Raw genomic sequence first — 72,089 nt, forward strand, 5'->3', positions numbered from 1 at the left:
CACACTACTTAATCCAAGTGCCATGGCACAAATGTGATTTACACAGGAGTATAGGTGAACTTATAAGAGATGACATCAGCAAGCCATGTGGGAGACAAGAAGTTGGAAAGCCTACATGAAATGTATATATATCAAAATACTGATAATCCATGCCATTGAAGTAGTAATTGTTTGATACTCACCTCTGCTCTTCTGTCTAGGCACACACACACACACACACACACACACACACACACACACACACACACACACACACACACACACACACACACACACACACACACACACCTGCATTTAGAACAGAACCCCTACCTATCAAAGTATAGACTACAGAACATAGTACTTAACTCAAGCACCATGGCACAAGTCTGAGTTATACAACAGTGTAGGTGAACTTCTAGTGGATGACATCAGCAGGCCATGTGGTGGACAACAGGTTGTGAGGCCTACATATGCACATAGCTTCATAGGCTCATATGAGGTTACTAGCCTAATAGCACTAGGGTGTGTAGAAGCCTAACAGTGTAAAAACACAAGTACCCTTATTGAGCATAGTTGAATGGTTGCTCATAGCAGAGCATATTTACGAGCAGCACCAGCTGGCCCTGTCCACAAGGGACATAGGTGTCTGCTCAGAGGTGACTGTACAATCACCCAACCAATAGTCAAGGTTGCTATTGAGCATGGTCATTGAGGAGCACTGCTTCATACTCACTGGGAGCTGATTTCAGCCTCTGGGGTGGCACCTATGTCCCTCATAGAGAGGCCCAGTTGTTGCTACTCACAGTTGTTATGCTAACAATGACCCTCTAAATATGCTTAATAATAGTACTTTTGATTTTACATAGTTAGGTTTCTACTGCCTCATGTATAGTGAAAACCGTGTACTCATAAAACTTATCAATACAATATGTGAGAGATACAAGTATACAATGACTCTAGAATAAATGCTCTTTCTCTTTCTCTCAGGTAACAACAAACCAGATATCAAACAGGTTGTCAGCTCACACACTTCACCTCATCAACAAACCAAGTGCACAACACATACATCCACATGCACAGAGGTACTCATTAGATGGCTACTGAAAGACCAGAGACCTTGTAAATGCAAACATTCTGCACATATGACATTCTCAATGGAACCTACTACACATAAAAACAAACATATCAGTGTCTTGCCTATTAAACCCATAAGGCAAAACACCTCAAAACCAATGTCTTGGTCATAGGCGATTCAATAGTGAGACACACAGATGCCCCACTCAGCAAGTTTTACAAGGAGAAAGTCACAGTCAGATATCTGTCAGGTGCCAGGATCCGAAAAAACATGCATACACTCAAGTCTCTCAATAACAACCAGTTATACCTCTGTCATACTCCATGTTGGAGTAAATTACTTTAAACATACTTCACTGGATTATATGAAAAGAGATATGACTGACCTCTAAGATTTTGTGTCCCAGACAGGTATGTCTGTAGCCCTATGCAGAATTCTACATTCACCCAGGATGATGCATCAGTACAAGCAAAAGAATTATCAACTTCAAGAATTGGTTTACCTATTCATGCCAACTCCAGGGGGATCCAGTAGTTTTCAAGCTGAGATGATATGGTCAACAGACCACACTGCTTTGCCAGGGATGGTCTTCAGCTGTCATCTCTTGCCTTTTGGTTACTGGCTAAGGTATTTTCCTCACCCATAGTGACTTTTTTAGGTAATGTCATAAGAGCAAACTTCCTGAAGTAAATATATCCTCAAAGGACAAACTCAGGGTTATGCTGTTTAATGCTAGGAGTCTAAATCAGAAATTACACTCATAGAGGCACTTCTTACTTGGGAAGATGTTGATGTTTATGAGTCACAGAGACATGGCTTATGGCAGCAGAGACTACTCCAGCCATGAAAGGCTATAATGCCTTCCACACGTTCAGGCCATAAAATGAATGTGAGAGCAACAAAGGTGGAAGTGTATCCATCTTCATAAAAGACACGTACACTTCAAGACTTTTCAGCAGTACAACTCCCTAGAGTTACTACAAGTCCAAATAACTGTAGGAGAAACCCCCCCTCCATGTCATTGTTAGCTATAGGTCCACCAACATGAACCATGAAAACCACATAGTGCCTTCCTGGACCTACCTGAGTCACTTATAATACAACTGATAAAACAAATCTGATTCTGATGAAGGCTGCTCTGTGCATAGCCGAAAGCGCTTAATAAACTTGTAACTACAGAAAATTAAGTCTCTTTTTGGATTTTAGCTTGGATTTATTTCTTTTATCAGTTGTTTTATTTTTTCTGGGTGTTTTTACTCTTTGGTTTCACTTATAATACAGCCAAACACACTAGGCATGGGTAATTTGAGTTATCCTTCTGTCAATTGGGATATATATATATATATATATATATATATATATATATATATATATATATATATATATATATATATATATATATATATATATGAACTCAAACATGCTCAGCCTAAGGTTCCTGCACATTGTAAACATGAATGCTCTAGAGCAGTGAGCCTGCACTCCCACAAGGGGCTTGAATGTCCTTAACCTAGTACTCACAAACTTTGGAGATCACTGAACCACCCCTTGTGTAAGACCCCCCTGGTAAGGTCTGACAATAAATCAGTCACATTCAGTGTAACAATTGTACCTGACCCCCGTCAGAATTCAAAAGGTGGAAGAATTTCTACAAAGCAAACTATAGGCTCCTAAACAATGGCATATATTATTTCAAACCTACTGCCACCACTTACAGCAAAGACTCCTATATGGTATTGCATACAAATGCCTTGTATAAACACCTTTACAAGTATATAGACTTAGCTGTACCAGAATGGATCAAAACTTGCAGAAGAAAAAAAGCCACCCTGGTGGATATCTAGCATGCATAGATTATACTAATAGGAAAGAAACTGATGTCCAGGAATAAGAGGGGGCAGTCTCAGCAGAAGAACACCCTCAATAGTTTTAACAAGCAAATTATACATCCTGTAAAGTCCTCTAAAGCTAATTATGAAACTAATTAGTATCCTTAGCTAAGGATAATCACAAGGCATTCTTTAGCTATGTCTGTAATGCAAAAGGGAAGGCCTGACTTTGCACCAAATTCAGAGTAGATGGTGCCACTCATACTGAACCTGATGACATAGCCAACTTGTTAGCAGACAGGTTTGTCAACAATTTCATACCCTTGTCTCCATCGATCATACCTCACAGCATACCTGTCAAAAGTTCTCTACTTATTATATCCAAATAACTGGTCATAACCGCGCTTGGCAATGCCAAAAGCACAACCGCTATGGGACCAGAAAGCATCCCAGGCTGCTTACTAAACAGTCTAAAACAAAAATTAGCAGAAGCACTGGGTACTCTCTCCAGCCACAGTCTAAGTACTGGCTTTTTCCCCGCAGAGGGGAAAACAGCAACCATAATACCCTTTCACAAAGGGAGTCCCTCAACTGTCCGAGGGAACTATACACCCATAAGCCTAACCAGCCTTGTCTGTAAGCCCATGAAGAGAATCATCTTGGATCTTATCAACAAGGACCCTGGTGACCTTCAAACTCTTCACCTGATCCACTTTGGCTTCATCAAGGGGAGATCATGCCTGTTAAACCTAGTGGAAGTCTTCAAGTGTACCACCAAACCCATGGATTAAGGCAAATCATTACATACTGCCTATCTCAACTTGTCCAAGGGCTTTGTCACAATCTCCAGTGAGGCATCATTGTGGAACTCACTCACCTGGGGAATAACCCATATGTCATTAGATGGATAACCAGATGGCTCACCAACAGAACACATACAGTCATAGATGGGAATTCCACCTCTACCAGCAGACCTGTTACCAGCGGTGTCCCACGATAGTCTGTGCTGGGCCCCCCACTGTTTGGTATTTATTCCTCAGAAAATCAGATGAAAAAGATGGCCTGTGACTCAACATGTTTGCTGACAACTGCAAACTGGACGCAATCACTGAATCTCCAAACGATGTCAACATACTACAAAATGTGTTTACATATGTAAATGATTGTTGCAAAAGCCACAGACTTACAGGTAATCCAAAACAATGCACTATTATCCCTTTCAGCAAAGGAGAAGTCTGTGCAAATTAGACTATTAATAATACCCCTCTATGTTCTAACCCAATGGTGAGAGATTTGGGGATGCAGGTTGATGGCAATTGCACCTTTTATCACCATATGTCCACAGTGGTAATGAAGGCCCTCTATGTTGAACACCTCATAAGTGAGGCCATAGTATCCAGGACTAAGGATTTTATAACTCCACTGTACTCGTACCTCATCAGACCAGTAATAGAGTACAATGCTCTATTTGCATGTACATCACCAGACACTTGCACCAGCTAGGGAGAGCTGAGAGGTTACTCACTAAGAAAATCCAGGGTCTTCCAGCACATTACCCACATGGACAGACTGAAAGCCCTGTCACTGTACTCCGTATAATATAGACTGCTGAAAGGTGACGTGTGGCTGGTCTACAGAGCAGTCTCAAACCCTGCCTTAATGGAAATGCTACACTTCCACAAATCACATGGGAAAAGACTCACTCACTCTACGAACCTTAACCTAGCCTGTGAAATTAACAGCACATGCCGGAGAGACAGATAAGTCTCCCAGAGATTGCCACTCCTATGGAAAAAACTTACAATTCATGTAAAATGAGCTCCTCATTGACCTTATTTAGGACAGTTGGATGGAAAAGCGTAGATTTGCCCCAGGGGTTTCACCTATGTCACTTTTAGACAGGGTCACCCAGTGTTGATCATGGATTTGCACATATGGACTACATATCTTGGTCTATAAGGGAACAATGGTACACCTTGGGCAGGCCTGACAAGGCCCTAGGGCCATTAACCTAGTAACCTCCTATGAACCTATAAACATCATCATCATCAGCAGCAGCAGCCCCCTTTTTCCAATTTTTTCTACATAGGGTTGGGGTATCATGTTAACTGTCGCCAACTCTCTCGATTCAGTGCCACACTCCTGCCTTATTCAACAGTCATGCCTGACTGTCACAGATCTTCCTTGATACAATCCATCCACCTCTTTGCTGGACATCCTCACTTCCTGTTACCTTCTTCCTGTCTGTCCCAAATCTTCCTCAGCAGATTGCCTTCTGCTTTTCTACACATGTGTTCAAACCACCGTAATCTGTTCTCTTTGATCTTTTCTGCAATTAGAGCTATTTTGGTTTCTGCTCTTATGTCCTCATTTCTTCATCTGTCCCACAGTGTGCATCCTACCACCTTTCTCAGGCACTTCATTTCCATCACCTCTAGCTTCTTCATCTGTTCTGCCTTTACTGCACAGGTTTCTTTACCATACAGTAGTACTGGTCTCACCACTGTCTTGTACACCTTACTTTTCAGCTTCTTTGGCATTCTTCTGTCATAGACTATACCTGATCCTCTATTCCAGTTGGCTGCAGCCCCTCTGATTCTAGCTTTGACCTCTTCATTCAGACTACCCTTCTCCTCAACCACCCCTCCCAGATACTTGAAGCTGTTTACCTGTTCCATCTTCCCTTCTATCTCTATTCTCAGCTTCTTCTGATCTCCCCAATTTGCTGCCGTTACCATCATCTTATCTGTGCCTAGTTTCATCCCATGTGCCTTCAGATTTGCATTCCATTATCTTATCCTCTGCTGAAGTTCTAGCTCAGAGGTGGCCTGTACTGCCACATTGTCTGCATACAGCAGCTTTGTTGATCTGCCCCCTCCAACCTGTTTGCTAATGTAGTCCATCACCAGTATGAACAGCAGTGGGCTCAGAGCTGAACCCTGTTGTACACCCATTCCCACTGGGCCCTCTGTGAGGCCGAACACTGTTCATACTTGAGTCACTGGGTCCTTGTATATAGCCTGCACTAATTCTACTAATGTTTCTGGGGCTTCAAACCACTGCAGTACTGCCCAGATCAGCTTTCTTGGGACATTGTCATACAGTATGCTTTCTCTAAGTCTAGGAATGCCCATTTGGACTCTCTCCTCATCTCTAGCTTTTTTTCAAGTATTTGTCTCAAAGCAAACATCGGGTCAATTGTGTTGCATCCTGATCTGAATCCAAACTGATCATCTCCACTCTTACATTTTACTACTCTGCGTATCCATTTATCAATTACCTTCTCTAGAACTTTCATGCAATATGGTAGGAGTTTGTTGCTTCTGTACTGCCCACAGTTGTGGATGCCCCCTTTGTTCTTGTACACTGGCATGAGTATGCTTATTCTCCAGTCATCTGAGATACATCTTTCTCTCCAGACTGCTATTAGTACCCTGAGGAGCCATTTCTCCCCTATCTCACCCAGCATCTTTATCATATCTGCTGTGACCTCATCTGAGCCTGCTTTTCCATAGTGCTTTTCTTCTAAGGTGGGCTCCTATTATTCTCTCATCATAGGCTGCTTCTGGGGCAGTACAACTTCTGTAGGGGTTTCTTCATTTAGAAGCAGTTGGAAATACTCCTTCCATCTGCTTTTGATGTCTTGTGGACTGGTGAGCAGGTTGTTGCTGGCAGCCTTCATGTAAGGTGTCTGATTATCTTCTTTAACTTTCTGTCTTTGCTTTGCAACCTGATATAGTTTCTTTGCGCCCCTTACTGAGTCACTTTCCAGAAGATGGTAGAGTGCCTCCGTTCCCTATTCTTTGCTATTGCAAAGAATAGGGAATCGGAGGCACTATTCTTTGCTATTACAACCTCTTTCTTAGCTTCTTTGTTAGTCAACCAGTAGTCCTTCCTAGCCTGGTCAGTCTTTTCTGTCTCCCCACTCTTCCTGAACTGCTTCTTTTTTTGATGACTTCCTGGACTTCTGCATTCCACCAACAGCTTTCCTTATGCACCTTATTTCCATACTTGGGTCGGCCATATATCTTTTCTGTAGTCCTAACATATGCTAATTTTAGGCACTGCTACTCTTCTTCAACTCTGCCTATTTCCTCCTCTTCTTGGGGTGCTAGAGCCCTAAGTAATTCCTTGAATTGCTGTACTTTCTCACCAGTCAACATCCAGGTCCACAGCCTGGTCAATACTGACCTAAGAGCCTTCTCTGACCACTGCTTGCAGCTGATTGTAGCAACAAGTGGTTTATGCTCTGGGCTGACTGTTTCATTGTGGATGACTTTGCAATCATGGATTTTATCCCAGTGCCTTTTCCTTACTAGGAGGAAGTCTACTTGAGTTGCATGTTGGCTACTCTTTTATGTGATCTTTTGCCAGACAGAAGTCTAAATTGGCTTCACCTTCTTTATTCATGTTGCTTCACCAAAGTGGACCCAGGCAGTCCTCTTATCCTGTTCTGTCTGTCCCAATATGTGCATTCAAGTCACCCATTTTCAAAACCCAGTCATGTTGTCCTGCTTTATCTAGTAGGTCCTGCAACTGTTGTATGAATGCACTGTTTTCCTCACTATCACAACCCTGCTGTGGGACATAGGCTGAGATTATAAATACTGCCCTATCATTGCACTGGAGTCTGATTGCCTTGAGTCTGTCATTATTTTTTTTATATTATAAGCCTCTCTCTCACCACAATTCCTACACCATTTCTAGCCTGTCCTCCGCCTGAGTAGTTGAGTCTGGATCTCAAGCCAAGTGGCTTTGTTGCACTGCCCTTCAATCTCATCTCTTGGATAAATAGGGTGTTCAGCCTCCTCAGTATCATTATGTCATCCACTTCCAAGCTGTGTCCTGTCAGTGAACCTACTGGATTACTGTTCTAATGTCCTACGAACCTATGAACCTAGGGCCATTATGGTAGAAGCCTCGTCTGAACCCATGAAGCTATAAATGTATGCAGGCCTACCAACATCTTGTCACACAAATGGACTGTTGATGTCATGTACTATAAGTTTAGCTGCAGTCTTGCAAAAGTCAGACTTGTGCCATGGTGCTTGCATTATGTACTGTGTTCTGTAGTCTATAAACTTAGATAAGTAGGTGTTCTATTGTCACTGCAGTCAAGTGTGTATGTGTGTGTGTGTGTGTGTGTGTGTGTGTGTGTGTGTGTGTGTGTGTGCGTGCGCTCTTGCTTGACATTACAGAGAGGTTTTTACCACAGCATGTGGGACACTGTTATTACCATATTCTCAACATACACTGCTGATGTCATCAGCTATATCAGATGTATGTTTATGTGGTCATCCTCCCATGACATGGTCAGACACTGGCCTGGAGGCCAGGCATACATCACCTCATCCTATACCAGACAGATGACAGTGACTTGGCTTTTAATCTATCCACATACATCATGCCATAGTTTTTAGGCCCTGTGTTATCTTCTTGAGAAAGCTCAGTGGTCTCTCCAGCTGCTGCATATGTCTGTAGAGGTACACTCAAAAGAGAGTATTATACTGGATTACTGTTCTGATGAGGTTTGACTACAGAGCTGTCATACAATCCTAAGATCTGAATGTGATGGCGTGACTTATGATGTGCACCATATGTTTGTCCTGGAAGATCATTAAAGAGAGAAGTTAGAAAGTAATGATGCACATTGCAGTTTCTGACATCAGTACCCTTAAAAGAGCATTCACTATAACACTGTGACGTTTTGATGCTTTCAACTGTATAACTTTCAAAGGCTAATATAAGTCAAAGCTACAATGACCAGTTCAACAACACACATGCAGATATACTAAACACTAAGTTAGCTATGTACTCTGAGCATCTGACACAGCTTTTGTATCCCTGAATCCAAAAGATATAAAACAGGGATATGGCACAGTTAACACTTGCACATAATGTTGTGGGGAGGGTGGGTTGGCAGGAAGCCTAGCATGACACAGAAGGTCAGTGAGTATCTGTGAGTAGGAAGGAGAAGAAGCCTGACATTGAAATAAAACAAGAAATGGCCAGTAAGAAAAACTGAGTAACTGTTGTGTGTGTGTCTTTAAGAATCTTCCAGGTGAAATTAGTGTGAGAGTACCTGCATGAACACAGCCAAGCTCTGTGCCAGTTCTATTTCTTGGTCTATAAGACAGGAGTGAGCCATGCATGGTAGAGGTGGCAGTTCATCTTTGTCATCCATGACCATGAGAACTGTCTCTGCCAAGAGTTGCACTGGCACATCCATGTCCACTTTCAGATACACTGCTGCTACCTGAATGTGACTGATGTCTGCTGGATGAGCTCCCTACATGGGGGCACCCAGAACCATGATTCCATGGCCTGCCATGTCTGGGTGTGGGCAGCAGACTCAAAGCCAACAAATAAACTCTACAAATCCTGTACAAATATATTTAATAACAATCACAAAGCTTTTGGATGGAACAGTGGAACTACTGCCACTATGGGAGCATGATCGGTCACTTCCACATTAGCAGCCAGCAGATGATGTAGCTGACCTTCTCCCATGAGGATGCCTTTCCCCTTATAGCAGATGTTTCATCACAGACACTGTTCGTTCCATGACAGACACCCCCCTCGGTCCATCACAGACACTCATTGTTCCAACGTGCCATGCATAAAATCCAATGAATCAGCAATATGGTGGAGTCAGTCACACATGGCAGACTGTCCCACACCCACAATCCTGAGCATTTGCCTGAAACACCTATGGGAACATGCCTGTTCCTCCATGACTGTCTTAAATGCACATTGAGTGGCATGGGAGGTGACACCAGCACCAGGTGGAGGAGGAACAGAAGGTACTCTCTGAGCACCCCTATCAATCCTCCTGAGTGACACCTTGCCCACACCTTGGCTATGGACAGACTCAACAGGCACCAAAGCTACAGTAGCCACACTTCCCTGATAAATGTCCTCTCCCTCCACCTGTCCAGTATCTGTGTGATCAGTGGACTGAGCAGGCATAGGCTTATTGGCTGTGTCAGATGAAAATACAGGGGATGGCTGTATGTCAACCTCTGTGTCACACTCAACCTCGGCACCCCTGACTGTGACTCAGTTTGGCCAACATCATCATCAGAGTCGGCAGATCCAATGACATCAGGAGGCACAGGGTCCACACTCCCACTCTCATGATCACCTGTGATAAAAAGCATGAAACACAGGAATACATTAATACCTGCACTACTATAGTGAAATATATGCTAACAAACTAACAGTGCTGTCATTACTGCAGACAGTACAACAATGCACACAACAGGCCTGAGATCAAAAATCACAAACTACAATATTTCTTTAAATTGCTCTGTACTACTGACATAAAAATATTTGACTTACATCTGCATAGGACATACTGCACTGTACTCCAGAAGGTCCAGGAAGAAGTTGAGCAAGAGTTAAGGGCAACATCATCTCAATTAACAGTAACACAGGGGTTAATACATTTACCCTTGTATGTGTGCCTTAACAGTACTTTGAACAAGAAAGTGACTGACAACTCCAAGCCTAAGCTTTTAACTGTAGCAATCTTCAGTCCCCCCCCACCAAAAAAAAAACAAGACATGTTGATATAGAATTAACTTATCCATTTAAATTGTTTTACTATTCAACAGTATTAAGTGGGTGACATATCAAAGCTTACCTGGAAGCTTCTCTTGGGATGTGCTTGCTGTCTCAGAAGGTTTTGAGCCCACATCTAGGACATGCTGTACTGCACTCTCCTGGGAGCTGTCTGGATCTCTCAGATTGACCAGAAACTCTTCATTGAGGGTTACTGGTGGTTCCCTATTAGTGCCTGCCCTGTTGCCCATTTGGTCATGGAACACTTCAGCTGCTTGCCTCCTTGCAGATGTTATTTTGTCAGTGGCCCTTTGATGCATCTGTTCATATGTTCTGCTGTGGCCATCCATGACACTGACATCATGAACAATCTGCTGCCATATTCATATCCTACAGGCTATATCTCCCCATCCTTTTCCAGGAGAAAAGCACTATGTTGCTGAAACCCATCAACTATTAGTTGATTTTCAGCATCAGTGAAGGTGGGTCTCTGTGGACTGACATGCTTGAGTGACATACTTATAGGTGTCCTAAAAGAAAGCAGAGGTATAATACACATAAGTATCACATAACTACAAAATAACTGTTTCCAAATAAATCAGAAAAGGTAGCTAGTGAGTATTATTGACTGGAAAAACAAAACAATCTAAAGAAGTGAAATACTAACAACAGGCAGGATGCAAAACAAAGGGAGTAGCAAGAATAACATATCATTGTGTGTGCCATAAAAGTAAGTCACACCTCCACAAAGAACAGTCCATTCTTGTTTTTGCCATAACAGTAACTCATCCTTGCTCTCCTCCCAAAAGAACAGTCAAATGACCCACTCTGCTAACAAAATCTCTTTGAAATGCTAAAAGTGATATCAACAGGACCTTTCCCTGACACATTTGTACATATTTATTACACAGCATTCCATTTCATGTATTGCCAGTCATATGTACCTCTGAAATGGCTTGACATAGAGGCCCATGCTATCAGTACACTTCTAACTAATGCCTACAGATAAAAGTGAAAAACCTTTGCTTCACATTATTCTTAAACATATTCCAGCATATGCAGCATGCAGGTGACAAATTGGGAGCAAACCAACTCAGTACTCCTCTGTACAGACTTATCCTGAAGAAAAATGTTTTTTGCAGTCTTCCAAACATATACAACTTTATTCACCATTAGTCTGATTAGCTACACATCTGCCTTTTTATAGTGGTACAGATTATTAATGGATTGCATCTGTCTTTGTCTGTGTTCCATAGATACAGATTACAGCATAAGCAGTTGAATTGCATGATAATCAACCATTCCAACACTGTGGAACTATTCAACATGCATCCATGCAGACTCCATGCTGAGTTTTTCCTGTGGATGTCAAAACTTTTGGAGGAGAGACACGGAAAGTCCACACAGATAGAATGTTATGGGCTGCTGCTGCTGCTGTAATCCATTTGTATGTGCTAGAGGCTGAAGCCAATGCTATTGCTGCTGCCAATGGGCCTAGGCCAAGAAGGAGAACAGTTTGCAAGCCACATTTAGCTTATCACAACCTACATGACATGGAAATTGTAGAGTGCTAATAGGGTGGACTGGGACACAGTACAGGAACTCTGTGACCTTGCCGCACTCAACACAGAGCCAGAAACAACCGCAGGGGGGGGGTACCCATCCCAGTGGAAACTAATGTATGTGTAGCCCTTACCATATTAGCTACAATTAAGTCTCAGAGACCAACAGGGGACATGCTGGGGCTGTCACAGGCATCAACATCCTTGATCCTCCACCAATTCCTGGATGGTATGTTCCAACAGGCCAGTGAGCATATATATTTTTCTCATAGCTCTGAGAAAGGGGCAGAAATATGCAACAGTTCTATCAGGTAGCAAACTACCATACAGTACTGCCTCACACAAATTGCATTAATGTAGAAATGAAGGCACCACCTGGGAAACAGGGTAGACTCTACATTAACAGAAAGGACTACAACTCTATCAACTGCCATGTCATGTGTAATACCAAGGGAGTCACCTTGAATGTGTGCACTGGCAACCCTTGCAGTTACCACTACTCATTTATCTGACACACCTCCCAACTGTTCCACATGTTTGCTAGGGGGGAAATCTCACAGGATCATCTACCGGGGGATGCAGTCTATGCACTGAAACCATGGCTGATGACACCCATCAGAAAAGCACACACACCAATGGAAGAACTCCATGATGAAGCTCACGCTCAGACCATAAATGTCATAGAGCATGTGTCTGGCATGATGAAGTCATGGTTTTTGTGCCTAGATACATTGGGGGAGCCCTGCAGTATAATCCATGGACATTTACAGAAGTCTTCACAGTATGTGTAATACTACACAACATAATTCTGAAGAAACAGCTACAGCAGGATCAGTAATTGGAAGGGGCACACATCACAACAGGTCACCATGCCCACAGGCAAGTGACGTGTCAGAGGAGGAACCAACAACTGCTGTGGGTGTAGGCAGACATAGGCGTGCTCAGTATGCCCTTGCATTCTCTCCACCTAGGGTCCTAAAACCTTCCTCCTACTCATACACATATAGTAACATTGATGCCAGTCAACTTACACTACCTTTACCTCTCCACATATTGGCTATGTACTGCTTGCATCAGACAGAGTCAGCCCAAGAGTAACACTGTGACAACTGCTGCATTTACAAGGTAAGTTCTGAACCTGGAGTGTATTGTTTATTAATATTATGGCATATCTTGTATTTCATCACTTGTTACAGTAAGCAAGTAAAAGGTGGAAGATTTGTACAAACATTATCATAAAGTGACAGCAGAGACTCACTTGACTTATATGTGTCCATTAGTAAGTAGCAAGCCTCAGACATCAAAGATTCACACAGTCATACCTCTCATAAGTACTGATGATCACTGTGTGCATTCAGTTTAGCACCACATGTTTGTGCTGGAAAATCATTTAAGAGAGAAGTTAGAAAGTAATGATACACAGTGTAGTTTCTGACTTCACAACCCTGACAAGATCAAACAACAGGCAAGATGCAAAACAGGGAGAGTAACAAGAGCAGCATATCCTTATTTGTGCCATAACAAAAACTTACCTTGCTTCCCCACCCTCAACAAAACAGTTATACTCTTGCATGTGCCATAACAGTAACTTATCTTTGCTCCCCCCTCACAAAAGCAAAGCCTATGCTCATTTGTGCCATCCAACCTGCTCTTCAGTTGTAGGCAAATGTGTATCATATTATTGCCTGTCAATATCCTCAAACATTTTAAGGCCAATGATATAACATGGCTTACAGACTGCATGCCTCAGAGTACTGGTCAGATGTCTGATGAATGACCAGGAAACACAGAAAGGTATGGCAGAGTTTTATATTTGCAAGCAATAATCACAACAGGTTGTTTGATCACTAAGTGCACTATGTCCAAATATAATAATAAATAGGCTCATAGATTAGTACTAGGCTAAGTGACCTTGTGGGCAATTTTAAGCATAACCAATTAACCCATGTGAGAATCAAACCCTGTACTTTGTGTTTGTAAAGCAAATATTTTAACCATCCATGCCAGCCACCTCACTCTGGTGGTTTTTGATTTGATGTCAGTGTACATGCTGTTGCAGTTGGTTGTGTGACGAATTACTTCAGTTCTTTGCAGCAAAACTGTTTGTCTGGCAAAGAGTGATAAGGCACCCATCCTGTTTTCTGAAGATGCCTTGGAGTGAGAGTTGAAATCCAGACCTATGTGGGCATATGTTGTGTGCTAACATTTGCTACTATGTATCTCATAGATTGCTTTTCCTCATTTCAACTATTTCTCCCTTTTTTCTTTTTTTTTTCTTTTCTTTCTTTTTATTTTATATTAAATAATATTAAAAACCTGACAGAGAAAACACAATTTGCAAACAAATGGAGAGGAGGTTGGATGTTAATGAAACAGAACTTGTGAATTGTGCACTGCGTACTTGCATTTCCAATCTTGACAGGCCTACATGTAACACTTTGTAAGTGTAAACTGATGCACCCACCTAATGATGCAGCAATCACAGTTGCCATCCCATAGACACAAACACTGAGAGAGTGCTTACAAAATGTGAACATCCCTACAAGGATCCATCTTTTTGGGATTCAGCAATTCTAATGAGTTCAGACCTCATTTGCATCTTCACAGTATTGACAGCCCTGATTCTGCATGTTTAGCAACCATGTAGCTAGGGAAACTGAAGGGGAGCCGAATGCTGAACACAGAAGGGAGGGACATGTACTCTTCATCTGGGGGCGGTGCAGCAAAACTGCAGTTTGCTAACCTGTTGTTATATAAATTTTCTAAGTTTGTTTCTGAGCTGGGAATTTCTGGTTAAAGGCTTATAGTGCCTGCATATTTAAACTGTTTCTTACTGAAATTGGTACACCTTGTTTGCTGTAGCATAGACTAGATCCAGGCCTGCTGAATCTAGCTTTGTTTGTATGCTTGTTTGCTTGTTATTTCCCTGAAATGCTAATTCCACCTAAAACATGGCTTTTCAGCGCTTCTGTGGATCCCTAGTGACATCTGCATTGCTTACTGTACTTATTTCCTTGTTTCACTTGAAAGAAAGTTACTGTTTGTCATTTTTGCATTTAAGTTACCTGTAACACATTGCATTTAAGTTACATGGCACTTGCTCACTAAAGCAATTATATAAGTCAGCACTAAAAAATTAAAAGCACTACACCTTCACAAACTCCCGTTCAGTACCTTGTTCCCCATTGGCCCTTTTTTTTCAATTATAAAGGAATTCCCAATATTATTCTAGCATGTCCAAAGGTCAGTTGTCAATCTCCTCTCCGGTCCAGCTGGTGAATCTGGGAATCTTGAGGCAATGTTACAACTGCCTCATGTACACAGACAACCCTCTCCTCCTCCCAACAAATTCCAACACATGTGAGAGATGCAACTATATAGCCAAACTGGAGGCTAAGCTCTCTCAACTCAGTGCTGGTGAAACCTGTCAGGAGGAGAAGGAAATCACACTCACTACAATTCCAGTCTCACATAGACCTACCACGACAGCAAACCAAACACATAAACACACAAAAACATACTCTGAGGCTCTAAATAAAAATCTGCCTAAGCAGCAGAGACCTCCAAAGCAGACAGCCAAGCAACCGCTACCCCAAAACAAAACAAGTGCAACACATAGCTCACAAAGCCAGTGTGCTGAACAGTCACAGCCCTTAAGGCTAAAAAACACACCTGATACACTTGTAATATGTGACTCTATCATCAGGCACACTGACGTCCCGCTCACCAGGCTGAACATGGAGAAGGTCACGGTGAGCTGTCTGTGAGGCGCAAGGATCCGCCACATAACACAAGCACTCAGGTCACTCTAAGGCAAGTACAAATATGACTCCATCATTGTCCATGCTGGTGTGAATGACCTGAGATGTACCTCCCTGGACTACATGAAAAGAGACATAGAGGAGCTCTCTGAGCATGTGGCCCAGGCCGGTATGACCCTGACCTTGAGTAGCATCTTACTCTCACCAAGAATGATGCCACAATATGAAGACAAGATGATCAATTTCAACAATTGGCTTAAGTATTGGTGTCATTCAAAGGGGATCCAATGCCTGTCAGCCTGGGATGACATGCTCGACAAGCCACGATGCTTTGCTAGGGACGGCTTGAACCTGTCACCCCTGGGCTTTCAGATATTGGCAAAGGCTCTTGCCACCCCCATAGTGCCTTTTTTAGGCAAGGCTCAAAAGACAAACCCACCTCCATAGGTATCACAAGGGATAGGAAACTAAGAGTAATGCTACTCAATGCCAGAAGTCTAAACCTCAAGATGCATGCACTCAAAACTCTCCTTAGCATGGACAACATAGATATCTGTGCAGTAACAGAAACCTGGTTCAAGGCTCCCGAGAGCACCCCAGCACTGCCAGGTAATACCTCATACCATGCTTTTCAGCCCCAAAACTTGGACCGAACCAGAAAAGGAGGGGGAGTATCAATATTCGTCAAAGATACCCACACCTCCAGGTTGGTGGCACAGCATGAAGCATCAGAGACTATCCATGTGCAACTAACAGTGGGTAAAACTGCCTTCCAGTTTATAGCCTGCTACAGACCACCCTCCCAAACCCAGGAACCCCACTCAGCCTTCCTGAGAACACTGGAAAATATGAAGGTCTCTCCAAACACCATTATATTGGGTGACTTCAACTACCCAAACATAGACTGGGAGCATTACTCTAGCTCCAACACCCTAGCTCAAAGGTTCCTAGAATTTATAAACTCAAACGCTATGGAACAACTTGTTACCACTCCCACAAGAGGAGAAAACATACTGGACCTGATCATCACCAACATGGGGACTCTATGCTCCAGACCAGAAGTGTATCCCTCACTGGTAAGATCAGACTATAAACTAATCTCACTGGATATTCACATCCCGACCACACCCCCTGCCAAGAAAACCACAGTGAAAAACTTCTCTAAATCAAATTTCACACTCCTCAAAACCGAGGTGGAATCCTTCAAAGCCCCCGGGCCTATGGAAAATACGGCCCAGACCACAGAATCCTTTATAAACGCATTCTATGAACACCTTCAGGAATGCATGGATCATGCAATCCCAAATAAAACCAAGACCCAATCCACCAAAGGCAGTTGTCCTGTCTGGTGAACCCCTACCATAAACAAACTATACAATAGAAGGAGGAAGCTACTACATGATAGAGCAAAATCCCAAAAAGGGAAGGCATCTCTGATCAGTGTTAGCAAAAAACTATGGGCACTCATAAAATCGTCTAAGGCCAGCTTCGAGAGAAAAATTGCACAGGACACTAAGGATAATCACAAGGCTTTCTTCAGTTATGTTAGGAACCTGGGTGGAAATTCCCAGATATGCTCAGAATTGGTCCAAAATGACAAAAAATACACTGAACCCACAGACATTGCCAACATCCTAGCTGACAGGTTCAGTGCAAACTCCCCCCCCCCACCAAAAGGGCAAATATCTATACCAGCAGAGTGCTGCCCCCTGACATCTCAGATGCTCAGGTAAGTGCCGCCCTCTCCAAAGCAAAAAACACAGCATCAATGGGACCAGATGGTGTCCCAGGCTGCATCCTACATGAACTCAAAGAAGAGCTAAACCCAAACATAAAACTACTGTTCAGTCTCAGCCTTACCGCAGGATATGTATCCAAAGAGTGGCATAGAGCAACAGTGGTCCCTCCCCACAAAGGTGGTGCCTCAATGGATCCTGGAAACTATCGCTCCATAAGACTGACTAGCTTGGTCTGCAAAGCTATGGAAAGGATCATCATGGACCTCATAAAAAAAGATATTGGGGACCTACAGACACTGGATCCTACCCAGTTCGGCTTTGTTAAGGGCAGATCCTGCCTCTTAAACCTGGTTGATTTCTTTGAAACAGTTACCAAGGCCATTGACGAGGGGAAGGTGGTCCACACAGCCTACCTGGACCTTGCAAAAGCCTTCGATACAATACCCCACTCGGGCATTATAGATAAGCTCACCACCTTAAATAAAAACCCCTATGTCACTAAATGGGTTGCAAACTGGCTCAAGGACAGAACCCACATGGTTAGAATTGCTGGAGCCATGTCAGACTCCAAACCAGTTACAAGTGGCGTCCCACAAGGCTCAATCCTGGGACCTCTCCTGTTCAGTATATATTTCTCGGAGGTACAGGCCAACACGGAAGGACTGTGGCTGACCAAGTTCGCAGATGACTGCAAACTGGGGCGCCATAATCGACTCTCCAGCCGACACAAGCATCCTCCAAAAGGGCCTCATAGAAACAGACAACTGGTGCCAGAGCCATGGCCTCAAGCTAAATGCCAAGAAGTATATAGTCATCCCCTGTGGCAAAAACAAAGTGCCCACAAATTACCACATAGGTGGTAATCCATTAAGTATGGAAGAAGTAATTAGGGACCTGGGGACCCAAGTTGATAGCAATCTTTCATTTGACAACCACGTGGCCAAAGTGGTTAGAAAAACATTTTATATAGCCCACCTAATCATGAAGGGGTTCACATCTAGATCAGGGGAGGTCATTGTGCCGCTTTACTCATCCCTCATCAGGCCCATAATTGAGTACAATGCCCCTTTTGGGATGCACCTTACCAGACACCTGCAGCAACTGGAAAGACCCCAAAAGTACCTCGCCAAGAGGATCAAAGGGCTCAAACAGATGCCATATGCTGCCCGGTTAAAGAAACTCCAGCTCTACTCAGTGGCATACCACCTGCTCAGAGGCGATCTGTGCCTGACGTATAAAGCCATGTCCAACCCGGAATTAATGAACATGCTGCACCTCAGAAAATCCAAATGGCATTGAGCTACGTGCTAGCGACTTGAACCTCAGCACTGAAATAAATAGGACATGCTGGAGAGACAGATTCATAACCCAGAGGCTCCCTTCACTCTGGAATAAAATCCCAGTCCAGGTTAGGCAGAGTCCCTCACTGACTCTCTTCAAGAGGAATCTTGATGAGTGGATGGGAGATAGTAGGTTTACCCCGGGTATCACTTCTGTGTCACTGTTAGATAGAGGCACAGTATACTAACCTCGAAAAAGGACATAGCAAAATTAATTTAAAATGGTTGGTGAAAGCCAAACACACTCTGGCTAGGCTTATAAATGCCCTAGGGCAGATAGCCTAGTATGAACCTATGAACCTATAAAAGCAATATTTAAAAAGTGTCCCTATTTCTGGCCCTTTTTCTCACCATTATTTATGGCTTTGTTCAGGTGTCTTGCCCTAAGAGATTGAAAGGTATGGTCTGCATTACTTATGATGTGTACTCTAATCCAGACTAACACCCCCACCCTTACCCCACCAACTAAACTCATAACCCAACTATACTACTGCCTCTACTAACCACAGTCAGAATTAGCTAGTAGTCTTTACATACTTTAAAATCTTGTCTGAACTTTGTTACTAATATTATAAACGACAAGAAACTATCTTAACTTGCAACATTTACTGTATATACTGTTGATAATCAATATCTTGTTATTGTATTAAAGCTAACAACCTGTAATGTTGTTTACTATTGCTGCAACTTTGTATCTCTATTTATCATGTACGTGATGTGGAGCTTTTCTCCCCAGGCATCTGTTGAAAAATGACCTGCATCCAGTTGGAATTTCCCAGTAAACAAATGTAAATAAATAAATACTCTTCATTTGGGGGCAGGGCAGCAAAGCTGTACTTAGCAAACCTGTTGTTCTATCAATTTTCTAACTTTGTGTGAGCAATATTTAAAAAGTGTCCCTATTTCTGGCTTTGTCCAGATATCTTGCCCTAAGAGGTATGGTCTGCATTACTTACAATATGTACTGTTCAACTGGGGACAGACCTGCAAAGCTGTGTTGCAAACCTGTTGTTCTATCAGTTTTCTAACTTTGTAAGAGCAATATTTAAAAAGTGTCCCTTAAAGGTATGGTCTGCATTGCTTACAATGTGTATTGTTCATCTGGGGGTGGGCTGCAAAGCTGCATTTTGCAAACCTGTTCTATCAATTTTCTACTTTTGTAAGAGCAATATTTAAAAAGTGCCCCTATTTCTGGCTTTGTCCAGATGTCTTGCCCTAAGAGATATGGCCTGCATTACTTACAAAGTGTATTGTTAATTTCAGGGAGGGGCAGAAAAACTACATTTTGTAAACCTGTTGCTCTATCAGTTTTATAACTTTGTAAGAGCAGTATTTAAAAAGTATCCCTATTTCTGGCTTTGTTCAGATATTTTGCCCTAAGAGGTATGGGCTGCAATGGGTATTGTTGTTCATTTAGGGGCAGGGCAGCAAAGCTGCATTTTGAAACCTATTCTATAAAATTTTCAACATTTGTAAGAGCAGTATATTTAAAAATGTCCCTATTCCTGGCTTTGTGCAGATGTCTTGCCCTAAGAGGTTGAGGTTTATGGTCTGCATTACTTACGATGTATAGTGTTCATCTGGGGGTAGGGCAACAAAGGTGCATTTTGCAACCTGTTGTTCTATCAATTTTCTAACTTTGTAAGAGCAATATATAAAATGTACCCCTATTTCTGGCTTTGTCCAGATATCTTGCCCTAATAGGTATGGACTGCATTGCTTATTATGTGTACTGTTCATTTTGGGGTGGGACTGCAAAGCTGTATTTTGCAAACTTGTTGTTCTATATTTTTTTTTTAAGTTTTTAAGAGCAATATTTAAAAAGTGTCCCTATTTCTGGCTTTGTCCAGATGTGTTGCCCTAAGAGGTATGGTTTGCATTACTTATGATGTGTACTGTTCCTATGGGGATGGAGCTGCAAAGCCAAATTTTGCAGACCTGTTGTTGTACCCATTTTCTGTTTGCAAGAGCAATATTTAAAAATTGTCCCTATTTCTGAGCCTTGTCTCCCAATTATTGATGGTTTTCTCCAGATTTCTTGGTCTAAGAGGTTGAGAGGTATGCCATGCAGACTACGTCATTGGCTGGATTTGAAAAGTTTTTGAATACAGATGGAACACCAGCACATAGTCTACATGGTTGCTTCCTACCATGTTGAATCGCTCCAATATATTTCCCAGCTTAATCTGCATGCTATCTGTCTGCTTATGTAGCAGAATAGCATACAATGGTGTTTAACTGGTGTCTGTGGGGATGAGTGCCTCTACACGGTACTTATTAAATTCAGATTTTCCCTCGACCATGTGCACACTGCGCCGCAATGTGGGCATGTGAAAAACCACCATTTATGCTTTATTGAATCCTGGGGATTGTTAAGAACCTTTCTGATGGTAAGAATGGTATTTAGGAAGCCTGTCTATTTCCTGATTTTGAAGCTTAATCACAGCATTTCATGTTTTACATTATCTTCTGCATTTTTTTGCATCTGCTATTATTTTCATGTTTTGGGCACTGGACTGCTTTCTGAGTGTAAGACTTGATAAACATGCACAGGTGAGCTTGCAGTCATCATTCACATTTCTGAATATTATTTATTTATTATTGTATAATATTTCAGACTATATAATTCTGGATCAAATTTTTTTTATGCGTTATAATATGTGGCTGTTCACTGCAAGCCTCTTAAGTTTGAGTCCTGGAAGCTCAAGATTGAATATGCAAAAAAGAGGACTTACATATACTAACTATAAGTTTCCTATGTCACAGAGTGTTCCATTTTATCTACAGTATAGTGATTTCAGACTTAGTATATATAAGTAGGGGAGATGAAGTCACTCCACGTGTCGAGTGAAACGGGATTGCCTCATACAAGCAAAACCTTAAAGGAGATCATCAATTTCTGACATTCACTTTTAGCTTGTAATTTCACTGCTGTCATCCATATGTCTGGAACTTGCTATTATGGGTCTTGGAATTGCAATATGGAGACATTATCCCTAGCCTGGAGATAAAAGATTTTGACCCACATATTGTCTGTTTATACAGTTTGGTTTCCTTCTTGGATAACATTTATGTATTAATTACCTTAGTTATTTTATTAAAAAAAAAGATTATGTGTGGGAAAACTGGTAAGTGCAAAGTATGGGATCTGATCTTTTTCTTTCTTTTTTCTTTTTTTTTTTGCTTGTCTTTTGGAAAATGTAGATTATATGTATAAGCAATAGTGCTCATTTTACAGATTATTGAATGCTAATCAACTGTTGCATTCACATTGCCCTGGTACTGAGTTTAGGTTTAAAATTACTCACATTTGTATGTTAAACATTAAACTATATATTTTTTTCTGTTTTTCTTTATTAAATGTTCAACATATAACACAAGTATTACTTAAACTCTGCTCTGACTCACAATTGCTCTAACAAAGATTAGACTAAGATAACATTGTTTGTAGTCAGTAATGTCAGATTAAATGTGAAAAAATCAAACATAGTACATTTTGGTAATAAAAGCATTTACACAACTTACCATGTAGCAGACAAACCCAGCCAGATATTATCACTAAGGTTCTAGCACTGTTCATCATTCATTCATTCATTCTTGCTTTGATGATCAGGATGGCCCAACTGAAATCAGAAATGAACTTTTCAGTGGCTATCTAGGGAGAATAGCTCCAATAAGAATATACCATGAGTGTTAACAGCTGTAAAATTATGATGCAGTACATAAATATAGAAAATTATTTCCTCTTTTGGGCATGAATTTGCTGAAACATAACACTCAACTTGAGTGACCTCAAAGTTTCATAAATAGAAAAAAAAACAAAGCCCTCAAGACACACAGTTATCCAAATAGACTTGCAGCCAACTAACTACAGGCTCTTTCTTACAGATCCTGCATGGTGATCTGTGTCTGGCCTTTTCAGACACAGTGGTGATTCACTTCATATTTCTTCTCAGAATAAATGATTCCTCAAATACATGGTTAAAGGATCTAAACCTTCACAAACACTGGGTGCACTACTCACCAGGCTGAGCAAAGACAGCGTGATGGTTAGTTGTCTGTTCCAGTTGCCAACATTCAAAATGTTACAAAGACCCTAAAGTCCCATCACTTTAGGTACACATATGACCTAGACATTGTGTGCACTGGAGTGAATGACTTCCGACACACCTCCTTAGATCATAGGAAGTAGGACATGATGGGATTGGTGTGAAAATAGCTTTGAGCAGTATCTTCCCACAGACTTCCACTGCTAAGAATGATGCCACAAAACAATCAAAACAATGATAGCTAATTGTAATCATTGATTAGCTATTGGTGTCATTCTAAAGGGGTTCAATATATAACAGCCTGGGAGGAGATGACTGATAGCCCTAGATGATTTTCTTTGGAAGGTCTCCACTTCTCTTCTTATGGCTTCTGCATAATAGTCAGGAATTTTTATTCCCAGTACTGCTTTATTTAGGCAGTGTCAACCTGCTCAAATTATCTACTTAGCCAAGTAAAATTAAGAAACAACCAATTCCTCTCTCCTTCCACCAGACTAACGCTTGCCTCTACCTATCTCCTTCCCTCTCTTATGTATGGTGCTCCTCTGCTCACTAATTTATCTTCCACACTCACCTCCAAACTGGAAGTATGTTACAACAAAATCTCCAGATTTGCTACCAATGCAAAATCTTCCTCTCATCACTGCACCTCCCTTCACTCTTTAAACTGGCTTGAACTCCCCCAACCTACTTGACTTTCACCAAATAACCACAGCCCACAAATTATTATTCCAACCCACTAACTGCCCTGCTCTATCCAACATACTACAACCATATACCCCCTCAGACCCCTTAGATCTTTTCAACAAAACCTGATCACCATTCAAAAACCCAAGCGCCAGCTGGTCAATTTCTTTTATCCTTTACCCTAGCAAAAATGGAATGCTCTACCCTCCTCTATATGGACCTGTAACAATCATAATAACTTCAAAACTCAACTTCATTACTACCTCTACCTAAACAGGAAATGCAACTGCACTCTTCCACCCATACCTCTCAAGCCCTCCACCCCATTCACTCCAGGCTAACCTTTTTTTCCTTCCTAACCTCATCTCAACTGCTGATTCGTATATGTAACTAAATAGTAAAATCTAGCTATTATGCTATAAGCTTGTTTTTATTTTCTGAACAAAAATTGTAATTGTTTTTGTCTTATTCTTGTTGAAAACACCCATTGTTTGTATTACAAGCTACCTTTGAAATTTTCATGTTAATAAACTTTGTTCTGTGGAGCTTTTCTCCCCGGGCCTCCACTGAAAACGGGCCCTCAAGCCCAGTGGACCTCCCCTTTAATCAAACTGGAATAAATAAATAAATAAATAAATTAATTAATTAATTAATTAATATGAGTTATAAGAAGTAACACTGCTCAATGATAGAAGCCTAATCAAGAAGCTACAATTCTTACAAACATTCCAAACTCTTGAAAAATAAACATCTGTTAGTTACTGAAGCATGGTTTCAGAATAAGGATAGCACCCCCTCATTGCAGGAATTCACTGCCAAGCACTGTTTTAGGCAGAGTGTTGAAAATGGTAACGTAAATGGAGAATGTGTGTCTGTATTACTAAGAAACTAATTCATCTCCAGACTCATAAACAGGAAAATGACCTTGACTCTCCCACATTAGTCACACAGTAAAGAACATTCTGTACTCCACCTCACTAGCAAATAGCTAAGCCCATGCTCCACAACAAGAGAACAAGTGACATAAATGACCCAAAGACATATAATAATCCAGTCGTCCCTTCAGTAATGTTAACTAACTAAGACAGTGTATACTACTAACTGTAATTCTTCTGCATTACTGATTTTACTTTTCAAGCCTTTCAAGAAACATTATATACCCTCATTCTGATCTTATATATACAATAAGTGCACATGTTTTATCTTATTGAACAACTGCATATGTTTTAACATATTTTATGATAATATCTGTTATAATGTTGCTCTAAGGCTATTACAGCAAATGTGTACATGCCTGAATGTATTCTATGTTAATGTCTGTTCATATGTTGTTCTAAGACTGTATATAACTGTGGAGCTTTTCTCCTCGGGCCTCCTCTGAAAAAGGACTGCTAGTCCAGTTGGACTTTTCCGGTTATCTAATGTAAAATAAATAAATAGCCACCCCTTCCCCAATATATCACCTAATGCCGATGAGCTATATCTATACAAACGCATCTCTCCCCACAGAGCCTAAAGCAATTCTCTTGGGACGCTTTAACTATCCTTCCATTAACTTAGAAACCTATAACAGCACAAGAAAGTATGTTCAGAGATTCCTGTAATTCATTAATGCCAACTCTTTAGACCAATTAATTAAAATCCCAAGCAGAAATTCAACCATATTTGATCTGAATTTCTCCAGTATCACCACTCTATGCTCAACACAGACAGTTATCTCATCACTGGACAAATCTAACTATAATGCAGTAACATTCACATTGAAGGTAAAACTTGATTAACTACTCTCTGGCAAGCCTACTCCAGATATCTGATGACCTCATTAAAATTACCCACCACCACCTTTATGACCTCAACTTGCATAAAACAATATTTGCAGATAAATTCTATGCACATCTCAAAGCATGTATTGAGGTATTATTCGCCATAAGACAGAAACATAATGCTGAGTTTTGGAATAACCCCCATATGTTTCACCCTAACATAGACAAACTATATAATAAGTGGAAGAAATTAGTCCTGAAAGAACAAACATAATTTTCAAATCATCCTCAGCATGCTTTCTATAAATGGTCTTATGGCTCCTCCCATTAAAATATCTACTGGAATGCATAAAAGCTGTCTCTTCTCACCATATCATTTCATAATGTCACTGGAAACTCTTTTCTTTCAGGTAATTAAAAACCTATTGATAATAAGGTTTGTTTATGTCAATGGTAGTGTTAGAAGGCCATCTTATGTGGGTGCATACTATTAAATATCAATAACTCCCAAACTGTGTTCCTGCTTAAATGAATAAAAAATTACAACCCGGACTCTTAATCACAGATCACTCCTTGGGCTTTAATTTTTACATTACATTTTGAGAAATCAATTCCTTTCCTTCAATTCCTACCTGGAAACATGACCACTTTCAGATGTTTCATAAAATAGCATACTCCTTTTGTGGGATTAAGAATTCAGAGTTTAAGTCTAGTCATGATAACAAATTACATTTCAAACTTAATCTCAGAAATTTCATTGACACAGTTAAACAAAATATTGGTAAATGGAACAGAATGCAATTTAATCTTCTTTCCAAGATGTTCATAGCAAAAAATATTTATTCCCTACCAGAATATTTTATTAACAACAAAAGATGAAGACTTTTCTAGGATTTCATTAAAATAATGAATTGTTTCCTTCTTATCTGGAAAGATAAACCCTTAGGAACTGGTCTCCATAATTTTTTATCTAAAATTACTGGACATACCCATTATTATTTATGGTGCTCTAAAGGTGGAAAAAGTGTGATTCCATGAGTGTCAATTGCCTGTGGTACAAGACACCAACAAGCAGAATGCCAGATAATGTTTTCCATAGGTAATCATTTTTGGTGAAATGTCTGTCTGCCAGCAGTGACATCCTCTTTGAGGATATATCTCCCTTCTGAGTTGACATAACTGTGAGGTTTATATACATATATATATATATATATATATATGTAAACGCGTGTGTGTGTGTGTGTGTGTGTGTGTGTGTGTGTGTGTGTGTGTGTGTGTGCATGTGTGTGTGTTTTGTGTGTTGGGGGGAGTGGATTGCTCTACACAATGAGGTAAAGGTGACCTTGCCATCATGCAGAAACATATTTAACATTGTGTTTTTTTTTTTTTTTTTTTTTTTGATTCATATGTATAGGATTTTGGAGTATGAAATTTCATAATAGAAGCATATTACTTTGTATAGCTAGTGGATTTTGATATTTCTAATCAGTCACCACTGTGAGTGACTATATTACAGCAAACAATTATAGCTTTAGCTCTGAATCGTTTAGCTATATAATTTGTCAAATGTACCACGAAATATTTTAATATCATCCCTTAAGTTCAGAAGCAATTGTATACTATTGCATAGAACCAATTAAATAAATTGATTCTCCACAAAATTTATCTTTATACCAACATTTTTAGGAAATTCTAACATAAAGAAAAAGTTCCTGGAGAACAATAAATTCCCTTTTTTCGAATATGAAACTTTATAACAAGCTTTCACAGGAAAAACAGTATAAAAAAGACCTTGGTACTTAGTGGTACCTTAAGAGAATTTTCTTTCAGCCATACCTTTAATGAGAAATGCAGATATCCAAGTATGCCAACACTATCAGTAAATATTGGAAAAAATCAAACATAATTCAAAAATTATTTGTAATCTCCAAATTTTCATTCTCAGTATTAGCAATTTATATTAACATAAAAACATTGCAGACAAAACTCTGAACTCTACTCTTTAAATTATTGGACTTAACTCTTATCTACAGAGGAAGAAGTAGCTAGCTGGAACCAGTTTTTATATTTCTCAGTTTCCTATATATATTTAAGCAATAACCCACAGATGGGTATGGATAATGTTGGATTTTCCCACGGTTGGTGTGGTTTGGTCACACCAAACAAAGACAACTGTGGGCAAATAATGACATTATTTAAGAAAAAAATACTTAATTTTCTTAAATAATGTAATTGTATAATGCATCTGTGCTGCCCTTCCACAATTTTCAGGTATCCTGGGACATTTCTGATGTACTGCGCATGCATAAGGGACTTGTGTTCCCATGCTTATGCAGAACATCAGTGTTCTTCAACTTGTATAACTTAGCAAGATATGTAAAAAAAAGCAACAGAGGTCTTCTGTTCTCCATTGCTACCTCTGCAGAGCAAAAAAAAAAAAAAGTAAAAAAATAAAATCAGGAGATATACTAACGGAAAAAGTCCAGGCGACAGGACCTTTTCGTTTTGAATATTAATGGCCAGTCTTTGTATAATTAAGCAGTAACTGATGACATGGTGTGGTATATTGAAGATTTACCCATGTTTGGCGGGGTTTAATCATGAGGGTGAAGCCTGATTGATTAAATAAAGCTAACCGTGGGTAAATTTCAATATACCACAACCACAGAGTTGGTTATTGCTATTATACAATGACATTATTTAAGAAAAAATACTTACTTTTCTTAAATAATGTCTTTGTATAATGGCGCATTACTGTTCTTCTACCAGTGGTGGTATACTGCTTCCTTGTGTTGATGTACTGCGCATGCATATGGGACTTGCATTCCTATGCATACCCAGTACATCAATGCTTTGAAATAGAAGCAACGGAGAAAAGAAAGTCTCCGTTGCTCCGTTTTTTTCTTTTTTTTTCTTTTTTCTTTTTATTTATTAAAAAAAAAGGTTTAGGACACTTTATACCAATGGAAAAAAGTCCGAGCGACCGGACCTTTTTCCATTGGTATATTGTGGGATTTACAGTGGGCACACTGACCAATCAGCGTGCACATTTTGGAATATTAATGGGGGGTTCATTGTATAACTGGCAATAATTCATGATCCTACACAATCTATATATATAACTATTTAATAGATTATCAACTTTTGGGATTCCACTTTGTTCATCATGCAATTTTTTGTTCAAGTCATAGTCCATATATTTTGGGATTGCAGAAAACTTAAAAATAGATAGGGTCTGCAATTATTTTCCCTAAGAAAGAAGGATGATATCACTCTATCTTGTGAGCTTGTCAGTTACATTCTGAAGATACTTCCAGAGAATGTTGGGCAAGGCGTAACTTACATGAGTAATATTATCTCTGTCTGGGGTGAATTTTTTTAGTGTAAAATATTGTGTTAACAGAGCAAATATTTATTGTAGAGAGCACTATTCTTCAATGAACAATCTTTAGTCTCATTGAAATGTAGTTGTAAATTCAACTGTATCAGTAAGAGTTTTCAACATTTATGAAACAACATATGAAAAGACTTTTTCTTGTGAATCAAATTGAGAATAATGGCCCTCAGTCTACAAAATACTGTCCATATGATGCATATCCTATCAAAATTCACAAGTATTCCTTTTGAAATGAGAAGTTAATATCATTTTATAGTAAAATCTTTGTGAAATGATTATATCTACTTATGCTGTAATTTTATGTAGTGTATTTCAAGTTTCTATTCACCACATTGGTGCACATATATAGTTACATGAAATGTATATATATTCATCCAGTTTTAACATTTGAAGTAAAGTTTCATTGTTTTAAAAGTTATATAATACAGTACAATGCAATTATCAGTCAGGCTCAGTCTTGTAGCCAACTGGAGTGTCACACCGTAATGCAAATATTGCTAGTCATTTGTTTGAAGGTGCATACACTGTTGCTTAACTTGTTACATTGCTGTAATGGCAGAGAAACCTGAAAGTGAAGCAGCTGTGGAAGCATGAGGTGATATAGGCAAAATAGCTGAGATGGGCGTTAGGATGTACATGGGACAGATGAATTAATGAGCAAATCAGATTCACTCTTTTTACAGATGTTAAAGATAACAGATTATTGTGGTTCAATCAGATTTGTAGAAGAGTAGAAGATGATTTGGTAAAGCAAATTTGGGAGAGACACAAAGAAGCCACTGAAAATGAGGATGCCCATCAAAGAAATTGATGGATTGTGTGAGAGTCCATTGTATGCAAAGATGCAAATATTATTCTTAATATGATGGGGGCGAGGTTTAATAAAGCCTCAAGTGTTTTTTTACTGTATAGGCATCGCACCTTGCTGCTTACACAGCTGCAAACATTTTTAGATTCAGTATGCACTGCTGTGTGGCTCGCACACACTCGCTAACACGGACACTTTCATGGCATGCATATCACCTCATAAGCAGGTGAATGGCATGCAAATGAGGCAGATAGAGCAATCCAGCAAGCAGATAGGCATCTGTTTATACCCCATGTCAGTGTCTGCAGTATACACGGGAAAATTCCATGTACATGTGTACAGGAGTGTAGACAGACAAAAGGGGTTGTAAAAATGTAGATATTTGGACAGAAATGTCATACCACATACACATATGAGTGAAACTATCATCCTATATGTCAGAAAATTAAAGGAAATAAATTAAATTACAATTTTTTTAATAATCTTGGCATGTTTGCACAGCACGTCACAGTGCGCAAACATGCTTTATAGAAAAAAAATTGGGGAAAAAAAACAAATTAATAAGTATATGACAGAAATGTATTACAGTACTGTGCATGGAGTCCCTACAATAGTGCACTGGTGCTGTTGCTAAAATAGTTGGACTCTGAGGCATGTAGTTTCCAGGCTGTGAGCATGGATACCTATGTAAATCAGGTGGAGGTGCTGAATAAAAGAATAATTGTGTCCGCATATCCCCTTCGTGTAGTCTTTGACCCATGTTGCTGTTTACACAGGAGGTAGCTGACATTGGGGGAGGGTGTCTTTTGACTTCTAAGTTCATTTCAGCTTAGGTGCACATGTTTGCACTGTGCACCACTAACTTTTAAGCTTTGGGACGCCATGATGAGTGTGTTTAAAAAAATGTATATAATTAGTTTTGACCCTTGTTTAAGCTAAAATAAGACCCTTAAATGATTATTATTTGTCATAGTTAACCAATCACACACTCTGCACCTACAACAGAGCTCTATAAAGTATGCATACACCCTACATTCTGAATTTTCTCCAATACTCTGCACCATTAGAGTACAGACTTGTAAATTTTAACTGAGAGAATGCTAGGGGCTGCTGCAGGTCTGCTGCACCTGCATGTATTAGATGCTGAAGTCAATGGTGCAGCTGCTGAAAATAGGCCTAGACAGAGAAGAAGAAAAGTGTTCAGGCTCAGGGTAACCTTCTAGGAGATACTTGAGCTGGAGATTGTAGAGTGCTACAGGGTGGACAGGGACATACTACAAGAACTCATTGACCTCTGCCGCCCTCAACGCAGACCCAGAGCAAACAGAGGGGAGCCTACCCAGTGGAAACAAAGGTATGTGTAGCCCTTCAGATACTAGCTATAGGTACTTTCCAAAGACCATCTGGGGACATTATGGGGGTCTCACAGGCAACAACATCCAGGGTACTCCACCATTTCCTTGATGCCAGTGAGCACATTTATTTTCTCCTCATTTCTGAGGTGAGGGCCAGCAATATGCAACACATCTACCATGTAGCACACTACCCTGAAGTTCTGGATTCTATAGATTGCACTCATGTACACATCACCAACTGTTGGGGGAGGGTAGAATCCATGTCAACTGTAAGTGGTATCACTCCATCAACTGCCAGGTCATGTGCAATGCCTAGAGGATTATCATGAATATGTGCACTGGCAGCCCTGGCACTTATCACTACTCCCATATCTGGCATGCATCACAGCTTTACCAGATGTTTGCTAGGGGGAACATCCCACACAGCCATTTCCTGGACGATGCTGGCTATGCCCTGGAACCATGGATGATGACACCCATTAGAAATGCACCCCACACGCACACACACACACACACACACACACACACACACACACACACACACACACACACACACACACACACACGCACACGCACACACACACACACACATACACACACACACGCACACACACACACACACACACACACACACACACACACACACACACACACACACACACACACACACACACACACACACCAAAGAACACCATAATGAGGCACATTCACAAACTAAGAACATCATAGAGCATATGCTTGGGCTACTGAAGTCATGATTCTGGTGCCTCGATATATATGGTGGGACCCTGCAGTAGTGTCCAGCCACATGTGCACATATGTTCACATTATGTGCTATGCTACACAATATGATCCTGTGGAAACAGCTGCAGCAGGATTAGTAAAGTGAAGGGATACACAGCCTCCTACCCCTGCCATGGTCACCACAGCCACAGTCATAGAAGGACTCAGAGGAGGAACACCCTGATGATGTCCCTGTAGGCATGCCCAGTACACCCTGGCTTTGGCTAAGACACAATGCATAGCACATTCACTGACAACCTAGGGCCCTAGGGACTGACACCTTATTCTTACTCACATACTTATTGTAAAATTGATGCCAGGCAACCCACACAACCTGTACCTATCCATGTATTGGCTGTGTACTCCTTGCATCAGACAGAGTAAATGCTGAGCTACAGTTCTGTCAACCATTGGATTCGCAAAGTAAGTCCCTAACCTACACTCTACTTGTAAGGATTATTATAATATTCTGTTGTTTGTATGGAGTTCCTGCATTTATACAAGTAAATAGAGTGGGCTGTTTGGACACTCATAACATCCGCATTGGACTACATTTATCCAGTCCACTAGTATATGTTTCTTAATATTCACTAGGCTTCATGGTTGGAATATGCACTACATCAGTATGGAAGATGTTAAACAGTGGAGTCACATGATAGTTGGACTACAGTGTATCCCAGCAGAACATGCTGTGTTCCTCACCCAAACCCAACACAGCAGTTTCCCCATATAACCACTTTAACAGTAGGACATCAATGGTATATCAGCAGTCCAGGGAAACTCAGGGCAGTAAGACAGAAATCGAGCTCACATGGTATGTCTCACTTAATGCAGTAATAACAGTCTGCATATGTATGCTGTTGATTGTGTGATGAATAACTACCCTTTGGCTCCAGCTTGTGTGGCTCAGTGGACTAGGGAAGTTAACATGGGTGATGCTGTTGATGGTTCATATCTGGAAGTATCCCCATCTTTTGCATGTGAAGTATTATTATGTTAGTGTTGTCACAGACTATCATTCTGTGTGTGGTGTAACATTATGAACCTCTGTCACATATCAGACAGCTGGAGAGTGCCATGGACATTTTGAGTGAAGTGTATTTACTGCAGAAACTGGGACAGATGTCAGTGTCTATAACACACAAAATCCCAGACTGGAATGCAGATAGGTGTGACATGGAGTCACTTTATAAGTACTAACAGTCCCACTGGGTATGCCCATGCACTTAGTTAAACTGAGCTCAGTCCTGCTGCTTCTTGATCATAATGACCTGTTATGTATAGATATGTCTATACATATACACATACATATATGTATACATATCTGTCTGTCACTATCACTCTCTCACATACATAGTATATGTATCTCTATGTATTTTCATAGGGCTATAGGTTCATAGGTGTGTACTAGGCTAATGGCACTGGAGCCTTTACAAGCTTAGCCCATAGAAGTGCCCTGGCATCATGCCGCCTGACATTAGTTCCCAGTGCATCTATCAAGTAGAGCCACTGCAGTGATCCCCAGGGTGAACTTTCTATTTCCCATCCACTCATCAAGATTTCTCTTGAAGAGAGCCAGTGAGGTGCTCAGCTTGACATGTATGGGAAGTCAATTCCAGAGCATGGGCAGTCACTGGGTTATGAACCTGCCCCTTCAGCATGTTCTACTGAATGTGGTAATAAGGTTGAAGTCTCTGGAGCGTGTGATGCAGAGGGATTGGGATGTCTGTAGATGTAGTATTTCTAACAGAGCTGGGTCAGACATGGCTTTGTAAGTCAAGCAGAGATCACCTCTTAGTAGATGATATGAGGCAGAGAATAGCTGGGGTTTCTGAGTCTGTCTATGTAGAACATGTGTTTAAGGCCTAGGATCCTCTTCATGAGGTACTTTTGTGGCCTTTCCAGTTGTTGGATGTGTCTAGTGAGGTACATGCCAAATGGGGTATTATACTCAATAGATAATTGGCCTAATGAGGAAATAGTAGCACGAGATGATGACTTCTTTCTTCCTGGATGCAAAACCCTTGGTAATGAGATGTGCCACATAGAAGGACTTTCTGACCACAGTGGCAATCTGGAGGTTGAAGGAGAGGTTGCAGTCAACCTGTTTCCCCAGATTTCTTATAATGCTTTCAGTGTTCAGTGGGCTCCCATCAAAGTGGTAATTAGTGGGAACTGAGTTTTTCCCAAAGGGGATGGCGATGCATTTTTTGGCATTAAGCTTATGGCCATGGTTTTGACACCAGTCATTGGTCTCAGTGAGGCTGTTCTGTAGGATGTCAACATCACTTGGGGAGTTAATAATAGCTCCCAGCTTGCAGTCATCTGCAGACTTGGTCAGCCAGAGTCCCTCTGTGTTGGCCTGGATTTCTGGGAAGTAGATGCCAAACACTTGTGAATGGACAGCAAACTGAGTTGCAGTTCGCTACCTTCACACGGTGGGGTCTATCTGTGAACCAGTTTGCAACCCACCTAGTAATATAGGTGTTGATTCTTGGTTTGGTGAGTTTATCAATAATTCCTGAGTGGGGAATGGTACCAAAGGCTATGGCCAGATCGAAGTAGGCTGTATGAACTGCCTTGCCCTCATCCACAGCTTGAGCAGGCATAATCTACCTTTAACAAAACCAAATTGCATGGGATCTAGAGTTTGAAGATTCCCTATATCCTTGTTAATTAGGTCCATGATGATGTGCTCCATAGCCTTACATCTCAGACTCATCAGGCTAATGGAGTGATAATTCCTAGGGTCTGTAGTCACTGCTCCTTCATGGAGAGGGATGACTGTAGTAGTGCGCCATTTGGTAGGGAGAAATCCTGAGGTGAGGCTGTGATTGAACAGGTCACACAGATGTGGTGCCAGTTCACTTTGTAGTTCATGTAGAACACATCCAGGGATATTGTCATGTCCCATGGAAGTTGCATTCTTGGCCTTCGACAATGCAGCTTTAACCTGTGCTGCAGTAATGCTGGGTATCTGGCATTCCTCTAGTGCTGTGATTGGTCCTTTGGGGGTAAAGCTGGCACTGAATCTGTTGGCCAGTATGTTGGCAACATCTGTTGGCTAAGTATAGGAGTTACCATTGTCCAGTAACTCAGAGCAAACCTGGGTATTGCCGTGGAGATTCTTGATATAACTATAGAAGGCTTTGTGGTTGTTTTTAGTGTTTGCTGCAATTCTGCCTTCATAGCTGGCTTTAGAGGTTTTTATGAGGGATCTCAACTTTTTGTTGAGGCTAATAAGAGAGTTTTTCCAGTCTTGGGACTTCACCTTTTTCTGCAACAGTTTCTTCCTTCTGTTGTAGAGTTTATTAATGGCAGAGGACCACCAGATTGGCTTCCTTTTTTTGGAGGAGGTCATCATGGTTCTGTTGGGTATGGCTAGCTCCATGCATTTATGTACGTGTTCATACAGTGCATTGGTGTATGATTTGGCAGTCATGCATCTATTTTCCAATGACATGGGTGCCGTGAAGTTAGCCACCTCTGTTTTAGGAGCCCAAAATCAGTTTTGGAGAAGTTTTTCCTGGTGGCTACCTTTGCGGGGGGGGGGGGGGGGGTAAGATGTATAATTCCATGGTCATTAGTTTGTGGTCAGACCTTACCAGGGAGAAATTGACTATTGGTGTAGAGCAACAGTTGCCCATGTTAGTAATAAAAAGGTCAAAGATGTTGCTTCCTCTAGTGGAGGCAAGAATGAGTTGGTCCAGGGCATTGGAACTGATGAATTCCAGGAAGCATTGGGCCAGTGTATTGTTGCATGAGTAGTTTTCCCAGTTGATGGAAGGGTAGTTGAAGTCACCTAGTATGAGAATGTTGACTTGGACCCAAATAGTTTCCAGGGTGCTTAGGAACATGGAGTGAGAGTCTTGGGATATGGTTGGGAACCTATAGCAGGCTACAACTTGAATTGCCGTCTTACCCAATGTTAGTTGTACCTGAAGTATCTCATATGTGTTATGCTGGGCTACTAGTCTGAAGGTGTGCATATCCTTTATGAATATTGAAACACCACTACCTTTGGAGCTTTCATCCATGTTCTGGGGCCGAAAGGTTATGAGTTATAGCCTGGTAGTGCAGGGGTGCTTTCTGCTGCTTTAAAACAGGTCTCTGGTACAGCATAAATATCGATGTTCTCCAATTTGAGGAGTGCTTCAAGCAAGTGCATCTTGAGATTTAGACATCTAGCACTGAGCATTATGACCTTCATATTACATTTATTTATAGCTGCTATGGTGGTAAATTGGTCTTTGGAACTTTGTCTAAAAAAGGCACTATAGGGATGGCATGAGCCTTTGCCAGTATCCGGAAACCCAGGGGTGACAGATGCAGGCCATCTTTAGCAAAGCACTGAGGTCTGTCAATCATGTCATTCCAAGCAGACAGCTACTGGATCCCCTTAGAATGACACCAGAAACTTAGCCAATTGTTGAAGTCAATCATTTTCTGCTTGTACTGCGATATCATTCTGGGCGATGGTATAATGCTGCTTAGGGCTAGAGTCATACTTGCCTGGGCCACATAATCTGAGAGCTCCTCCATGTTTCTTTTGATGTAATCCAGGGAGGTGCATCTCAGGTCATTCACACCTGCATGGACAGTGACAGAGTCATACTTGTACTTGTTGTGGCATGACCTGTGTGCATGTGTTATGTGTCAGATTATGACACCTGATTGACAGCTGACTGTTACCTTCTCCTTATTCAAAGCAATGAGTGGGACATCAGTGTGCCTCACTGTCGAGTCACCTATGACTTGGAGTCCGCTACTTTCACACTGTGGGTTCTATCCATGAGCCAGTTTGCAACCCACCTAGTGATATAGGAGTTGATGCCTAGCTTTGTGAGTTTATCAATAATTCCTGAGTGGGGAATGGTATCAATGGCCTCAGTCTCTCCCCATATATCTACAAAAAACATATACATATCATACACACACTCAGCTCATTTATATATACATCACTGTTGTATACAGAAATATGTTTGTGGATATCTGTATTGTCCTACATACCCTAATACTGGTGAGTAAAGCTGTTCTATCAAACATCTATAATGTTGTTCAAAGGATCCAAAGTAAGGGTCATCAGTACATAATGCACTTACCTACAGACCCCAGTGCCTGCTGGATGTCACCACATAGACAGCAATGGGAGATCAGGTGGTGTAATGTATAATTTTGTCTTTGCACGCATGGAGAGGGCACATTGTCCCTGCCACAGGCTTGCCCATCCAAGTGCAAACAGCCACATATGGCCATACTGGTAACTGTAGACACATAGCTGGGATAATAACAGTTATCTCACTGCTAGGATACTTAATGCATATAACAGTATGATGTAATATCACTCTGCAGGCCCCAGATGCTGTTCAAGACAAGCCTAGTTTTTTGTAATCCACAAGTAATTCACCTGCAATCACATATAAAGCAGACAGTGTGTCCAATAAGTACAATGATCTATAGTGTGTAAGACTAGATATGTAAGGGTTCTAATCTAACTGCAGGCTGCACAGGTGTGTGTGTGTGTGTGTGTGTGTGTGTGTGTGTGTGTGTGTGTGTGTGTGTGTGTGTGTGTGTGTGTGTGTACATGTGTGGAAGTGTGTGCATCCCCCTGCCAAACAACTGAGAAACCCTCACTGGCTATTCAACTGCAATGGTTATGCACTTTTTGGTCATGTAAGTTGCTGCTGGCTTCCAAATTGTCCTCTTCTACAAGGCCTGATGATGTAATCTACTTTAAGACTACCAGCTGCGGGTGTAGAATCCAGTGTAAGCTGTGGTGCATATGATGAGTTCTGTGATCTATAGTGTGTAAGACTAGATAGGTAGGGATTCTATTCTCACTACAGGTCACTTGGGGTGTGTTTGTGTGTGTGTGTGTGTGTGTGTGTGTGTGTGTGTGTGTGTGTGTGTGTGTGTGTGTGTGTGTGTGTGTGTGTCCATATGACATAAATATGATCACCTCAGTAACTTACAAAGAGGAAGGTTTTTGCAGAATGTTTGCTGTAGCAGGTGATGTGGCCCTCCAAATGCCTGACCACAACTTGGCCTGCTGATGTCATCAAGCATAATATGTCCTAAACTGACAGTACTATCAGACATGAGGTGTGTGGCATGCATAATTTACTTTGATCTGTACTGTGTACCATTACACAGGTAAGTGCTCTAATATATGTGTAGCTAACATGCATTATGTGTGTGCCGTGCTGTGTCCTGTAAGCAGTGATTGAAAGTGGCACTATCCTCAATGTAGCCATGTCTGTGTGTGTGACTGTTAGATCAATTTACAACAGCTTATGAAACCATAGGATATTTGAACCTCACTAGTATAATTGCCATACAGCCATTGCAATCGTAACCAACTATATACCCTTATTTACATGATCAGCACATTTTGCCTCACTCTAAGAGGGACACAGAAAAAGCTCTGTGGTGAAATGACAGTCGTCCAGCCAGTCAAACAGATGGCATGTGCTGAGGTGCACTGAGGTGCTGTGCTTGCCATTAGCCAGGGTTCTTTTTCAAAGATGGGTTAAAGTCTGTTAGACAAATCTCTCCCACCAGCATGCATTATTAATGTCACATACTAGGTTAATGTCCTTACAGTGATTAATCCATGTACTATGCCACCTATAGATATGCAGCATTTACAATCAAGAATGGTCACACATTGCCCCATATGCAAGGCAGAGATCACCTTTAAGTAGCCTATATGCCACAGGCTATAATGACACTCATTTCAGAGATCCCGATGAAACACATGCTGAAGATATGAAGTTCCCTTGTGAGGGACCATACTGTTTGTGCAAGTGCCAGTACTGCTTGGAAAGTTCCATCACCAAATGACCATTGCACTTAGATATTGGCATCCAGAGGGAAGAGTACATGGAGGTTATGAGTATGTCAATTACGGGTGATTGTGCCCTCGGCTATGACACATGATTCCCGTCATACCACTGGAGAGACATGGTGATCTCAGGTACATTAGATGTAAACCTGTGTGGCCAGGTCTGTGAGCCCAGTTTTTTCACCCCTGAGTATGTACATCACATGTTGCAACTGATGTGCTATGTACCACGTACATAGGTGTTAGTGATGGAAATGATACTACATATATATTCACATGGAGTTTATGGCCATTACTATGTCAACAGGCATTTGTTCATTACTACCCTCTTGTAGGATACTGACAATACTCACAGATTCCATGAGTGCTGACACTTTGCCGGCATTAGCCAATGCTGTAAGCCATAGACAGTCAGCATTCCCTTGCATCATGGTTAAATAGATTCCAAGCAGTAAAGGACCAAGGACTCAGCTTGTTGAACACTGCTGCTTACAGATCAGCTATTGGAGGCGGTTGTCCCTATGTTGAGTATGTATACCATCAATGGGCCACTAAGTCACCCCGACAATGACAGTACCAGGGATGCCTAAATGGGTGCTTTGTAAATAATGCCTGATTGGGGGATATAGTCAGACTGTTTGGCTCAGTCCAAGGGGTTGTATGCCCTGATGTCCCCTCACTCAAGTTCTTGATGACTGCCTCGGAAATCTCCACCACCTTTAAAAGTCATGATCCCCCTGTCAGACATCCAAACTGTGTACAGCCAACTGTGTGTAGATCACATATATGTGTGTGCTGATCAGCTCCATGATGATTGCCCCTATGGCCATACAGATATGGATACTCAGGCAAAGAGGTCTATAGCTCTGGTGGTCAGTGCATGCACCACCTCTGTGCAGGGGTATAACAGTTGCTGTTGTCCAGTCATCTGGGGTCCAGCCAGTGGCTTCAGTATGAATCAAGGTGTTCCCAATGGTGTTAGTAATCCATTACATATCCCATGTGGGATATAGCCTGGGATGTTAGCATGTCCAATAGATGCTGTGTATCCTCCACAAAGATGCCATTTGTGACCTGATCTGTAGATATGGAAGTTGTAGGAATGTCATGTGTCACATGTGGTGGGGACAGTGGACTGAATTTGATGCAGAACATGTAGGACTACAGGTTAGCTATGGGTACAGACCCATTCTATGCAGCATCATTAAGTACTGTATGAGTTCACTGACAATCTGGGCCTACCCTTTGCTGTTACACATGTATTTACACTGTGGTTTGTAGTCTTGCTTTGTGAGGGTGATTAATTTTGTCACTTACTGTGTCAACATCACAACAACACTATGTGGTTGTTGTAGCTGAGGAAGTTGTGTCACTATTTTGCGGAGGCGCTCTCACCCCAACTGTCACACAGCAATGTCCACCTCCTATTGCACAGCCAGATAATGGCAGTTGTCCACCATGCAAGTCTGCTGTGCCATGAGGAACCTGTGTTCTTCCTGCCTGGTACAGCTGAGTTCATATAATTGTAATGCTACTGCCATACTGCATGGGTGTACAGCTCTGCATACTTGCCATCCCATCAGAGGGTGAAGGTTCAGTCAAGTTTTGTAAACCATCCCACAGGAGGTAATAAATAGCTTTGTTGAAATATATGTCTGCATTGTCTGTAAGGAGGGGTTAGTGCTGGTAGTTTCAATGACACTGATCTGTGGTCAGGTCCCACCAGGGAGGATCTCACATTGGGGAGCTGCAGTGGTCAACCATATTGGTAAACACATGATCCAATACATTGTTTCCCCTTGGGAGGATGTCACGACACTGCTCCAGGACATTATAGTTAAGGATGTAGACTATTCTTTGAGCAAGTGAGCTACAGCATGACTAAGCAACACAGCTGGTGGTCATTAAATGCCACCCCACAACATGGTTTAATGATATATCTTGATAGACACAAGTACATACAAATATGCACAATGGCTGTTTGGATACATGGAGCTGCTCCTGTAGCCAGCTATTGCTTGATTATGTGCCCTTCCAGTACTGACTGGAACCTGCATTGCTTCTGGGAAATCACAGTATTTCTGGATGTGTATCTATCCTTAATGAGTATGTATACACCACCTGCATAACCTTGAGCACTGTCATTTTGAAGTGTGAAGATGTGGATGGACATGTCATCTGGTATGGCTGTGATGCTGTCCACAGCCTTGAGCCAGATGTCCTTGACACATCCCACAGAATGAGGTTCATTGTTGCCTTACCCAGGGTGCAGCAGCATAACCATGATGTTGTATAAAGATGGTGTTCTCATTGCCAACTTTTCCCTGAACAGTGGATCGAAGATGCATTGTGGGGGTGTCAATAGCCATGGCTGTTACTCCAAATCTCAGGGGTTAGAGATGAACACCATCACTGGTGAAGCATTGATATCTGCTGAGCAAGGCATCCCAGGCAGACATGTAGTAGATCCCCTGACAATGACACCACATGCTAAGGCAATTATTGACTTCAATCAATTTCCATGTGTATGGAGCCATCATCCCAGATGAGTGTCAACTGCAACCGAAAGGTATGCATTCACTTGTGAGAGACACACACTGGCTAAGTACAGTCATGTGTCTGCATGCAGGCCGGTGATGTATGTCCCTAGATGTACACACCTACAGGAACTATGATATCAACATTATGTTAACTGATATCCCTTGATTTGGGGCAATGTGTGGTAAGGCCTACTGTGTCAACCCATAGACAACTATCTGTGATTTGTCCCATATGTAGCCACTTGACACAGACATCAACATGTCTCACTATGTTTATCACCTCTGGCTAAGAGGTGTGGTTTTGTTATTTGTCTCAGGTGTTTGACCAATGAGAGAGTGATGCATGCAGTATTATTTTTTTATATATTTTACATTTGTTAACCGGGATTGTCTGACTGAGCAAAAGCCTTTTTCAGCAGAGGCCCAGGGAGAAAAGCTCTAAGACATAGTTACAAAAAATATAACCGTTACAAACACAGTTAACATTATAATCATTCATAACAAAATTTGTAGAACAGTTATATATATGGAGTTACAATTATCTATAAACATTTTATGAAGAATACTGCATCAGAAGGAAAGGAGATATTGTTAGGTAAAAAATGATGAAGTAGACTAGTTTAAGTTGTAAATGTTTTGGTATAGAGGAGAAGAAATGATGGTAAGATAGAGGAAGTTAGGTTTGTTATTTAGTGAAGGTATATTCAGGAGGCTGAAAACAGGATTTTCTGAGGTGTCTGGCAGTGTGGTCTGGTAAGGAGCTGCAGACATGCAGGTGTGTGTGATGTGGGTGTAGGTGGTACAGGATGTATGTTGTCATAATGCTCATTGCCATATGTAATGACTGCTGTTGGAGACACCATGGCAACAAGGTTTGAAATGCACTCATATCTGTCAACGTTGTGTTTGTGTGTCAAAGAACTAGAGGGTTGGGGGCACTCACAACACCTCAGCAGCAGGTCCTGCAAAGGTAGGATCATGCTGCCACACCCATGGGGTTGACAGCCTGATATACAGAGTGTGTGTAGGCACACCTTGCAGTGAAGATGTGGATGCCCATGCATGCATAGAAGACTTGTTCAACTTTTCTGACATTAAGTTGACCTCACAGACATACAATGCCTGTCAAGCAACTAGACAGTACACTTGTTGTTATGTGACATGATGTGGGAACACAGACATGTGTGTTGGGTACATAATCATACAATATGACATGCCTAGGACATGTGGCAGGTCATCACACATTGGCCAAAAGTGGCCATTTGCTGCAGTAGGCCTCACAGCCATGTCATGCAGATATGCACCAGTAATCTGTTGAAGGGCAGGATGCATGAAGTGCTGTGAAAGTGTCACCAATGATGGCTCACCGCCAGTGTGCTGATTGTTACAGCAAAACATGACATCTATGTCAATGGACATTGTACATTATATTGTGGCACTACAGCAGTGCTACTGATGCCCCTCTTGTCAGTTCCCAATGACATATCACCAACCCTGGAACAGATGGCATAATACATGCAAAAGCTAACTGATTATGGAAATGAGTATGTGAAACCTACAGAGCCTTTCAAGATGTGGGACAGCTATGTGGATGAAGAAACAGGCTGTGTCCTGCTTATCATGATGGGCTTCATAGTACTGTTTTGCGTATGATCACAGAAAACATGTAGGATCATGATATCCCATGTGAGAGTTGTGTTGATTAGACCAGCATTAGTAGTTGCCAAGCACCAGCAATTCTGTGAATTCCCCTGCTTTCCACAGTTTTCACAAGGTAATTGTGTCCTTCCAGTACACACCACTTGGGTAGTGTCGAACTGCAGAATACCTGTGTAAAACCCCCACCTTCCCTTCAAAAGGTATACATATTACACTTTCCTAACATGTTTGTCTGCACTTTTTACACACACCATGGATGGCTCTCTTCTTGGAACATACTGGAAGCAACTGCAATACTTAGTTGCATAAAGAACATCTAGCATGTAGTGCCAAGCAATGTCCCCAGATCTCTGAGTCATGTGACATGAAATGTCATGAATGGAGTTAGCATGGATACAAGCAGAAACACTGTCGTACACCTACTAACACTGGATCACACACTGTTTGTTATGCTCAAGGCCACATCATGCCTACTAACGCTAACTCATGGACTCCATTGAGTGTTACACTATGCAATGAATGACAGGAATATTAATCACTCTACCTACCATAGCCTGACAAGGTGTTTGACAATATTAGGCCAGCAGACCTTGCTGGAAACTGTGTAGGTTACCTATAGAGTGTTATGTCAGTTGGTGGGGTAGGCAACTATCTGACAGTCATAATCTGGGAAGAAAGCCTTGGGAGACCTATGCTGCAATGATGCCAGTCACCAGTGGATTTCCCCAGATATTACTGATGGCATTGCCTATCTACCCATTCTCTCTCTGCAGTCACAGCCACTGCCAGTGCCTTCTAACTGGCTACATTTGCAGGTGACTGCATATCAAGAGCTGTCACTGAATCCCACACAGAAGCAACAGTTAACCAGTATGGCCTGTGACACGCATTGAGCCACTGACAAATACTAAATGCCAGCTAATGCACAATAGTATCCTTTGGAAAGTGTTCCACCACTAGGAAATATAGTAGTGTCTGCACACCACACATACAGTTGAGCCATTACTCATGGATGGATGGATGGACAGAGAGGGAAATGTAACCTTTGACTTTCAGTGGTCTGTGAGATGTGGGAATGCATTCAATGTTGAACAACCTAAACAGAGAGGTCTGTGATGTAACTCCCAGACTATCATTGCCATACTGAATGTGGCAATCATCACACCTGTCATTGTGTACAATGGCACCCTTGCTATATCACTACACATGCTTATCTTACAACTGTCGCAGCCACACAGGTTCCATGATACAGCAATACACATTGCAGATAACATGTCCTATGTAGTCCGTGTGAAGACTGTATATATGTAGTCTGTCTCATAAATGCTTTGTAGGGAATGTGTATGGCTGGCATATAGGGAAGTGTCAGATCCCACGGTGTACCGCCCGTGCATCCATGATGGGACTAACACATATCTTACTATCTTACACACCTACACTGTCACTGTGGTATACACAGTACATGCTGGAGAGACAGGAATATAACACAGACAGTACACCCTATATGTAAAAGACCCCCCCGTGCATGTGAAGCACACATCTGCTGTTACACACATCATATTCAGGTCACACCATGGGATGCAAAACAAGACAATTATAGCTGTTGTCAGACTAATGTCTGTATTGGACACAGGAAATGTGTAGATGGGTCATCCCCAGCACCACAGCTTATCAAGGGTATCAGACCTTTTCATAGATTAGGGATGCATGACTACACTGAATGATGCCATTGTCCTTGTTAGCCTGTTACAAGCATATTGAATAATGGAGTCATGCACCTATAGTGCTGTACCTTGCTGAGGACATATTTCTTTTGTGCTGGCATTCTATCCTGTGCTGTGACGTCTATGACTTTATTGCTGCTGTGTATCCATGGGTGTCACCAACAAAATCCTGAAACAGAAACAGAAACATAAAATACTCTACAAAAAGGCCTACAGAACACAGATGCTGGTGCCAGAGCCATGGGCTCAAAGCACAATGCCAGAAAATGTATTGTTATCCCTTTGGGAAAACACCTTCGATACCATCGCCACAACAGTCAGGAAATCCTTCTATGTGGCACACCTCATCACGAAGGGCTTTTCATCAAAAAAAAGGAGGTCATTGTCCCACTGTAATTTGGTATGTACCTCTCAGACATCTCTCAACAAAACAAAGGAGGAAAAACCTCCTCACTAAAAAAATCAAAGGCCTAAACTAAATGATGCCCAATGCTGACCGCTAAAAACTCCAGCTATACTCTGTCGCATATCGTCTACTCAGAGCGATCTCTGCTTAACATACAGCTGTTGACATGCTACACTAAAAAAAAATCCCAATCTCAGAGGCACGCTCCAGGGATCTTGTCATCACAATAAACAAAAACATGTTGAGGGATAGGTTCCTGACCCAGAGACTCTGGAATAGATTGCCCATACATGTCAAGCAGAGTGCCTCTTTGGACCTCTTCAAGAGGAACCTGGACGATTGGATGGGGAGAAAGGAAAATTCACCCAGGGATCACGTCAGAACCTATGAACCATAAACAGGTCCATGACACACCTTTTATTGTGTAAGTATACAGCCATTACAACATCATACAACATAAGGTACACACAATTATGTAGCTTACTCATTACAAATGTCAGTATACTATATATATATATATATATACATATATATATATATATATATATATATATATATATATATATATATATATGTATATCAGTAACCACTACAAGTCAATAGTATATGGCCAGTGTCTACACTCACTGGAGCCATAGTTGCCACACTTTCCTGTTCAATGTCCCCACCTTCTGACTGTCCAATATCATTGGCCTCTGGGGACTGGGTATGTGTAGACATACTGACTATGTGCAGTGACAATGAGGGCAGAGGAGTGATGTCAACCTCTGGGACATATTCAGGCCCTAAAATCCCAATCTGTGCCTCACTGTGGCCACCATCATCATCAGAGTATGAAGAGACACTGACATCAGGCTCTGTAGGGGACTGAGACCAACTCCCCACCCCCAGTCACCTGTGATAAGAAAGAAAAAAGCAGTACATTAATACCTACACTATTATGCTCTGCAGTACTATGTTGCAATAAATGTACAGCTCTATGCACTGTTGGCACTATTACAGACCTGTTGAAACCCCAACCTCATATAGTAGGACAAGAGGACATTACTATTCCCACAAACAGCTGTAGTTACTTGTAAATAAGAGCTCTTTACACAGCAATCTCATCAGCAAAAATGATGTACACTGTTGACATTTGTGAAGACTCTGCACAATTGACACATATGGCAATCTGCAGTGTCCTGACTATACTGTTGCATCTGTCAGTGTGGTGAAACCTACAAGGCATACATATGACTGTAACATGTGTATACTCATAAAATATTTGTGCAGTTGGCAATCATGCCAACAGTACAGCACTCCAGGCAGCAGGCCTAGGATAACACTTTAGGGATTATATTGCTATAAACATACATCTATAACAAAACAGTGACGTGCTTATCAGGAGCAGGACCATAGCCTTGTCTGATACCTGATGGACCTCTGCAAAGGAGAGGAAGAGATGTCAGTACCACCACCTGTTACACCACAACAAGGTAATACATCCATATATCTCACATTTACAGTAGCTACTATGTTAATTATTATATTGTTCAACATCTGAGCATGAGAATCAAACTGCAGTTAAACCCTCCCCCAAAGAACAAAGATCTAACACCCACATAAGACTATGTACACCCTGACACACTGAATACTATAGTATTGCAATGGTGATCAAACTAAGCTTACCTACATGCTCCTCTAGCATGGAAACTGTGGCACCCACATCCTCGATGTATGGTGTGATAGATGACTGGGAGCTCTCGTGTGTGCCTAGGTTCACCAGGAATTTCTCAGTAGATGAGAGTGGTTGTTCTAATATAGGCCTTCCACTGGTAATGACACGTTTCATGGCTACATCTGCTGCTCTTCTGCATGCAGCATTGATCATGTCTGTTGCGCAGTGTCGAACCTGCTCATATGTCCTATTCTGGTGACCTGTAGCATTCACGTCATGGATAAGGTCAGCTCACAATGGTGCCTGCTGTTCTCTATTTTCCTTCCCCTGGACAGTAGAAGTTCATAGTGTTGCTGGAGGTCTTCAAATATAATCTCATTCTCCGCATCTGTGAAAGGTGGATGGTGTCTTGGGTACATGTGTTCAGAAAAACAACAGAATGGAAACACATGTCAGGATCACATATGTGGAAGCACACTATGTAGAGATACAGCAAGAACAGAATGGCTGGAAGTATCCACTGCTTGATCATACATGTCATATTCCACAGTGTGCAAGCATACTAAACTAAATGTGTAGATACAGCTAAGATACTAGCGATAGTCAGGTATTCCCATGTGTGCCTTGACAGATACTGCTGTATCACCATGCACCCAACACTGGAGTCTATTGTAATGTGCCCCTAGGGAAAACCCTCCCGATAATATGTCAAAACAACAGTGCAAACAAATAGTAGTGTGCTATTGCAATCACTAAAAAGCGGCAGTCCCAGGAGATCTGTATGCCACATTGACAAAAAGCATTCCTCTCTTGATCATCCTCTGTAGGTGTAACACATCTGGATATCAATGACATGTCATTATCACAGTTCTAAGAAAGGCTTAATGTTGTAATCTCTATTCCCTGTAAGTATATTCACACATCTGCATCCTGTTGTAAACAAAAAGGTTACATACCTGCTGGAGTGCAAAAGTTCTCTGTTGATATGTGGTGATAAATTTAAGTTTTTGCAAATGTGTGTTCTGTGTGTAGAAAGTCTCAAACAGAATGGTTCCCCATAGCCAGCATGTTTGCCTTTTAACATGTTTCTCATTAGCAGGTGATTGCCTCTTAACCAATCTGTGGTTCTGAACTGCTAATTGCAGTCAACACAGCTGATTTGCACTATCATCAGCCAATGACATGCAACCACTGTGCAAGATGTAAGGCCTCCATGTAGATTACAAGTCCTTTCTGATATATTATGCTGGACCTTACTGGGATGAGAAGACTATGTCATTGTAGAGGGTAGGTCTGTAGCATCTACTGTAGAGATGTGTGTGCTGCAGGCTGCAGCTGCTGCTGCTGCAGGTAATAGGCCTAGGCAGAGAGTGTGAAGACTTTGGAGGACAACAAGCTATAGGAGTAACTGTGGCAACTGTAGCAGGCTTGTAGTAAAGGCATAAACAGAATTAGATTAGCCATTACACTCCAATAGGCATGTGTTTAAGATAAGTATGTTAGGCAACAGTATCATGAACAGAGTGCTAGGCTACATTTTTGTTGTGTCCTAGAGCAACATAGGGGATAAATATAACATTATGTCCACCGTTTGGGCAATTGTCAGACCATCTGTTACAGTCTGATACTCATTTGGAATGTGTATGCTGGCTGTCCTTGTTACAAGCAGGGGCTTCATATGTGTATGCTAATTGTGCAGCTGTGCTAATCTGCACTGTGAGTTTGAATGGATTTTGTACTGCAATCTGGTCTTAGTGGGCCTCATTTGCATTACCTGAGTTAAAATCCTCTGTGAATGCATATTAATGCATGACCTGACACTTTATGCACTTATAGTTTTGCTACAGGGATATGTGAAGTGTGTTCCTATCTGCAGGCCTATGACTTCCTTCAGTGGCAGGCAGACATTTCAATTGTAAGGCATTGTGTGGATAAAGAGTGCATAACTCAGTAATTAATTGTTAGCTTCACAATAATGCTATTTAAATGTGGCACACCACTGGATTTGAACCCAGGACTGTGTGTGGCAAAATGCAATGTTTGTAAGGCATTTAACAGGCTGAGATACTGAATCACTGCTGCAGTAAGTGTATTTTCAGGATGTAAGTACACACATATATTCTGTTACATACTTTTTTTTTACAGCCATCATTATGTGGATGGATTTATATGGATGGGTTTCTGCACCAGGGTCCCTGTTGTACATGTCTTTTTGCCAGTAATGCCTTAGCACGTGTACTTGTAAATGTTGTTGATAAAGGGGGACATTTACCTGCTATTAGAGACCTCACTTACATTATTCTTGTGTGTTTGGCTTTCTAGTGGTGTACTGTTGCACCAGACTCAAAGGTGCACTCCCAATTTTTTCATTATTCTTTAAGTAAGTTTGTGAGATGCGGCACAATGCATTGCTCTGCTGAAACACTCTTAATAACTATAACTTGCAATTACTATGTTCTGCTTAAACCACCTATTTTAATTAACAGCTTTGTGGCATGGCATGTTAGTGCAGTGGTCTACAGGTGTGATGGTTTTGGGTTCAAATATAGGACAGATGTTTATTATTTAAAGCACATATATCAATATTACTCCATTTAGCTGAGCTTAGCAAAGCTGTGTGATGTGGCTCGATGCACAGCATCATGCTAAAATATATATAAAGAAAAGAAAAATGGGGAGATAGGAAAGTGGTAAAATGGGGTGCAAGCGGGGGGGGACATAGTGAAAGGCAGGTAGGTATGTGCAGGAAGGATCACCCCCTGAGAGAGTGGCGATGACAACATAATTGTATTGTTAAGCCAATTGGACCAAATTATGTGTGTCCAGTGGACACGTGTGTGAAATGCTGAGCTATGTATGAGACAATTTTTTTTTTTTTTTTTTGGGACCAGTGCCAATTTTTTTAAGGTGAGAGTGGAATGTTGGAGAAGCAATATAGGTACATGTGGTGGAGGTAAGTTGGGTAGGTGAGGAAGTTTTGCAGACAGACAAGACAGCATACAGGGGTAGTGCATGACACAAGGGGGGGATGAACATCTTGGATGGAGAGGGTGTTGTGGAATCTCAGTCCAATGTGCCTCCACAAGATAGAAGCATGACTCATATTCCCACCCATGGGACTGTCAACACTGCTCTGTCACTGTCGCAAGGGTGGCAGTGGTGGAGGATGAGCTCCAGGGTGAGGCTGCCCCACCATGATGGTCAGTATGCTCTCCATCTGATGCAGGCATTGTCCAAACCCATGCATGATGATTTCATGCATCAAACCTGGCAGTTGATCACAGATGACAAATCCCCCTCCACCACCACTCCCAGAGAGGAGCCAGGCCCCATCCCATGAAACAGTACTACCCGATGTCACAGATAGTACAGAAGCAGCAGAGGGGGCACTACCAGGTTAGGTTCTGGACAAGCTAGGACCCAGTGCCATGGCCAGAGGTGGCAATGTAGGTGGATCATGAGGAACTGGCCGACCTTGATGGACTGTACTAAAGTAGTTAGAACTATAAGATAAAGTTAGTAATAACCCAACCAATCTTAGTGTTAACAGAATGCAACATAATATTTATCACTCGAAATACATATTAAGGTATATTATGTGTCACACAGCATTAACAACAGTCAATATGTTAACAGCAAGCCAGTATGAATTAAACCATAAGACCATTGAAACAGTTAAGTTTAACAATATATGTTAATACTGAAACATAATAATAAATAACAATAATAAATTAAATTTAACAAAATATAGTTAGTGAAAATATATTAATATTAAATCATAATAATAAATAATAAATTAAAGGAGATAAGGGGTGGGGAGAGAGAGAAAAGCATACTATTAGTGACATTGGAGATGATATCCCTGAAAACACTGGCAATACATAGTTTTACAGATGTGTAGTGTCAGCTTTGAGTACAGTGACTAGATTTATTCTACAGCTGATGTACCACATACATACCTCTCAAGCTGTTAGCATGGGAAAGTATGGACCAAGCAGTAACAAATGCAGGTACACTACACAGAACAGTTTCACATAATGTGGACTTATATAACTACCAAGGTGTTCTGTAAATGGATTTGGTATTACATTGCATTCCAGATAATCATTTATCTGGTAATCATTAGACAGACAGATTAGGCAGTTCTAATTACATTACAAAAAATCATGATGCTTGACATGCATGTTTGTGTACATTAAGTAAACTTGACAGCTGTCATTCCTGACTTGTCTGCCATGGGAGTAGAACCCAATAGCTGTGACAGCAGGGGGGACATCTCTAAATAATGTTACAAATGACTGAAGCAATGTAGAACATACATGCAATGACTACAGCCCTATTGCAAATATTAAGACAAATTTATTTAGGAAGCCACAATGCTGATTAACACTTTAGTGTTTTTGCTGATAATTCTCTGTAAAATATATACACACACACTATCTGCTCATAAAGTGGGCTAACTCAACCATATAGTTTTTGTTCCTGGAGTGGAAGGAAATGACAGCATTATGTGATTTGAAACTGGCCTGGAGACAACCTTGAAAAATACTATGACTTGAGCATTATACTTTACAGGACATTCCTTTTGCATTTTAGAGCTATTACAGTTTTACACTTGACAGTAGAACGCACATGCAATGAATATAGCTATGCTGCAAATATTAAGACAGATTTATTTAGGAATCCGCAATGCTGCTTAACACTTTCTTGGTATTGCTGATAATTCTCTGTGAAATCTATGCACATTAGTTGCTCATAGATTGGACTACCTCACCCATATACCTTTTGCTCCTGGAGTGGAAGAAAATTAGAGCATTATGTGAATGAAACTGGCCTAGAGATGGCCTTGAGCTGTACTATGAATCAGTCAGTACATTTTTCAGGCCATTAGCTTTGCATTCTACAGCTGTTACAGTTGCACACTTGACTGCAGCAACTTTACCATAGACATGCAATGCATACAGCTCTAGTACAATTATGTTATGACACCACAATCCTGCTTTACAACTTTTTGCTTACTGTTATTGGTATTGTTTATTGTTTATTCCAATACAGCTGTTATTATTCATTTATTGCACTACGGTTCTAATTGCCCATGTAATGCACTACAGCTCTAATTGCCTATTTATCGCACTACAGTTTTTATTGTTTATTCTTTATTGAAGTACTTTTGTTATTCTTTATTGCTTATTGCACTACAGTTACCATAATATATCTGTAATTACCACACTCATGGCACACCCTGGCCAGGCGCCCAGCATGGGACTGAATATTGCAAGTCCTCTCATCTGCAGCAGTTGGGAGAGAAGCACACCATTATGCATACCAGTTTTGCACACATTCAGCTTGCATTTTGGTAAAACAGTGGAAAAAATACTTACATATTTGTGGAACATGCCCAACCCTAGCCTCTTTGACCCAAGTGTCCAATGCTCCCCTCTTTCTCCACTTCAGGTCATCATAGTGGTGATGACACTGCTCACTTGTGCAGGTGATACCAGTAGTACTGGTAGGTTCCCTGGCCACCTGATCCCAGGCCTCAACCTAACATTCTGAGCCCTGGTAACCACCCTACAACAGCCTAGGTTCATAATTGTATATGAGGGGCCCAACAAAAACCCAGGACTCCTGCACAACACATCTCTGCACCCAAAAGCTTGCAATCTGTCCAACATTGCCTGGCATATCAGCAGATAAGCAGACTCCAAAAAAAGGTGTAGAATTCCTGCCTATTTGCCTTAATATAGTCTGTTTTCCCACCCTTACGTGTCATTTAGCAACATTCAAGAAACTGCCAATGTGCTTAGCATCATGCAAACCAACTATGCAAAGCTTAGCATCGAGAAAGCTTGCACAACTATGGTTTTTAGTGAAGCTTAGCAACACACAAACAATATTAGCTGTTAAACATGTTTAAGCAGTGCTTAGCACCATGCAGCTCTCCCAAATGTAAAAATATTCATTTTAATTTAAAAGACATTTTACATTGCATTCAACAAATTATATGTGTGCTAGGCACTCAAATCCAGGACCTACACAGCTTTAGACCATCACTCTACCCATTTAGCTACTTGGATAGTATATAAAGTAGTATACCTTCACATACACTACTAAGCAATCATGGTGTACAGTGCAAATAGGCTTAAATGGGCTTAAACATAAGCAGACATACATAATTAATTACATCCGGTTTCTATATTTACATGTCTAGCAGATGTCAGCTGTGTATGTGTACGGGCAGCTTGGCATTGTGGTGTTCCATGCTGAGCCATGCAAATGGACATAAAAAAAAAAATTAGAAAATAAAAAAAGTAAGTTATAAATTTAAAGCACAAACTATTAATACACAGCAAGAAAAAAAATAAAAACTAATACCAAAACCGGAGCAGTTAACCGTTTATTGAATTCGAACAACTTTCAATTCGAACAACTAAGCGCTTTCACCAAATAGTCCAAATGCATCTTCAGAGTTGTTCAAACATTCTCCCCAAACAAATTAAATACTACTGAATATTGTTACAATGCCCAAGCACCTACCCACCCTTTTTGATGCTCAAACTTTTAAAAAGACAGTACCTTTTTCAAAAACCTATTAATCTTAGAATTACACACAAATTTGAACATTATATACGTGAATGGGCGTGCCTTCATTGAAGGTTGTGCATCAGGGCTGGTAACTCAGCACGTAAAAATCCACTACCAAACATTAGTGGACTGGAGTTCTGCTGTGGCGACCCCTAACCGGGATAAGCCGAAAGACACAACAACATTCAAAATACTTTCTATTCTTAAATTTCACTAACCAAAATACAAAATCTATTTAAAATTATTTTAAAAGTGCATTATACAGACTTTATAAATATTGAAAAATAGACATGTCAATCAATTTGGTTATGTCTAATTTTCAAAAATGGCTTGATGGAAATAAAATCAATCAAGCCAGGTTCCATGGAAACGTTTAACTTTAGTTGACAGAGGGATTCTTTACTTTCCACTAACAAATCAATATCACCTCCATATTCATTCTTAAAAACTCTATCAATCACAAAAAACACAAACTTTTTAAAACTGATACATCTTTCTTTATTTACTTTAGCCTCTAATATATTTTTTATATTTCTCCCCCTACTAAAAACTATTTGGGGCTTTTTTCCAAGAATTGTTAACATATCCCGGTGGTAACATAATGCTCTTTTTACACATTCGGAAAGATGCATCAATTTTAATAAGTTTGTGTTTTTTGTGATTGATAGAGTATTTAAGAATGAATATGGAGGTGATATTGATTTGTTACTGGAAAGTAAAGAATCTGTCTGGCAACTGAAGTTAAATGCTTCCATGGAACCTGGATTAAATGATTTTATTTCTATCAAGCCATTTTTGAAAATTAGACATAACCAAATTGCTTGACATGTCTATTTTTCAATATTTATAAAGTTTGTATAATGCACTTTTAAAATAATTTTAAATAGATTTTTTATTTTGGTTAGTGAAATTTAAGAATAGAAAGTATTTTGAATATAATGTTCAAATTTGTGTGTAATTCTAACATTAATAGGTTTTTGAAAAAGGTACTGCCTTTTTAAAAGTTTGAGCACCAAAAAGGGTGGGTAGGTGCTTGGGCATTGTAACAATATTCAGTAGTATTTAATTTCTTTGGGGAGAATATTTGAACAACTCTGAAGATGCCTTTGGACTATTTGGTGAAAGCGCTTAGTTGTTCAAATTGAAAGTTGTTCGAATTGCAATAAACGGTTAACTGCTCCGGTTTCGATATTGTTTTTTATTTTTTTTCTAACTGTTTGGAGTCAGATGACTACTGGTTATTTTTGTATTAATACACAGCACATTTTGACAGTAGCACAGAACATTACAGGGAGCCTCTCCATGTACCTAACATCTGACCAGCCTCTACTCTTCTGTCTACACTGCTGCTGAGGGGGAACCATGGCCATGTAGAAGGGTACATTCTGTGTAGCTTCTACTCTGAACCTACACAGATTTTATTAAATCCTGGGAGATATTTTTAGATTTTTAGGGTAGCTTGTACACATTGCTTAACTGCAGTTGGTACATTTCATTCAGAGAAATGATGTATCTTAGCCCAACAAAGTACTTGTTAAGAAACATTAAAGCAAAGACTTTGAGTAGAACCATAGGCTATACAAGGAAGGTCATCATAAGAAAATTACTTGAAATTTGAAATGGCACAAACATTATGTGATAAGTTAAAATGAGTAGCTACTCCATATAAGTTATGTAAATAAAGCCTTTCAGCTAACTGCAGATGACCAAATGTTAACAATCTTTATAGATATCACAGTTTTATGGAAATTAGAATAATAGTTTGGCTTTTAATAATTATATTGAAGTGCTGTATAACAGAGGATATTGAAATGACCCTATTCACCCATGGCCAATACTGCCAGCTGGCCAGAAAAAGATGCCTTTTAGTAAGCATAAAAACAATATGTACCATGTGTTTTGGATTTTTTTCTATTCAAATGCATACTGTCAGAAATACTGTAAACAATAAATGAAGAATTTTGTCAGGAAAACCAACCCTTGTTCAGTTCATTGGTGAACCCACATAATTTACTATATAGTAAAATCAAATCTCTAAAAACTGTTTTAGAATGATTATTTCTAAGCAATGCAGGTCTGTCTACCTTCAAAGAGGTGATACATATTTGTGGGGTATGTACCCACTGTCATGATATAAACAGAACAAAAACTTTTATCAGTCCAGTTACGGATTATTGATATCAATGCAGTGTACAACATGGGATGTATTTTGTATAGAAAAAGTACAAGCCAGCTAAAAAAGTGCACATATGCACATTATTAGATTATCAGCAAATATATATATATATATATATATATATATATATATATATATATATATATATATATATATATATATATATATATATATATATATATATATATATATAGATATATGTACAAAAATATCCTATGATGCTCTGTATAATCATGTTGCAGGAGGACAATCAGCAGTGTTTTCTGCACTTACTCTCAAAGAGAGAAGACACAACTAACTTTCTTTTCAACAGACAATGCACTTAAGCAACATGAAAGATCACTGGTTGTTTTGGTTTATAAATCTCAGAAATTCAGTTCATGCTCTGGACCTGTACTACATTCCACTCCATTAACAGAAGTCATGTACTTACGACTAACAGAAGTTGAATGTGACAGGCTTTAACTGTTAAATGCCTTAAAACTTTGTATGCAGTTCTTGTATATAACACATTATTCCCAAATCACCTGTTGACAGCTCTTAATAAAAAAGTGCAATATACCTGGAGCCTCAGGTGTGCAATGCATTTAAGTTTGGAATTCTTTCTATATTGATTTACTTGCAGCTCAACACTGCAGTTTTCTGGGTTGCACTACTTTGAGACTTATAATGATATGTTAGCTGCAGAAAGAGTAAGGGTCTCATTCCCTGACAAATATTATGTTTTTTTTCTTAATATATATATATATATATATATATATATATATATATATATATATATATATATATATATATATATATATATATTATGGATATTTACTGGATTCCCAATCCTTAATAGCCTTATATACCCACATCTTACCAAAGCCAAACATCATGCAATTTGATACTCTACACTTTTTGCTACATACATACATACATACATACATTCTTACATACATACAAATATTTGAAGCATGGGTAATAATGCCCTTCTAGCCTGTCAATACACCAGTATAGCTTTTCCCATAATAAATGTTCAGGTTGTTCTTAAAAAATATTTAAACTAGTATTTGCTTTAATGTAATTTGGTAGTCTATTCCATGCATCAGCTACTGTCTCAGAGAAACAATTCATATAGCATTTTCTATATAGGTTGTCTGCTGATTTTCTACTACTTTCCTAAACATTCCCAGAGGTAGTTGTCTTTAAATGCCCTATATACCTGAATAAGGTCTATTTTTTTTATATATATATATATATATATATATATATATATATATATATATATATATATATATATATATATGTATATATATGAGACACTGTACAAGTTCAGATATTTAGACTTTCATAACTTAAATTTTTACATTCATGGATGCCCTTGATATATTTTTGGCTGTATTCTTTCCACTCTGCACATGCTTGATTTATTATAAGGCCTCCATATTTTTAATCAACTCAAGTTTAGGTTTTATATAACTAATATACAATAACATATAAATCTTTGTATAGAGCCTATAGTCCAATAACTATCATTAATCAATTGGTCGATATGATTAGAAATACTCAAAGCTGGATCTACTTATATACCCAGGTCCTTAAATGAATCTACAGTTTCAATAAATGTGTGCTATATTAAGTATTATTTCAATTTATGTCTTCCAAATCTTTTATGTTTAGTTGTTGATGAATTTATCAGCATACTATTCTCCTGTGTCAAGATAGTCAATTTAGTCTAGTTCCTTTGCAGACATGCCTAATCTATAACAAATGTTATCAGTTTACCCATTTTCAAGTAAAATGCAAACGATCTGTAGAACACCCCAGATGAAAAAAGATAAAGCTGATAAATACCATCAAAACAAGTATGGGTCTAGGATAGAGCCCTGTGGAAGACCCTGATTGTAACCTTCAATTTCACCTGTCCATTTGCTGTATGATAATTGTCATGCCCTATTTGTAAGCCGCAGAGCTATTTATCTTATCAAGAGTAAATCAATACCTAGTTGTTCTAATTTATTGATTAGTGTTTTGTATATGGCCCTAACAATTGCTGATTATATAAATTACATCACAGAACAAATTGTCATTCATAGCTGGCATTATATTATTAGTAAATATCATGTTACAGGTGGTAATAGACCTATTTTTAACATATACATGCTTATATATGGTTCAAGCCCCAACCTTTCTGACTCTTATAATATTTTTTTCCAATATAACCGTCTTCATTATTTTTCCACAACATGAAAGTAAACTCATGGGTTTGTATGACTCTGGGTTTGTCCTGCTTTCCATTCCCTTAAAAAACAGTTCTAACAAGTGCATGCCTCCTATCTCGAGGAATCTCCCCATATTTATATAACCTAGTAAACAATAGATATAATGGTACTGTATGTTCATGCTGAAGGTCATTATTACTAATTCTCCCTCCTTCTTGTGCTTTGTTTTGATCCAGGTTGCATAGTTTTTGTTCTAAATAATCTAATTTGATTTCAGTATCTGAGGTTGCATGGATGTCATTAGGACAATTTATCACCTACTGTGTGAAGCCAGACTGCTTTATGTATGGTTTTGTAAATGTATCTATACTCTGTTGTGTCTTAAGAATCAATTTTAGACTCTACACACAGTTTATTAATTTGCATGTCTTTTCTCCTACCACCTTATGTATCTAATGGCTTGCTATCGTCTCTCACTATGTTTAATTTCTCTGTTCAGCTTTTTTTATTTCAGGTTTCAAAGTCATACTTCTACCTCTTTTCCATTTCTTATATTTGTTTGTCTCTCACCTTAATCATGTATCTTGAAAAATATTCTCCTGACATTTTATGCCTTGATCCTGATGTTAAACATTTTTTTTAATTTTTGTTGCATTCAAAGAGTTTCTCTTTCAAAACTTTCCATATTCCTTTTTCAGTTTTTCCAATGAATGCATCACTCCGATTACTTTTACATAGTGGCTATTTTGCTTCCATATAATCTGTTATTAAACTTATTTTAGTTTGGCAGAATTATCTAGCAACAAAGTAACCTCTATAACCCCATGATCACTGCACATCAACATTGTTCAAACCTGATATGAAGTAACAGTAATTTCTTTAGTAACACAAATGATATCTAGTATGTTCTGTTCCCTGGCAGGATTTTCTTTTTTAAGTCTGAAGCAATTGTTGCTTCTGAACATACTAATATTGTTGAAGCAATATTATTGCAGTCTGTTTCTGGTAAATTTAAGTCCCCAGCCACTATTATTCTGCCCTCCTGTGTTTCATGCAATACATTTATGACTTCTTCTAGGTCATCAGCATCTGAATTTTGAGACTTATACACTTCAGAGATACTCAAATGGTCACACTGAGGGTACCTATCAATACATGTATGTACCTCTGACCTACCTTAAGATTTTCAAGTAAACTTTTCTGAGCAACATATGTACATACTCAATTGAAAACAGTGCTCTTGATGCACCTTTATGTGCTAGTCTAATAGAACAGCTGTCCTGTAGGAAAAAGTAATGTCCGGTTTGCTGTGACTCAAATCTGATGAATATTTGAAACATTCTGATATGGTAAAAAATATAGAAGAAGAGACACAGCATGATAATGCTGAGTATACTTAGTTGATCAAAGACTATCATACATGGAGATACATTTATAATTAAGTCTTATAGCTACAGAAAGTGATCCATTTCTACAGTTCCTGATAAGGTTTAGTTTCTTTATTAACATGTGTGCATATATCATACACAGGTGCTTTCAAATGTTTTATGGTGGTAAATGTGAGCCATGATATTTTTCCAAAATTAATTATCTTTACTGTGTTATGAGAGCCAAAGGACCGGTGTGGATGTCAATTGAAAAGAATGCCTGTCATTAAATTAATATTCTGCCATGTATTATATTTCATACATTCCTCAGTAACCTCAGCATTAGAGTTTAACATGGAGACCTTGTATTTTAACCTGCTTCCTCAATTCACCAGTTAATGCAAAATATGTAAAATATTCTCATATTTACAATTAGCTTTCTTTAGCAATAATACTCTGACAATTACAATTGCCTTTTCTTAGCTATGGTATTCAGTTTTCTGCTTTTGAACACTTCATGCTGATAATACTCTGCCATATTCATACAACCATACTTATATGATGACATTCATTCATCTTTACTAAAAATAAATAAATAAATAACAACTGCAAAAGGTTCTGTGGTAATTTAAATTAACTTTATTGATAAACATGATCAGTATTCTCTCTCTGTATCACCAAACTTTTCTGTGCACTTTAAAAACTGTGTATCTCATTCCCATTTTACATGCTAATTTTTCTTTTCTATTACAGAGTATTGTAGTGAAATCACATCAAAATTTATAAATTAGTCTGTTGGATGAAACGAGATGAAGATGATTATTAAATCTGGCATTCTATTAAGGATTTTTTTGTCCACATCATTCTTGAATATATGCAAGGTCCTTCAATGACTTTCAGAATATAAGTTTAGCTACTGATAACATTTATCACACAAAGATAATAACAGCCATGATCAGTAATTTGTATCGTAACCATTCTACACTTATCTGTTAAATCCACTTTTACAGACCACATACATCTATCACAGCCACATGTGAAGAGTAATGAATGAATATCTGTTTGAGATAATTCTTGCCACCGTTCTACAGCTTTAGTTAAACAGCATTGTTGTTTCCCTGTGATTGTTATCATAATATTGCCTTTATAAATATATGAAATCAGTATTCATTTTTTTCTACACCATTGAAAAGTTACTGGATAGTAAAACTCCAGTACTTAGAAAACACAGTAAAATACAAAGAGACTGTAATCCATGGCATTGTTACATATCAGATCACTCATTTTTCAGACATGGGACCAGTCATTTGGAAAAAACAAAAAAGGTTTAAATTATCCTTTATACAGGTAGGAACACTATATTCAATCATTCATTTTCAAATATGCTCACTGTTCTTGGTGGCAGGAGAAATGGAGTCTATCATGGAAATCAGTGTGCCTAAGATATACAGCTAGTCCTGAATAAACAAACTGTTCATTGAAGTATGCACAAATACTGACACAATAAATTTTTCATTTTTGATAATCATCTATTTACCAAACAGAATGTTCCAGAAGCATACAAGCAGAGTGTTAGATACAAGGAATGCACATAACTTATAAGTACAGGCATGGTAGTAACCCAGGGAAGTCATATTGCCACTGTACTTAGCCATCATCAGACCCATCATTTCGTATAATGCCCCCTTCAGTATGTACCTGACCAGAAACATGCAACAAATGAAATATTCTCATAAGTTTCCTCACAAAAAGAATACAAGGTATAAATACAATCTCCTGTGCAGATCACCTCAAAGCCCTCTCTCATACCCTGTTTACTACACACTGCTCAGAAGCGATTTATGCCTGAAATACAAGGCATTCTTGGATCCTGCTCTGATGGATCTTTTGCATATCTGTAAAATGAGCAGCACCAGAATTACCAGATCTTAGGATTTTAACTTTGCTTGTGACTTAAATAAGACATGGTCGATGGATGGGTCTGTATGGTGGAGAATCCCCATTCTCTTGGAAAAGGTTTCCCATCTATGTGATGCAGTGCTCTTCCCTAACTCTATTCAAGTGCAAATTGGACCAGTGGATGGGAGATCAGAAATTAACTCCTGGTTTAACAGCTATGTCTCTGATGGACAGAGGTAGTCATTAAATAATGCTGTAACTAAAATACACCCCCTTAAAATAACCTCTAACACACAGTAACTAATGGGACACATTTGGGTTGCATGGCTAGGCTTACAAATACCCTAGTGGTCATTAACCCAGTGTACATATATGAACCTATGAGCAATGTACAGACAAAGCACTATGAGGAGACAACACTAACCACCATGTTACTGGCCTGCCTTCTCTGTGCATTACAGCATAGTGTGCCTTCCAAATTAAAACCTAGTTAATTATGAATATATAACATTGCATATATTCCCAATCTACAGAGAATCAAATTTTTTGTTTAATAGTTAATTAGGAAAAATCTAGTCAAAATTCAAAATATACAAACATGCTAATGATATGAACCTACAAATAATTATAGACCAGATGGCTTAGTGGTTAAGGTATTTGCCTCAAATGCACAAGATACAAGGTTCAAGCCTTACCTCTGACCAATGCCTGTTTGGAGTTTGCATGTTCTTCCTGTGTATCTGTGGGGTTTCTCTGATGTCCAAAAAACATGCTGAGTGTTTCCATCTCAAACTCACCAATGTGGGCAGCAGCACAGACTCTACATGGTGCCCTATATGGGGAAGAGTTGTACAGACCAGCCGCTTTGGGCATCTATTGTGGTGTGTAGTATCCTCAAGATAGGAAAACATGGATCATAGACTGCGAGCTGTGGCAGGGCTAGCCACTCGATGGTGTAAAATATGGCTCTAAGTGATTTGGTCATGTTGACAAATGTCACCAAAAATGGGCATGGGTAGTTACTGGTGATAAATGGATTGAGGACCCAGCATACACTGACCCATGCCAGGGACCTGTGCTAATGGTGGGAAGGGTATATGTGCCCCTATTGGCTAGTGTGTGGCTGACATAAAGCCCAGCAGCACAGGGTCAATAAGCTACTGGCTGGCCCATGTCTAGTTGCCCAGCCTGGGTTACCTAGGATAGCTCTGTTGAGCAAAAACTGGACATAAAACTAACCAACCTGCCAATAATGAAGTGAAATGTGATACAGAGGAGGAAGGAACTGTGGTGATACAGAGGCTTCAGAAGGCAGTAAGGGATATCATCAGAATTAATGAAAGACTCATAGCAGTCAGACTCCAGTGTAATGATAGGTTGGTATTCATAATCTCAGCCTATGCAGCAGGGTTGTGATAGTAAGGAAAATAGTGCATTCAGACAGCAGTTGCAGGACCTACTAGATAAAGCAGGACAACATGAATTGGTGTTGATAATGGGTGACTTGAATGCACATATCAGGAAAGACAGAACAGGATATGAGGACTGCATCAGTCCACATCGGTAGGGCAATGGGAATAAAGAAGGAGAAGCCATTCTAGACTTCTCTCTGGCAAATGGCTTGATAGTAGAAGAGAGACAGTCACAAGCTCACACGCAAGAGTAGTCAACATGCGAATCAGGTAGACTTCCTCTTAGTAAGGAAAAGGCACTGGGGCAGAATCCATGATTGCAAAGTCATCCCCAGTGAAACAGTCAGCCCACAGCATAAATCATTATTTGCCACAATCAGCTACAAGCAGTGATCAGAGAAGGCTCTAACATTAACAGAGATCAGGCTGAAGATCTGGAAGTTGACTGGAGAGAAAGTGCAACAGTTCAAGGAGTTACTCAAGGCTCTAGCACCCCAAGAAGAAGAGGAAATAGATGGAGTTGAAGAAGAATGTCAGCGCCTAAAAACAGCATGTGTTAGGACTACAGAAAAGATATGTGGCCGAGCCAGGTATGGAAATAAGGTACATAAGGAAAGCTGGTGGTGGAATGTAGAAGTCCAGGAAGTCATCAAAAGAAAAAAGGAGTGCAGGAAGAAGTGTGAGACAGAAAAGTCTGACCAGGTTAGGAAGGACTACTGGTTGGCTAACAAAGAAGCTAAGAAAGAAGTTGCAATAGCAAAGAATAGGGCATTGGAACCACTGTACCAACTTCTGGAAAGTGATTCAGTAAGAGGCACAAAGAAACTATATCATGTTGCAAGGCAAAGACAGACAGATAAAGAAGATAGTCAGACACCCTTCATAAGGGGATGCCAGCAACAACCTGCTCTCTAGCCCAGAGGACATCAAAGCCCGATGGAAGGAGTATTTCCAGCAGATTCTGAATGTAGAAAACCCTGCAGAAGCTGTACTGCCACAGTAACAGCCTGCAATGAGAGAAGAAAGGCTCAAACCCTAGAAGAAGTAAGAACAGCACTAAGGAAGATGAAGTCAAGGAAAGCAGCAGGCTCAGATGAGGTCACAGCAGATATGATAAAGATGCTGGGTGAGATAGGGGAGAAATGGCTCCTGAAGGTACTACTAGCAGTGTGGAGAGAAAGGCATATCCCAGTTGACTGGGGAATAAGCATACTCGTGCCAGTGCACAAGAACAAAGGGGACATCCACAACTGTGGGGCAGTACAGAGGCATCAAGCTCCTATCACATTTCATGAAAGTTCTGGAGAGGGTGATTGATAAACGGATACGCAGAGCAGTAGAATGTAAGATGGGAGATGAACAGTTTGGATTCAGATCAGGATGCAGCACAATTGACCCGATGTTTGCATTGAGACAGATACTTGAGAAGAAGATAAAGAAGAGGAGAGAGTCCAACTGGGCATTCCTACACTTGGAGAATGCATATGACAAGGTCCAAAAAAAGCTGATCTGGGCAGTACTGCAGCAGTTTGAAGTCCCATAAACACTGGTAGAATTAGTGCAGACTATGTACAAGGACCCAATGAATCAAGTATGAACAGTGTTCGGCCTCACAGAGGGGTTCCCAGTGGGTGTGGGTGTACATCAGGGTTCAGCTTGGAGCCCACTGCTGTTCATACTGGTGATGGACTACATTAGCAAACAGGTTGGAGAGGACGGATCAACAAAGCTGCTGTATGCAGACGATGTGGCAGTACAGGCAGACTCTGAGCTAGAACATCAGCAAAGGATATGAGAATGGAATGCAAATCTAAAGGCACATGGGATGAAACTAAGCACAGATAAGATGGTAGTAATGGCAGCAAATTGGGGAAATCAGAATAAGCTGAGAATAGAGATAGAAGGGAAGATAGTGGAACAGGTAAACAGCTTCAGGTATCTGGGAGGAGTAGTTGAGGAGAAGGGTAGTCTGAATGAAGAGGTCAAAGCTAGAATCAGAGGGGCTGCAGCCAACTGGCATAGAGTATCAGGTGCAGTCTATGACAAAAGAATGCCAAAGAAGCTGAAAAGTAAGGTGTGCAAGACAGTGGTACAGACACCTGGGCAGTAAAGGCAGAACAGGTGAAGAAGCTAGAGGTAATGGAAATGAAGAGCCTGAGAAAGGTGGTAGGATGCATACTGTGGGCAGATGAAGAAATGAGGACATAGCAGGAGCCAAAGTAGCTCCAATTGCAGAAAAGATCAAAAAGAACAGATTACGGTGGTTTGGGCACATGTGTAGAAAAGCAGAAGACAATCTGGTGTGGAAGATTTAGGACAGACAGGAAGAAGGTAAGAGGAAGTGAGGACGTCCAACAAAGAGGTGGATGGATTGTGTCAAAGAAGATCTGCAACAGTCAGGAATGAGTGTTGAGGAAGGCAGGAGTATGGCGCTGAATACAGAGAGTTTGTGCCAGTTAACACAATACCCCGACCCCATGTAGAAAAAAAAATGTGAAAAAGGGGGCTGATGATGATGAATGTTCCAGAAGCATGCAAGGAGGGTGTTAGCTACAAGGAATGCACTTACCTTATAAGTACAGGCATGGTAGTGATCCAGGGAAGTCATAATGCCACTGTACCTAGCCATCATTAGACCCATCATTTCGTATAATACCCCCTTCAGTATGTACATGACCAGAAACATGCAACAAATGAGACATTCTCATAAGTTTCTCACAAAAAGAATACAAGGTATAAATACAATGTCCTATGGAGATCACCTCAAAGCCCTATCTCTATACCTTGTTTTCTACAGACAGCTCAGAGGCGATTTATGCCTGGCATACAAGGCATTCTTGGATCCTGCTCTGATTAATCTTTTGCATGTCTGCAAAATGAGCAGCACCAGAATTAACATATCTAAGGATTTTAACTTTGCTTGTGACTATGGTCGAGGGATGGGTCTTCATGGTGGAGAATCCCCATTCTCTTGGAAAAGGTTTGCCATACATGTGACACAGTTCCCTTCCCTAACTCTATTCAACTGCAAATTGGACCAGTGGATGGGAAATCAGAAATTAACTCCTGGTTTAACAGCTATGTCTCTGATGGACAGAGGTAGCCATTAAATAATGCTGTAACTAAAATACACCCCCTTAAAATAATCTTTAACACACAGTAACTCATGAGATACATTTGTGTTGCATGGCTAGGGTTATAAATACTCTAGTAGTCATTAACCCAGCAAACATATATGAACCTATGAACAATATACAGACAAAGCACTATGAGGAGACACCACTAACCACCATGTTACTGGGCTGCCTTCTTTGTGCATTACAGCATAGTGCCCCTTCCAAATTAAAACCCAGTTAATTATGAATATATAACATTGCATATATTCACAATGTACAGAGAGTCAAATGTTTTATTCAATAGTTAATTAGGAAAAATCTAGTCAAACTGCAAAATATACAAACCTGTTAATGAAATGAGCCAACTGGCACAAAGATATGATTATGTTTCAACACATGAGTTAAATAAGTGACTCATGGTCCACTGACGAGTTAAACAGTACTTCATCAAATAATATTTCTACATGGAAAACAAGCCTGCATCCATGCGTGCATGGGGGAGGTCATTTCTGTATTGACCAAAAGAAATATAATTAATGCCATGGCTGCAAAACATCAAATTTGGCTATATAATTTTGGATGGGAACCTCTATGACTAATAAATCCTGTGTCAGTGGCTCATCAAGTAACCCAGTCTTCTTTGATACTGGAAGGTGAAAAGGCTAAGGGGGTAATTCAATAAGCCCTACATGGAGCGATTCTCCATGTAGGAATTGTGCAGAAGCCTGAACACAAAATCAGGAGGCTGAGTGATCCAGGAAACAAGGCTGGGAGCATCCACAAGCCTCCCAGCACTTTTCAGACATTGAGGCAATCGCATGATGCAAATCACCTCATTTGCTGGTGAATCCAGGAAGCAGATAAGCATCCATGTAGGATCCGTGTCTGCAGGAAAAATGTATGCAGTTACTAACCGTGTACCTGAATGTAAAAATAAAAATGGGGGCCATGACAACTCAAATTAAAGCATGCATTAGGTGCATTAGGCATGTCAATGGTCAAATCTATGGCCAGTGACATTTAAAGGTGATACAATAAATGTGAAATCAAAATGTTATTTTTAGCACATATACCATGTTTAGGTGGTGGGCAGCGACATGCAAACATGCAATTTTTCCAAAAAAAAAAAATTAAAATAGTAAAATATGAATGGTAAAGCTAAAATTAATTTTTCCATTATACTGGCCAGCATGCAGAGTCATACAATGGCAGGTTAGTGGTTGCTATGGACATAGACTCTGGTATAGTGCAGTAACTATGGTATACGCAATTAGGTGTATGTAAATGGGCTGTTTATTGAATAGCAAAATGGACCAACATGTCTGCAGGTACCTAACTGTGTAAGGGATAGAACATGGTAGTGTATGCAGAAGAGGCAACTGACATGAAAAGAGGGTGTGTCACGGTTTGTGTAAGCACATTGGAGCTCCATGGCTCCTGTTTGTGCTTAGCTAAGCACAGCTAAGCAAAGGGGTGCATCTGAGACTGCTAAGCTGTGCTTACTGGTTGAAGAAAAGCTAAGTGTGCTCATGTACAGGGAAGGGTCAGATCTGCTTAGGAATGTTTACACTGGAGCAGCAGGTTTGCGTGGCATGATGCGGGACTTAGAAGTGGAGGAAATGGAAAAAAAATAAAAGTAAACACCTTAGAAAAGGCAATCAACTATAAATGACTAATAAGCCCTCTGCCACTCACACTGGCCCATTCAAACCCCTCAGTAATGTAGCTGACAGGTGGAATGTATCATAGTCAGCCAATCACACAGGCTGCATCTGCAGCACACCAGTATAAAGTATGCAGACACCCTTCAATCTGATTTTTCTACATACTCTGCACCATTGGAGTATGCACTTAGGAATTTTAACTGACAAAATGATAGGGGGGTGCTGCTGCTTTGCTACATGTCTATGTGCTACAGGCTGAGGTCCGTGATGAGTGATGCTGACAACTGGCCCAGACTGAGGAGGAGAAGTGTGTTCAGACCCAGGGTAACCTTTCAGGGGATACATGAGCTGGAGATAGTGGAGTGCTACAGAGTGGACAGGGACATACTACAGCAACTCACCAAGCTCTGCCAGCCTCAGCTCAGACCCAGAGCAAACAGAGGGGAACCCATCCCAGTGGAAACAAAGCCATAAGAATACTAGATACAGGCATCTGCATCCAGGGTACTCTACCAGTTCCTGGATGTCATGCTAACACATTCCAGTGAGCACATTTATTTCCCCAACACCCCTGAGGAGAGGACCAGCAATATGCATCTCTTCCACCTTGTAGCACACTACCCAGAGGTACTGGGTGCCATAGACTGCACTCTTGTGAACATCAAAGCACCACCTGGTAGGGAGGGTAGAGTCTACACCAACCGGAAGGACTATCAACTGCCACGTCATGTGCAATGGCCTGGGTATTATTATCAATGTGTGTACTGGCAGCTCTGGCAGTTATTATGACACCCACATCTGGCACGCCTAACAGCTGTACCAGGCATCTGCCGGGGAGACATCCCATACAGCCATCTAGTGGGGGATGCTGGTTATGCACTGAAACCGTGGATGATGACACCCATCAAAAATGCACACACATGCTCTGAAGAATGCCATAATAAGGCACATGCACAAACTAGGAACATTGTAGAGCATGTGTTCAGGCTGCTCAAGTCACGGTTCCGCTGCCTTGACATATCTGGTGAAGCCCTGTAATACTCTCCAGCCACATGTGCACACATGTTCAAACAATCTGCCATGCTACACAATATCATCCTGCAGAAACAGCTGTGGCAGGAACATCACAGAGAAGGAGTACACAGCCCTCCACCATTGCCACAGTCCCCACAGGCACAGGGAGACTCAGAGGAGGAACCCCCTGAGCCTGTCCCTGTAGGCAGATGTAGGCATGCCCAGTACACCCTGGCCTTGGCAAAGAGGCAATGCATAGCACATACACTGACACCCTTGGGGCCCAGGGACTGACACCTCACTCTGACTCACATACACACAGTAAAATGGATGCCAGCCACATAACACTACCTATACCTTACAATGTATAGGTCATGTACTGCCTGCATCTGACAGCGTCAGCTCTGAAGCACTGTTCTCTCAACTGCTGCTGGCAAAAGTTAAGTCAATCTTATTAACAATAAATGAATGGGGTAGTAGACTGTGGTAGCATATGTGTGGTATTACTGCATGTATGCCTGGGAATGGAGTGGGTTACCAGGATAGCAGCAGAAAATGGACATCTATGTGGGACAGCAGGAACTCTCTCCCAAATACTGGCTGATCTACAATATGCAGTAGGCTCTAAGCCAGCAAAATCTACTGCACTATGTGAGGGACTTACAAACAGTGGGGCAAAAGACAAACGGATGGATGTCAATGTTCGAGTCCCATACATAGCGCTAAACCTCTTACAGCAAGAACTCTGTTCAAAGCCTTAAAGAAAGGTGGGGCAAAGCCCCAAAAAAAGGGACAAGTCTTAAATATTGTTCTGACAAACACAGAAAGTTGATAGAATAACAGCTGTTTCAGTAGCATGAATTCTCTCAAGGGGGAGAAGTCTGAAACTCAAATGTCTGTCATTACTTTTTAAATTCAGTCTTTAATGATTTCACTATTATTTGCCACACAACCATAATTTTATGAAAAATGGATGTCAAATATGAGACAGACATCTGGACAGTCTGTGAAGAAGTGTACAGTTGAGAGGTATGCCCCCCCCCTCAACACACCCATGTCTGCATAGAACTGCAGTAACATTTATGTTTGTAAGGTGTCAGCAGCAAGCCGCACATTCCAAGGGCTGCCAAAATCAACTTGATAACTTGTTCCATTTCTACAATATGCAGGGGTCAATGTGCTATGTATGTTTGTGGTTAATAGTGTCAGAAAGTAGACAGCACTTACTGGTGGCTTTTGTGGCTTAGTGGTCTAAGTGGAGTACTGTAGTTGTGATGGTCCATGGTTCAAGTCTGGCCATGGCAACTATTTTGCATGTCAGCTACACCAGCGGTAGGACTTGTACACACTGCCCAGAACTCAGTATTTGTTACTGCAGGAAAGCTGGACTATGAAGTAACAGGAGGCCACATATACGGACAGTACACAGCTCTGAGTAACCTACACAGTACCTAGTAGAACAGCAGGCTGTGACAAGTCAGGATATAAAGGCTGCCATGTCACTGTGTCAGTACTGACAATAAGTGAATGGGCACCATCCATATCTCTGGAATGACAAGGTGTCACAGAATGTCCACAGGTATGCCTCATATAGATATATATGTTCTGCTTGTCATAACATTGCATTTGCCTGCCAAACTATTTGCAAAGCAATAAAGGCTGATGTGAAAACATCAGTGACAGACAGTTGAGATGCAGATGTCATACCCATAAGTAAATGCAAGATAATATAAAACCATTCTACCAACTGTGTACATTTGGAAGAGCAATATTAAGAGCCTGCCCCCATGTCTGGGCCTGTGTCTGACTGTTATATATGGGCCTGTCCAGATGTCTCTCTATAAGAGTTTGAGAACTATGGCCAACCTGTAGCCTTATAATAACAGTGCAACACAAACCATATGAGGACTATAGCAGATGTATGGGGCACAGTGATGGACAACCTGCTAAACAGGTACAGTCAGAGATGTGAAGTCTGTAACCCTGTGTGTGATGCTATGACTTCTACCCCACTCAGACCATGACTACAAATACATAGCAGCAACTGTGGACAAAGGCTGTGACTGGACTACAGAAGGCCAAAGAGACACATATTAGGGGAAGGGGAACCACTGGCCAGACAAACGTAGAATGTGCACACTAGAACAATTTGTGCTGTAACATAGTTCCCTGCAGTGTATGGGGTCAGCAAACAAATGTCTGTAATTGCCTCCTCACATTACTCTATACTGCTCTGCCACTGACGTACCAGGAACTCACAGTGCTATGTAGACTATACCACACATATTATGGAAAACTCTGCTCAGTCCAATGCACTCTGTACCCACACCAGGATAGCACATGACAAGGAGATCCCCACCCAGTATATCACTGAGGAGCTGGACTGTTCACACTGGTTCATCAGCCAATCAGCTGTAGCACACAAATTCCTGGATAGGAGTACAGCTACCTCTGGAATGGACTCCCACTCTCATTATAAAAGGTTATACTGGGCATGCTCCTACACGAAGAAAATTGCAGCCCATGTCTAAACCCATTTTGGACTATACAACTGTGTTGTCCATATATGTCTTTGCATACAGACAGCTATGTACACCTTAACTGTCTCTACCCACCCCTATCACACAGGCTTACCCTCAGCTATCTGTAGGTGGCACATATGTGATATGTCCCTATCTGTTGAGTGTGATAGACATACATATATATATATAAGCAACATATACAAATATATCAATTAAAGACAGGCAGAGACAGGGAAGAGAGAGAGAGACAGAGACAGATAGATAGAGACACAGAGAGAGAGAGAGTCATAGAGTGAGACATCCTGAAAGTCATAGAGTGATGTCCTGCTGCAGACATTTACACACCAGTTGTAACCAGTGGCACGTGCCAGTATGAAGCTGAGCTCCGTTTTGTAATAGTACTGAGGTAGGGGTTGTAATCTCACATCACCTGCTGTGTGTGTGTGTGTGTGTGTGTGTGTGTGTGTGTGTGTGTGTGTGTGTGTGTGTGTGTGTGTGTGTGTGTGTGTGTGTGTGTGTGTGTGTGTGTGTAGGCTAAATTATTTTGAGTCCTTTTACACCCATTAAACTTCCCGTTGCCCTACTTTACAAAGCCTGTTGATGTCATTCACCTTAGAATCACCTTTGGACACTCTTCAGTCATGTAAGCTTGTGGTGCATGTGATAAGTGCAGAGTAGCACTATAGTTCATGTAATCAGATAGGTAGGGGTTCTAATCTCAGCACTGGCAACTGTGTGTGTTTGTAGGCTAAAGTATTTTGTGGCCTTTTCCACCTAGTAAACTTTCCATTGCCCTACTTTACAAGGCCTGCTGATGTCATTCACCTTAGAAGCACCTTTGGACACCCTTCAGCCATGTAAGCCCCTTGGCACATGTGGTAACTATGTAGCTCTATAGTACAGAAAACTAGATAATAAGGTTTCTAATCTCAGTACTGGCAACTGTGATATTGTGTGTGAGAATTATATGCTCTGTGTGTTTGGTTATACCATTTTGAGGCCTGTTGCACCCTGGTGACCCCCCATTCTATTACTTTACAGAGTCTGTTCATACCATCCACCTTAGATCCACTGTTGGACACTTTCTAGGCACATAAGCTCCATGGCACATGCAATAAGTAGGCAGCACTGTAATACATACAACTAGGTAGGTAGGGGTTGAATATCAATATAGCCAAATATACTACTGTATATGTGTTTGTGTGTGAAGCATGTCCCCTGTGGCTGTTTGCATTAGTTATACCATTTTAAGGCCTGTTGACCCCCTCCCCATGGCATTACTTTAAAGAGCCTGTTGATGTCATCCACCTTAGATGCACCGTGTTAAACTCTACAGGCTATACCAGTCATCTGTACAAATGTATGCAGAATGTCCAGATGTTTATAACAGATATGTGTGTCTCATAACAATGGGGATTTATGACAAATGATTGGCAAATATGTGACAGTCACAAACAACTCTTCAAAACACAAACTGTAAATAAAAGAAAACCGCTTAGGCTCCCGCTATTTAGCACGCTTTATTAATAAAATTAACGTTATCTACTTTGTAAAAACGTTTTCATCTAACACTATGGTTAGACTTCTTCAGATGAACCGACAAACAT

Source organism: Protopterus annectens, chromosome 1.part1, assembly GCF_019279795.1.
Source record: "Protopterus annectens isolate FY-2018-M chromosome 1.part1, PAN1.0, whole genome shotgun sequence".
In the NCBI taxonomy this organism is placed as follows: domain Eukaryota; kingdom Metazoa; phylum Chordata; order Ceratodontiformes; family Protopteridae; genus Protopterus; species Protopterus annectens.